The following is a 53,036-nucleotide window of genomic DNA, read 5'->3' on the forward strand; positions in this document are numbered from 1 at the left end:
ACCATGGGTGCTACCCTTTTGAAGATTAGAGTTGGCTTCATACATGCCCTCCAACTGACTTCAAGCCTGCCAAGACTCGGTGAATGTCCATGGATACCTTGGGTGCTGCCTCTTGCATACATTAACAGATGTGCAATATGCATTTCCAAATAACTTTAGGTTTATCAAGACTCGATGAAATGACGATATGCATGCTATTTCTGGTATAAAAAATTTACACGCTGCACACGCTATTCTTACTGACCCTCCTAATATTATTTTCTAAATCCGCCACTGCGTTCATCTATTTTTATATAATTAGATGACGAAACAACTTTAGTTTTAATTAACTTTTTCTAGAGACGATCCTTATAAAATGATTTATAATATACACAGTTTTGATTCGTAACACAAAATTTTATAAGAAAACCGATACTTATTTTTTAAATGACCAAGTATTATTCTCTCATATGAAACATGTTACAAAAGAGTAGGTAACTCTGTTCAAAAAAAAAAAAAAAAAAAGTAGGTAACTGATTGATTGAAACATGGCGTGTGGCCGCATTTCTTGCTACAGTGTGCTCATTGCAACACGTGGATCACTTTTTGTACCATCTGTTATGTGATCACGATTAAGTTACGTCAATATTTCATATTACTATTTCTTTTTATCTTATTATTTTTATAAAAAATATATATAAAATGTTGACGTGATTTAATCGTGACCACACAAAACAAGAAAGCATGAAAAGACACGAAAAGTGAAAGGGCAGATAATCTACCGCCCATTGAGAAGATAAATGAGGATGGACTAGTAACCGACATACGTTTGAACTTTTAATTAAAAAATAAAAACACTTTTTTTTTCTTTCTGGTAATGACTTGTTTAACTTTCTAATCAAGCGGCCTGAATTTGATTATGCAAAGATTAAGTTAACCTAAACATATGGTGTCAATTTGCCATCACATCATTAATACTTGATTGATGGATGGAGTAATTATAAGTCAAGTTGACAAATTGGCCTCTAATTTCAACTTAATCCAAGGTTTTCTTATGTTTTTCAGGCTTAATTGCTATGAGTCATTAAAAATTAGTGTTATTATATAAGTAAACGATAAATTTTTATTTTGGATATAATTAGAAGGAGAATGCTTGGATTCTTTCTCTGGAAGTAGCCACATTTATGCTTAATTCTTGCCAATCACATTGGCATGTGTATATAAATGTTTAATTTTGTGTTATTGATAAGTAATTCATTCATGTTTTAAATTGTGATTTGCAAATAGGAGAAATCTCATTTGTTAGGGAATGAGCTAAGCAATATGATAACAAAAATTTCATCTTTGATTTAAGGTTTCTCCTTAAAGATTATAAACTGTGGCGTGGTTTCATCTCTATTGACCAGTTCTAATTCAAGGGAGAAATAGTGACTGAGGAGCAGTGGATTTGTTGTGGAAAGAGTACGTTATGACTCGTGGTTGCCTGCCCAGCAAGGGCGGATCCTCCGTCATGAATAAACGAATATCTCGCATGATTCACTACATACAAAATAATAACAACACGCGACTGTATTTGGTCTCGAAAAACAATGAAGCAGGCATGATATGAGGTTACAGAAAGGAGCAGGGATGTATAATGGAGGGAATCCCACTGCCACTGTCAAAGCAAAACGATGCGCACTGTGTCCTTCAAATTATGTACTCTTTGTACTACGAATCCTATGCGTGAAAACTCATACGCATGACACGTATACGTTTCGTATTGGCCTGCAGGTTTCCAAAATTTTAAATCCCTGACTTCAACGAATATATAAGAACAAAAGGAAGTTTTGCACAATGGTGTATGAATTTTTTCATTTTTATGAAATTGTCACCTATACTAAAGAAATTTCCAGTTGACCACTCAAATTAAAAACTATATTTAGCACATATGTCTACTTATATTCATCCACATTTTTTTTTTCAAATAATGGCTCGTGATAAGAAGACATGCCTTGATCCAAGTTTGATGAATTAAATTGAGAGAGAGTGTTGAGTTTCCTTAAGAACGAGTCCACCCCTAAGGACTTTGTGCCAGCACCCAGTGCATTTATCCACTCAAGTGAACAATAATAGACTCCGGTGAACAGTAATAGGTCAAAGCATCTCCACCCTTAACAAAAAATAGCCTAGTCCATTATATTAAAATATTAATTTTTTTATTATAAAATAATAATTTTATTTTTAATTTCTGAATTTATAAAAAATAAAATAATAATAATAATAATAATTTCTAAATTTATTAAAAAGTTTATTTATTTTTTAAAAGTGAAATTCTTAATTTTTTGGAGGAAAAAACTTGGACCGTTGATCTGTGATCGGACGGTCCAGTTTAAAAGTGAAATTAAATTTTTTTTTACTGTTGAAAATCCAACAGTCTAGAATAACTAGCCGTTGGAAATCCAACGGTTGCAAGTGGGCCACGTCGCTGAGCTCGGGTTGTGGTCTGAGTGCGCCTGCGTGCGGACCCCGCCACCTGATTTCTTGTCTCCTACTCGCGCCCACGCGAGCGTGAAGGCCACGCGCCAGTGCAAAAATGCAAACAGGCCAGTCCCTTGGTCAGTCAAAAATGGGCTGGGCTAGAGACTGGCATGGGCTGGGCGCCAGTCAATTGGGTCGGCTGGAGGGGATCCACTGGGTCCTGGCCTATTTTTTCAACTGGGTGCTGGGCAAAAAGTCCTCCGGTGGACTTGCTCTAAGAGAAAAAAGCTGCAAAAACACATATTTTGACAACAATAAGGCGTCTATTAATAAATGAACGGTTTCAAATGTTTTAGTAGTTGTTTGATATTCAATTTAAAATAAACATATAATTTTTAAAATAATGAATATAATTAAATTACTTAATACTCATTTCTTATATAAACAGGTAATTATACAAAAAAAAATACCAAGCATGCCTTTAGTTGACTTAACGAACAAAAATGCTCTTGTTAAAGGTGCTCGATCGTGAAGTTTGGGTGCCAAATTGTAACACAACATAAAAGTTTGGGTGATAATTATCAAAGAAAATAAGTTCACATGGGCAATTGCACACAACTGAAAAGGTCAAAATACCATTTATGCAATTTTGCCTAACTAAAAAAAGATCAAATAGAAAGAATTATATGAGAGCCTAATTTATTGCTCTGAACAAACACATGAATCCACAGACTGACATACGTTACCTCAGATTAAACCCCATCTCTTAAGAAATTTTAGTGTGATAGATTATGTGTCGTAATACAAGTGATTGACTTTTTTTTTTAAATATCTAGTTATTTATATTATAACATTTTATATTTAAATTTTATTTTCGATACATTGAAAAATCTCTTCAAGAAATGACACAGAATTTTTCATTCTTAAGTTTTTCCCCTAGGTTAATTTGGTGGTTGAGAAATTTGTCTGTGTTTTTATGGAGCTGAGACAGGTTTAGGTATGCCACTAATTATCGAATTAAATCTACATCAAATATCTTTCCCCACAAACACCCATCTATATATTTCTCTCCACTTTTCATTACATCCTTCATCTCCTCAATCATCCTCCAAAACCCTATTGAAGTTTTCACCTTTGAGATTTCACTCCCTAATATCAAAACCCTAATTAATTCCCAATCCGCCCGTCAATTTCTTATGCTTCTTCTCGCCTAAGGATATGGACTTTACCACCGTGACCGCCACCATCCAAACCCCAGATACGGACACCGAACCGCCGTCGCCGACGGACCCCAAATTCAACTTCTTCAGTGGCAGGTCCTTATCCTTCACCAGCGGCGCATTCCAGCCTCAGCCGAAGCGAACAAGGGTGGTTGCCTACAAAGAATGTCTCAAGAACCATGCTGCCAGCTTAGGTGGCCACGCTCTCGACGGTTGCGGCGAGTTCATGCCTTCCCCTTCCTCCAACCCAGCTGACCCCACCTCGCTAAAATGCGCCGCTTGTGGCTGTCACCGCAACTTCCACTGCCGTGATCAGTACAGACCCAAAAATAATGTTATTCGCAACCGCCTGCTACCAGCGCCGAAAACAGCTCACAACAACCACAGCTCAAGCTCCAGCCCGAGCTCCAGCCCCAACCCTACTTTGAGCCCGCAGTCTCCGCCGCCAGTCTCCCACTTGCCCCCCTCCTATTTCGCTGCCCCGCCGCAAATGCTACTTGCTCTCAGCTCCGGCTTTTCTGGTCCGCCCGATGAGCACCCCCACCAGCACCAGCTCAATCCGACGGCTGTGATGAAAACGGAGAAGTACCCAGGTGAGAAAAAGAGATCCAGAACAAAGTTCAGCCAGGAGCAAAAGGAAAAGATGTCGTCTTTTGCCGAGAAAGTCGGGTGGAGAGTGCAAAAGAGCGACGAAAGATCGGTGGAGGATTTTTGCAGCGAGGTGGGGATTGGGAGGGGAGTTTTTAAGGTTTGGATGCACAATAACAAGCACGGTCTCAGGAGGAGATTGGAGAGATCGGCCGGCGTAGGCGGCGGCGGGAATATGATTATTAACAGCAATGTCAGTGAGATCAACGGTGAGGGTGAAAGACATGGTTTTGACTCCATGAATGCTCACATCGCCGACAACAATGTCAATGCCAACCCCCTTCACCTTTCCAACAATGGGTCGTCTTCTTCGTCGTGAAACAGAGAGAAAGATGGAAGCTTTGGGAGATATTAAAGTTAATTAATCACGCTTATTAGTATAAACATTTCTTGCTAATTCGCTAGCTCGTTCGTTAAGTAACTGTTTAGGTGGTGAGGTTGAGAGGGAAGGGATTAGAGAGGATAACGATTAAAGAGAATGTTAAGCATATGTTTAGCTGAAATATTTCTCTTAATGCAAAGTTAATTAATCGATGTTTTAGCTTTCCATTAGTAGTATAAAGTTGCTTTCTTTTGCAGACATGTTACTTCGTTTTCTAGGAGAGATTTTTCAATATGACCCAGGGAGTGATATACCACGTGTTTTTATAGAATCAATTGTCAAAACAGTAGGGGATGGGGTGATAATCCAAGATGACCAATGTAAAATCTCGTTCTTGGATTTGACTGTTATAATCTACGTATTTGTATTATTGAGATTTTATATTATTTTTCGGGAATTTATATAATTTATTTGCATTTAGACTTTAATTAAACTAGTTATGAAGTTTGAAGTTTGGAAATTAGTTATTTAAAATCCGTAGGCCTTTCTAGGTCACAATTTATATTTTCGAATAGAGCTCGATCTCATGAACACGTAGGCACAAACCATTTGTGAAACGGAGCTATAACGAATGAGTTATTAACGTTTAAAATTAAGGACATTTTGGTAATTTTCCTTCAATCTAGAAGGCTCCAAATTTGTTGGATCAGGATGAGAGGAGATGGTGCCACGTGTGTAGTCAGGACGAAGAGTAGATAAGAGAAATGAGGGATTGGGGACTGCCCAATGAGAATGGGGAGAAAGGGGAGAAGTTCGGCCAATGAAAGCAGGGGAGAGTAAAAAGGTGACGAATGAGAGGGGAGATGAGGGAGGGAAAAGAAAGAGGTGAGTGGCACGCAATAAAAAAAACTTCTTCCCATTGACCTGTTTCTTTCACCCCTACTCGGTTCGACCGGCGTCCATTTCTGATGCCCTCGTGGCGTTTTCCGAGCAAATGAAAGCTCCTCACCACTACCAAATCATTTCCCTACCACTTTCCCATCAATCTTCATCCAAACCCGACATGTTTAGCCTTGATTTTACGAAGAAAACCACCAGCGGGTCCGAATGTTTCTTGACTTTGAACCACCATTTGTGAAACAATTTCCTTAGATCTCCACCACCATTAAACTCTCATTGACCCAGGAATAAAGCCCAAACAGGTTTGGGGGCGGCGGAGCACTAGAGGTGATGGATTGAAGCACACTTTTTTTTTTGGCTTCTGGAAGGTTTGAGGTATTTCCAAGCACTTCCCCGTCGAATTGGATTTCGGCTCAGGTATGAAAATTGATCCCCTCTTTTAAATCTACAATTCTATGAATTTTGGTAAATTTTGGAAATAGTTGAATTTTTCTGCGAGTCGGGGCAGCGGGTGGGCCGAGACCCCACTCGTCATTCCTAGACTAATTTGGATACCCTGATTCCATATGTGACGTCCGATTGACTATAGTTTTGATAGAGACCGCCACTTGGTCATTATATGAATTGACGATCTGACCATTGGATCATTATCAAACTTTAATACGTAATAGTATGTAATATTTGATGACATTAGGAACTGACGGGTCAGGAATCCGACATACAAATCTTCCCGAATTGGATTTCTAAGTTTATAAAATCAAACGTTGGCTGCCACTTGAATTTGCAATTGGCAGAGATCCAACCGTTGGATCGTAATGAAGTTTTAATATGTTGTTCTAGAAGCATAATGTGGACTTTGGAAAATTACGGATAAAAAAATTGATAGGCGGATCTTCCGGTTTAGATTTCTAGGGTTGTGGACCTACTCTCGATCTTGATCGACGGTTGACTTTTTAGTTAACTAGCCTGATTTCTTCTAGCGTGTTGCTGATCTTAGAGTGTTGTTGAGATTCCATGGAGTTTATTGGGCTTAGAATGATGACGTGTCATTCTCATTTGACGAGTGTCTCGATTTACGTACTAGTGGTGCCATATTGTGTATACTTAGTTATTAAATGTGATTTCTATTGAATTGTTATTTTTATTTTTAGTCATCAATTTATGTGATTTGATTGTGAATTGGAAATATTTATGAAATGTGATTTGACATGCATATTTGAAATGTGGTTTGATTTGTATGTTTGGCATAATGTGATGAAATGTGAGGGTTAGTAGTGGACCATGAATCCATTGTCATGGGGTTTGTTGCTTCAAGACTTGTTTACATATCGTATCATTATTCCATTTCTTGTTTCGTTGAGCTTTTGTATTTTGAGTACTTGTTTCATGTCTTCTTCTTTAACCGTTGCTATATTTCTTGGACTTCCGCTCGGTTCGGTTGAGTGATCCGGAACTGGGTTTCTGCTGGGGTTCCGTTGAGTGTTCCAGTTCCCTGCTCCATCTAGATTCCGTTGAGTGGTCCGAAATCCCTCGTGCTCTGCGATTTCGTTGAATGTTTAGGAATCGTATCATACCTTGGATTTCATTGAGTGGTCTGATATCCATTATACTCTATGATTCCGTTGAGTGATCCAGAATCGTATCAGCTCAGATTCCGTTGAGAGGTTCGGAATCCCTTCTACTCTGTGATTCCGTTGAGTAGTCCATAATCATATCATGGTTTGGATTCTGTTGAGTGGTCCGGCCCTTTTGGTGTTTTGATTCCGTTAAATGGTTCATAATCCCTTTTGTTGTCTTGATTCCGTTGAGTGGTCTGGAACCTGATGTTGATAGATTTCATTAAGTGGTCTGAAATCACATCATTTGACTTGTTGGTTTCTTGGATTTGATTTCAGCTTCATAAATGTAGGCTTCATCCAAATTGTGTCGCTCTAGCCTTGCATTTCGGTGTATGGTATGTGTTATTGATTGATGTGATTGTGGAATGATGTTGATTGTGATTGTTGTCATTATGATTAAACTCATTGACCAATGTGGCTAGAGATTATGTTGCGCTTCATCGAATGTTCCTTGTGATGTTGCACGCCTGTTGTATGGTATTATATTGGGACATAGTGATTTATGTGATGATTGTTCAAAGGTAGTGAAAGTGAACTACGAATGGCTTGATCCCTATCGAGGGTACGTAGGCAGTCTAACAAGGAGGTTAGATGCAACCATAAAGCATATGAAAAATTACTATGCAATTCGATTCTTGAGTTTCGATTCTTGAGTTGTCCTTTGCCCATATCCCAAAGGTAGGGTATGTTAGATACGGATTTTTGGTGACGTCACGTGTTGATCCTAGACGTATGTCGGGATCGGGGAGTGACAACCATGGTGCTTTTGTGGCGCCTTTTGCAAGGAAGATTGAAACATTCTCTTCTCTATATTGAGGCATTGGCTGTTAGGGATGGTCTTATTTTGGCAACGCAAGGGGGTTTTCGTAATTTGATTTTTGAAAGTGATTGCCTCCAAATTGTTGCTGCACTTAATGATTCTTTTATTAATTTGTCAGTCATTTGGGCATATTATCGAAGATTCGAAGACGTTAATGGCATCAGTCACTTGAGTTTCTTCCACCCATGTTCATCGTCAAGTTAATGGCATCGCTTATCACCTAGCACATTTTGCTCTTCTTTCAGGATTCAATTGTACTTGGGATGATGATCCTCCGGATCTAATCTCGGATTTATAGTTTGAAGAAGCTATACTGTAATGTTCTTGTGTTTTGTACGTATTTGATCTATAATGAATCTATCTATTGTTCTTTTATCAAAAAATTAATAATCCAATCATCAATATCCACGTCATATAGTTTACAAAATATAGTTTAAATTGAGGATCTGGAGTATTTGCTACTCCGAGTGTCTAACTATTAAATTTTATTTTTTTGTATTTTAAAATAAAGATCTAATAGTTAAAATATCTGAAATACCGAATACTTCAAAGTACCCAAAAAAGTTCTGGTGAAAGACTTTTATACACATTAGAATACTGTTGATAAATGATAAGAGTTTACGAGTAAACGACATTGTATTATACTATTATTAATATGAGGTATTGAGTTACTATTGAAATATTTTAGATAAGAAATACAAGATTTACGTAAGATCACGATGTATTATTGGTTCAAAATACCATTGAGGTGTAGATAGGTACGTTGGAGAGATAATAGGCGTTTGGATCAGCTAGTACTAGATCTAAGGCAAACCTCCAAATCATCCAAGGCAAATTTAAGTAGTTTTTCACTGCAGGAGATAATAAAAAGATTACTGGTAATTAAATTTTCTTGAGATGGAGCATAAGATTACAAGAGGTCTAGATTTAGAACCGAGTCCCCGTGACTCTTTAAAATGGATTGGAGATTAGATTTGGGACCATCATACAAAAATGAATAATCTTGTTCATCAAACTTGTTCTTTTGCCTGTATAATATTAATGCTTCCGTTCTGACATCACCAAATCCATCATTTTCCATATTATCCTCTACTTATGTGAAAGCTGTGTATAATGTTCTTATCCTTTTTCAGTCTTCCCTTCATATTTCAATCGATCACTGAGAAAGGAAAGACCGTCTTTATGACATTTTTGTTGAGAGTGTTAATCCATATTTGAAAAATGAGGGACTTTGTATGTGTTTATAAATATTTGGGTTATTCTTTACATTATCATTTAATTATATGATAGAACCTCAATTTTTTTCATAGTGTCAAAGCATGTTGTCATGCGTGTGAAGCCCAACAGCCACACGTGCTCCATGTCGCATGATTTTTGTTGTCCACATGCTAGTCTTGAAAATTTGCCGCATGTGAGAGCGTGTTATGAGTATCAATCCCCTGAGGAGAAATGAGAGACTTTGCATATACTTGTAAGTATTTGAGTTACTGTCTATTTGCTAGTTGGTTTTATAGTAAAACATTAACTTTCTTTAATTTTTAGTTAATAATACAATGTTATGTCGAAAATGACATACATGAAATCACATATTTAGTTCAAGACACGACCGTGACAATATATATGTACTAGTTGGGTAAATACTTCTTAAAACAAAGGATTGAGATAACATCAAGTTATGATATATTTTAACAAAGCGATATTTTGTTAAACTAATATTAAAATACATGAGTATAAATAAGCAGTACACTGCTCTAATCAAGTTACGTAATTCATATTTGCTATGATGTTTAAACTTCAAAGAGAACGAGCAAAATGATTTAACAGTGGACGCCTGGATTAGGTATGAAGTTCGAAACCAGAAAGGACGCGTGTAAAAGATATGTTGTCATATACACGTAGTGCATGCAGTTGTCTAATTTGGAATGTTTGATGTATTTGCTTGGGCTTTTAAGGCAAGCTCAGCAGGCGAGGGGGTTGGCTTAAATCCAAAATAATATTATTACAATATAATTAAAATTAGGGTTTTTAGGTGATGGAAGCGGTGCCCACTGCCCAGGAACCTGAACAAACGCCAGCTTTCCTTATTTGGTTGGTTGCTCAAAGCGGCAGGCATTGCCTTCTTTCTATGCTTTGCCGCTGATGAATATATATATGAGAAGGGTGGTATTATCCACACTTCTGATATCATTCGTATATATCTTTTATTAATTTTTGTCATTTCATATTCTTTAATTCATTCAATTTAATTGTCAGAAACTAAAACGAATGTGCAGAAGGTAAGAAGAGTGCACCACCATATAAAAAAGGAAGTTTTAACGAAAAGTCCACGGTACTGTTCACTTTAACAAAAAACCATATTTTTACACTAAAAAGTCAAACATGGTACTATTCACTTTACCCTTTATTTTGTCCTTATCATTAAAACTCAAAATTTTCAAATCATTTTTATTAGTTTTCCTTATAAAAAAATGCTACGAAGACATAAAGAGTGTGTGCGAGTAGCACAATTCATATGAAAAATACTAAGAGACTTTCAAAGTGAGGCTCACTATGAGATCTTTATCACCTCACTATTTGAGTTTAATTCTCATACTAATATTATGTAAAAAAATATGAGATCATAGATAGTCCATGAATCGTTTCACTTTAAGAGATGCTAAGGAAAGTCTCTAAAAAATAAGGCTCTTTATGAACGCTTTACCATCTTACTATTTAACATTAATATATGTGTCCAGTTTGTAAAACCTTATAGCAGGGAATCCACGGACACTTTTAAGAGGTTCTCCACATTTCTCATTTATATTAATATAAAATATTGACGAAAGATGTGATAACACACATCCTATCTATGAGATTCTGAAAAGATAATTGGGAACCACCACTAATCCTCTCCTACTTTAATCCATTTTTGTTGTATTCAATTTGATCCACCGCCCTCTTTGTCCAAACGCGTCAAGAATCAAAGATCAAAGTCCTTGTTCTTTATTCTTCTTTACTTTATTTGGATCTGACATTTCTCATATTTTTTAGGATCTGAATGGTCTACCCTCTCCATCTCATACAATTCTTATTCCCTCTTATTTATGTGATCACGATTAAGTCATGTCAATATTTTATATTCTTATTGTTTTTTATCTTATTATTTTTATAAAAAAATCAATATAAAATGTTGAAGTGGCATAACCGTGACCACAAAAATAGGAGGAGATGAGAAGGGGATGGGATGAGAGAGGGCAAACAATCCGGGTCCTATTTTTTATTTGGATTTTGGACTGATTTTGTTGGAACATGAGTTATTTGTTGAGATTTAATAAAAAAACTCTCAGTACTGTTCATTTTAACGAAAAACCACATTTTTACATAAAAAAATCAATTATGATACTATTCACTTTACCTTTTATTTTGTCTTTATTGTTAAAACTCAAAGTTTTCAAACTCTTTTTATTAGTTTTCCTTTATTTGTTAAGCAACATGACCAAGTGTTGGCAATGCATCCACATCCTTTGGTGGGTTTGACAAAATATTTGCGGGATTTATTGGGACAATGCAATGAGTTCATTCATTTGGGGCCCAAATTTGGAATTGGATACTCTCTTGAGCAAAGACTTGGGATCCTCCTGACTCATTAACACGAATTGTTATATTTTGATCCAACAGCTACAATTATTATAATTTTTAGAAGAATTTCCTGTTTGTAACTGTTGGATCAAAATCCAACAGTCCGTGTTATTAGGTCAGGAGGATCCCGAGCCTTTGCTCAGGAGAGGATCCAATTCCCCCAAATTTTTACAAATACAAGGCTGAAATTGCATGTGAAATGTCCCTTAGAATGTATTGTGTGGTTTGAAATACTGTTATGTGATGAAATCAATTTTAAGTTGTAAATCAAAATAAAGACGAGATAATTATTGTCGCTATTAGCCTTTTTTGCTACTTACGATGCCCTATAGTTTTCACAAACGCTTTATCTTGAGTATAGTTGTCGGGCAAAAACTCTAACCTCGGGAAAAAAGGAGCAAAATGGTGGCAATCTGATTCTGGTTGATGAGTTAGGTGTGTGCTTCGTCGACTTATTTTTCTAACAGGAAACTCCTGGATTCGATAGTACTTTCAACCGTGTTCTAAAACGTGTTCCTAACCTATCGTCTACTCGTAAAATTATTAGGAACAAAAACATAGTGTAGCTATTTTGTAATGAATTTTATTTAGTAATTATTTCCACCAACATGTGAATGTAACTATACAATTTACTTCACCTGTTTTCTACCTATTTTTTACAAGTATGTCAAAAACCAGCATCCGTACGTGCAGAAAATGGCATGGCACACATCCTGCCATGTTAACATACAAAAAGTGTCAACATGGGAAAAGCAAAAACGAGGGCTCCACATGAACCTTCCTATGAACAAAATTGATATTCTCCAGCTTTTGGTGGCACCAAACCAACTGCTCCGTTTTGATTTTTGACAAGTTTAGCACTCTTGAAATCAACCTCAATTCAACTTGAGCAGTGAATAAATCGTGCTCAAGTCGTCTCTCTTGGTGCTTTTGGAACTTCTTCACTACACAATTTCCACTTCTATGTATTTCTTTAAGCTTTTTCTCCTTCTGCAATGCAACAAGTAAATAATAAGTATCGCTTTTTGGAAGGACAAAAAGAGAGCAATAGTGAGTTCTTGTTCATTTAGTATGATCAAATACCAAGTGTATGGATGAGAAATGTGTTGTTCAATATTCAGAATTGCTCACAATTGCTGGCGCTTTTGTCCCTCGTTCGAGCAAGACCGTAAAAAATGTAGTAAAACTGGGTATAACACAAAATGGAAAATACTCAATCAAAATTAATTTTACGAAAAGTATGTAAAACCTTTTGGAGATCTTTCCGTATGTCAAGGAGAAGCTCTAAATCCTTATGGTCGACCTGAGTCTCTTGAAGTCCCTTTAGGTTGGCATTCCTCTCATCCGTACGAACAAAGTTCCAAAATATATGCATTGATTCTTCGATGATCTTCACTAGCATTCCACTCAAAATAATCGATTCCTCCTCCTCTCTTGTTAGATGCTTCTTATCATCTGCGACGCAATACGAAACTGTTATATAATTTGAAAAGCTATCTACACATAAAGAAATGTAAATTTGACATATTGTGTTATCAAACTTGTGAATTGCATGCATGGTCTGATTGTTCAAGATATCAAACACTCGAACTTGCAAACGTTACCTTTGATGGTGGGAACTTGGAGAAGGTTACGAAGAACGCATCGATTCCTCACGTAATGCTGGACCCTGGGGCCTTGAAACGGATCATCCTCTATGAATCTTTGAAGGAGCACTTGAAACAGTTGGAACTCAGTAGCTACTAGGTTATATCGATGATGAGATGTTTGATTGTCATATTGCTGCAGTTCTAGGGCTTTTCCATGCTGCCAGTTAAGTATTTCCCAAGAAAGGCAAACCTGCCCTACATACACCAATTCAAAGTCTTTGTGCAAGTCCCCGACCACTTTTGGCATTGGAGCAAGAGCTGTGGGGTGCCTTTGTGTTTTGCATCCCCATAAGTTTTGTGAAATAAGAGACTTCCCAAGTGGAAACGTTGAAGATTTTTGGATTGACATTGATCTCACTTGGTCCTTCAGCTGGAGAAAACCTGCGTATAAGCATCAATTAAGCAATGATCAACGTTAGACAGATACGATATTTTAAATTGTTCTAATATATAAGAGGATTCAAATTTAAATGTAAAAAAAAAAAAACACTGTCTTAACCAACTAGTATAACTCATATACAAAGTCAACCAAAGATTCTGAAGGCCTGTGAGAAACCTGAAGTGTGATCCTCACTAAGGAAAAAAGTACTTCGATGTGGCGCAAAAAATAACAAAAATGTGTAATAGTTCAAATTATTTTCTATACTTCACTTTCTTAAACTTACGGCGCTTTATATACACACTACATCCTTACATTAAAAACATTCATGCGATAATGTCATATTATTACGTAGAAAGGCGAACCTTAATGTCGAAGTAAACATTACTATTATACAAAAGTAAACATTATTAGGTATACATCCTTTTAATTATAAATTGACTCCGAATAAAAATAAATGTATGATCTTGATAGAAACCTTAATGTATAGAAATCGATTTGTGAATCAATGCCGAACCCAAGCTTAGGCCCACTGGCCTCCACCACCCCACAAAAAATAAAAAAATTAAAAATTAAAAATTAAATTAAATTAAAAAAATTGATGCCCGATAATTAGTGGAAAATGATAGGAATAAAGATGATGTTGCCGGCCCAGAAAATAACATATTCTCCAAGGATGCTAAGGTTGTTATTTAGTATTACAGTATAGTCTAGTAGTATTCATTTTTATTTGTAAGTAGGATTTTAAGTTTGATTCTCGCTAAATACAAATTTAAACCACATTATTGTTAAATCATTGTGAGGCGGAGTTAAAAACAGAATTTAAGAAAATATATAAAGTACTTGGAGCTAACAGAAGACTTGACACAAAATTGAGTCGTGTTGCTCAAGGATTTCATACGCTCATCTAACTTAATGAGATGAGAGATAATATTCAGCCATGCATACTAAAAAGTAAACGACCAAATCTTCTTGAATGCATGTAAATTGAAAAAATCCAATGAACAAATAAAATACGAAATTACTTCATGACTTTTCTCGCACTAAAACAAAATTGAGATATTGCTAACTCATAAAATTTAGAATTTTAGCAAATAAATACAAAATTACTTCATGACTTTTCTTGCACTAAAGCAAAACTGAGATATTTCTAACTCATAAAATTTAGAATTCGAACTTAGAGCCAAGAGGCCAGACATACTAATTTGACTCTATTGACTTAATTTACTTCTGCAAATCGATAAATTATCAAGTAAAACAAATGTAAAACAAATTGAAACAGAGTGGTTTTATGTCAAACTTACCAATTGCATGCATGGTCTGGTTGTTCAAGATATCCAGCTTCTTCATCTTCTCTGCGTAGCTTTTGTACACCTTCTGAATCTCAGCCATTCGATCTTTGAATTCGAGCTTTTCCTCCATAACCAGCGGCTTCAGCTTCAGATTATCCACCGTCTTTGTACCCTCAGTTTCTTCCTCTAAAATTGTCGGAAGCCTCCCGCCTCCCCCATTTCTTATTTCATTTTTCAGCTGCTCGATTAGATCATCATGCTCCCATGGCTCTTCATCCTCGTCTTCGCCATCCCGATTCGACCCGAAATTTGCCTCCTGCAATCCAATTTCTTCTGCTGATTGCTCTACAATTTGAGGACCAACTTCCTCCTTAAAGTCAGAAACTTGAATTTGGGGGTCTGATAATTCGATATATTCATCATCAGAACCATTTTCTGAATCTGAAAAAAGAACTTCTTTACTATTTGGGATACTAAATTCATGCAATTGAAAATCATCCGTGTTCATCTTAACCGTCTGTTCATCTCCCTTCATGATCACTAGGCTTTGAGGTTCCAATCGCTCTCTCACATTTCTTCCCACCACAAACTCGTAAGTAATTGAATCCACCTCATCAGTTCCTCCTCTTGATGTAACCGACTCTTGTTTAGAATCAGAAACCGCGGCACGATTTTCGACAAGCGATTGAACATCATCTGATGAATCATGCTCACCAAAACTTGCAGTTTCCGGATGCTTAACCGTCTCCGAAGGCGCAATTTCAGCAACCGGATACTTCATAAAACTAAAACTCTGAAAAGGGTGCTCTTCTGTACAAACACTTTCAGCCAAGTCATGCGCTTTTTCTCGAACATCATCAAAATCCTCTGTTTTTTCTTGATCATCGACATCCTCTGTTTCTGCCGCTGTTTTCTCCTGATTACCATAAGTATTTGAATTGCTCCAGTCTGCGTACAATTCTTGGACAACAAAGCTCATAGCTTTCGGTTCTTCCATGTAGCAACTAGCATCTTTCCCATACCTGAACTCGTAAGGATCAGTGCTCGCGGCCGACACCGTCTCCGAAAAACCCAAATCCCCTGTTTCTTCTTCTCTGTGTTCCTCATCAATTTTGCTATTAGACGAATCAAAGAATGCGTCTTCTTCTTCTTCTTCTTCTTCTTTGAACACATTCATGTCTGAAATCCAAGAACTCTGACTTTGATCTCTCGGATTATCTTCCTGGAATCTGAAAAAGGAAAGAAACCCATTAATCAGTTCAAACCTATCAAACTTTTCAACTGGGAAAATCACAGACTCGAACTTGACCATACCTGAGCATGTATCTGCTTACGAATCCAAAAACAAAGAAAAAGTAGCTGCAAACCAGAACCCACATAGAACCAACGACTCCAACCATGTTTCCGTACAGGGTCTTGCTCAGCAAACCCTTAGCAACGGAATCGAATTGGGTTCTGAGCACGTGGAATTTCCTGGTAACCATCATTTCAATCAACCCCTTTGTTTTTTCTCAATCCTAAGCAAAGTTCAACGAGGAGAGAAAATCTGGAAGTTTTGTTCGGTCAGAATCCATTGGGGAAAGTGGACGACTAAACCCACTTGCAGACAGCGGAATCTGAGGGGTGAAAAATCTGGAGACAAAAATGTGCGAGATTGTTGGAGGAGATTGCGATGGAATAATAATGGATACATGGAACTGGAGTTTAACGTGTTGGTGGGTCGCTTTGATTTCTCAAAACAACAGATAAAGTGGTTTCCATTTGGGTGTTATGAACTTGAAAGTTTGGAACTTGGACTCAAAAGAAAGAACAGTCAATGAACGTTGAGAAACTTGAGGTCTACTAAAACCGTCCTATCTTTTGGTTTGGGTGAAGGCTAAAAAGCTACAAGCTACTAGCTTTATAGGAGGTTTAAAATATAAAATTAACTTTATTATCATATGGTTAAATGAAGATTACAACTTTTTCTCTTTTGAAGGTACAATAACTATGTTTTTTTTAAAATAATGTAAATTATCGATCAAATAATACGATCTTATAACCACTTAGTACCATAATTCTAAAAATCGGCCTATACGCTAGATGGTGAAAGACCGATCTATTTTAGGCCAAAATGTGGAAAAAAAAATTGGGTGGGGGCTAGGCAGTTTGGCAGTGGCTAACCGGTTCCATTGTTAGAAAAAAGGGTAAAGGATACCGTTTGTTAGAAAAAAGGTTTTTTTGGGTAACCTACTCCAAAAGAATCCAAGTCGTGAATTAGTGAATTGTTGAATTTGGTTTTTTGGTTTGAGTTTTTCTTATTTTTGCTGCATTGGTCTGTGATGATGACATTGTTATGATGGCTTAAGTTTTAAGTCTTAACTTTCACAACTAGTATCTGACGTATTTTAGAACCTTACTTAGTACTACGGTCTAGTAATTTTCTTTTCATTTGTAATGAATAATATTACATACGAATCTCATAAATAATAAGTATGATATCACTTCATTTCTTCAATCTTAATGTAAATATACCGCTTACGTATCATAATAGAAATTTTGAAAAAAGGAATGTAACTGACATTCATCTTAATTATATTTAAATTGTTAAATATAAAGAGATCTTTGACCAAAAAAATATAAAGAGATTAATGTCCTTCGGAAAAGGAATTGTTGTTATTTGTTAATCTCGAAATTGAATCAGTTTTCGTTAATGCGTAACTTTGTAATTCAGCACCAAATTTATGAATTTCCCGGACCAAATAAAATACCTCGCTTGAGGTTGCACAGCAAAGTCGGTTTCCGTTTCATGTTTGTCAAATGTGTATACTTTTCCATATTATTTTTTTGGTCGTGTACTTTTTCATAAATTTAGAATTTTGGTCACTACATTTTAAACCCACTTTTACTAAATAAATAGTCGGTTAAACCAAAATTGATCGAACGATTTTATAGAATATTGTATCGGAACATGTTAATTATATCTTCAATTTTAGGAAATTTAATTAGTGGGTTTGCTGGACAAAATTAGCAAACTTATTGAAACATATTGCATTGCATGCTGAATATAGCAATTATCAACCGTCCATTTTAATATGGTGACGTTTTTAAATATAATTAAAGATTAACTTTAATTTAATATTTAATAGAGACAACAATATATATTATTAATGGTTAACTTTAATTTAATATTTAATAGAGACAACAATATATATAATTAAAAATTAACTTTAATTTAATATTTAATAGAGACAACAATATTTCTCTATGGGTGTTATGTCTTTAGCCTGCTTTCACAATTCTCAGGAATTACGGAAGACGTGACCTCTTGTTTGCCAAAAAAAAAAATTAAGATTTTGGGTAAAGTACACAAAATTACTTCAACTATGGATCGAATTACAATGTCATACCTCATATTTTTAAAATTACAATGTCATACCTTATCTTACAAATTTATTGTTGCAATGTTAGACCTATGTCAGTTTGTCTATTAATTTCTCTATTAAATGATGACGTGACTTGAGGTGAGGACCACTCTCTCGCCCAACTGGATAATTAATATTTTTATCTAGTTGGACAAGAGAGTGGGCTCGGCCTCAAGCCACGTCATCATTTAACAGAAAAATTGACAAACAAACTGACGAAGGTCTGAAATTGCAACAAATCTGTAAGATAATGTATGACATTGTAATTTTTAAAACATGAGGGGTATGAGATTGTGATTTGACCCATAACTGATGTAGTTTTGTGTAATTTACCCTAAGCCTTTTAGTTAAGAAAAAGACAACTAATGGAAATTGAGATTAAGCAAATATCTTGTAAGATCCCACATCGCCCAGGGTTGTGGATCCTGTAAGCCTTATATGTATATTCTCATCTCTATCTAGCACGAGGCCTTTTGGGAGCTCACTGGCTTCGAATTCCATCAGAACTCCTAAGTTACGAGTTCGCGCGAGAGCAATCCCATGATGGATGACCCATTGAGAAGTTCTCGTGTGAGTTCTCATAAACAAAACCTTGAGGGCGTAGTCGGGGCCCAAAACGGACAATACTGTGCTACGGCGGAGTTGAGTCCGGGATGTGGTGGGGGCCGGGGCTGGGATGTGACAATTTGGTATCAGAGCCAATCCATGGCTGGAAGTGTGCCGACGAGGACGTCGAGCCCTTAAGGGGAGTGGATTGTAAGATCTCACATCGCCCAGGGTTGTGGATCATGTAAGCATTATATGTATATTCTTCTCATCTCTACCTAGCACGAGGCATTTTGGGAGCTCACTGGCTTCAGATTTCATCGGAACTCCGAAGTTAAACGAGTTCGCACGAGAGCAATCCCATGATGGGTGACCTACTGAGAAGTTCTCGTGTGAGTTCCCAAAAACAAAACCGTGAGGGCGTGGTCGGGGCCTAAAGAGGACAATATCGTGTTACGGTAGAGTCGAGCCCGGGATGTGGTGGGGGTCAGGATGTGACAATTTGGTATCAGAGCCAATCCATGGTCGGAAGTGTGCCGACAAGGACGTCGAGCCCCTAAAGGGGTGGATTGTAAGATCCGACATCGCCCAGGGTTGTGGATCCTGTAAGCCTTATATGTATATTATCATCTCTACTTAGTACAAGACCTTTTGGGAGCTCACTGGCTTCGGATTCCATCGGAACTCCGAAGTTAAACGAGTTCGCGAGACAGCAATCCCATGATGGGTGACCCATTGAGAAGTTCTCGTGTGAGTTCCCAAAAACAAAATCGTGATGGCGTGGTCCGGGCCCAAAGCGGACAATATCGTGTTACGGTGGAGTCGAACCCGGGATGTAGTGGGGACCTGGGCCGGGATGTGACATATCTCATCTATGTAAACTAGATTATAGAATATGGACTTGTTTCATAAGTGTTTTTAAATGATTAAAATCATTTTTAGAGAAAATATTTTTTAATTAAAAAACACTTGAAATGTTTTATGGAAGAAGCATCAGTAATTTGTTTCTTCTAAAAATCATTTCAAGTGTTTTTTTTTTCAAGATTCACTTGCGTTTTTACTAAGAATTGATTTAAAAAACATTTCATCAAAAGTGGCTTCAATCATTCTAAAAACACTTCTATATGAGCCATATATTCGTCTTTCGATTAGTTTTAGTTCAATTTCAATATCATAAATAATTGAATAATTCCGTTTCCTCTGCAAAATGGATGGTTTTGCCGGCCGTGAGCGTCATTATCAAGCGAATAGCATGTCATTTAGTCTTTATATGCTTAATCATAATAATCACAGTCTAGACACTTTGTCTAACCTACTCACAATGCACACGCGTGCATGTAAAAATGAGACATAAACATTGAAAACTAGACTCCTACCGCACCAACACACAACTTCGTGTGGTTCAAAAACATAATTTTAACCCAATGAATGCGACATACACGCGTTTTTAACCACCAACGAGTGAAACGTAAATCCCTATTTATAATTTAGTAAAGCTGCCGTCTCCGTAACGTGATGCACAAATGGTGCAAAGTCAATTAGAAAAATCAAACCTGCCCATATCAGTGTGGCATGGTAGGGTTGTGAATGGTGACGTTGACATGGAGGTATTCTTCGTCTCCTAACCTTTCACTCATATGCTTTACGAATTTTAGTTTAAGACGGAAAGAAGAAATGTGCACCACGAGTGATCAATCACCCGATGTTGGCCATTGGAAATTGGAATATTAGAGAAGACAAAGCTAACTTTGTATTTTCCTTGCATGTTCGTATGCTTAAGAGGAAAAATGGAAGGGTCGGTCTAGGTCTTTGTTGCTTTGTAGAAAGCCAACAAGGGTTGCATTTGGTCAAGCACCGGAGAAAACTAGGTCATCTCACTCGTTAGATGACTAATCAAGTATATAGTTGGAAATATCTATGAATCTCTCTTAATGTATAAGACAACATACGCTACTAGTTTTCTTTCTAAAAAGAGAAACAGTTGATGCCTTCGCCACGATAACGCACTATTTCAGGGTCAAAAAGAATTATAGAGACATTTCAGTTTCCGATAATCACTATCGTGTGATCCACAAGCACAATGAACCGAATCTTGGACATGTTGTGTGAAATACAGATCTGAAATTCGTCCCCAACCATTGAATCACCTCTTGGTGGTTAGACATTACAAACTACTTGACTATTAGGAGATCGCATGCAAAATACTACATGTTATATTTTTATTTAATAAAACAATTGTCGTTCATAAAATTGAAGTTCAAGAGCTTCTCTTGAAAAATCAAGACCAATATGCCTTGGACAAAATGGTACCTTGCAGTGCAACTTCTTGTTACAATGATTTCGATAAAAATGATATTTTACGAAGAAAGAGATTCGAACTTAATTCAAAGGGGATAAATACTATTATAATCAACCTAACTAAGATTAGGTTGATGGTTAGGCAACATCTGCACAAGATGGCTACTTGATCCAAAACAATGTCCGGGAGAGTTTAGTGGGCCTAACCAGCCCAATAACTTACGACAGTGGGCCTAACCAGTTTGATTAAACCGACACCGTATCAAATTATTGGTGGCAATGAAGTAAAGATTTAATTACAACCCTCCGATCATAAGCAAATCCATTAAATTATTGTTCATATAAAGGCTTCATCTTCGACAAAACCCTAGACTTAGGGACAACTGAAACTCGATAGCAAAAATGGTGCAGCGTCTCACATATCGCGCCCGGCACAGCTACGCCACCAAATCCAACCAGCACAGGATCGTCAAAACCCCTGGTAAACTAAATATTATTGCTTTCAAACCCTAACTCTTGTTTGCTTCGTTTTTGGGTCAAATTTGTGTTTTTTTGCATATGAAATGTTGGATTAAGGTGGTATTTTGAGATTAAGATGGTATTTTGATTTGTGGGTTTTGTTTAATTTGTGTTAATTGAATTGCTGGTGCTGTTATTGATGGTTGTTTTGGGTGAACAGGAGGGAAGCTAGTGTACCAGACCACTAAGAAGAGGGCAAGTGGCCCCAAGTGCCCTGTTACTGGCAAGAGAATTCAAGGGGTATGTATTTGCCTTATTTCAATTCGAAATGTTGTCTTTGTTTCATATGTTAGTTTCGTATCCGTAGTATTTTCATGGGTTCCCAGTGTTTTGCATTTGCGAATGAGTGAAAGTTTAGTTCTCTTACTTTACGATATACCGCAACCAAAATGCCAGTTCATTGATAGGTTATGCAATAGAGTTGGAGCGGCTGTCTATGAAAGTGTTGTTGATCTGCCCTCGTGTAATTGGATTCATTTAATTTGTGCTTGAATTATCAGGCTCGATTCACCATTCCGTATGGAGATGGAACGGTTCAAGTTCTTGTGAATTTAACCTTTTTTCGAAGTAAAAAGTACACTTGGAACTTATACATTCTCCCCGCAATACAATATTGTGTATAATCATTGTAATGATTGCGTAGTCCAGTTACTTTAAGTTTCGTTTGAGTGGCGATACATTGTTGTGTTTGTTTGTAGATCCCTCACTTGAGGCCTACCGAGTATAAGAGGTCCAGATTATCTAGGAATCGGAGGACTGTTAACCGTGCTTATGGAGGTGTGTTGTCTGGAGGTGCCGTCAAGGAAAGGTTTGTAGATTGCATTGCAACATTTTTTTTCCGTCTTCTTTTCATGTTGTGTTGCACCAATGGGGTTTAGACAACTTGCTTTCTATTGGTTTGCAGGATCATCAGGGCCTTTCTGGTGGAGGAACAAAAGATCGTGAAAAAGGTGTTGAAGATTCAAAAGACAAAGGAAAAGCAAGCTGCAAAGACCAAGTGAAATCAACCGAATTTTAAGTAGTTTCTACAGACTACGTTGATTTTGGCTTATGGTGCGGGAAGTAATTCAAGGTGTTCCAATCTGTACTTTTACATTTTGTTGTGGATGGTTTAAGTTATGATGTTGAGTGCTTCATTTTGTTCGGAAATCCATCCCACCATGGAATTTCCTGTTTTGTATTGGTAACATGTACGTTTTTGAATTATTTGTGTAATGTCAGATTTACTAGCTTCATTTGCGATTTTAGTTATATTTGGATTACTTCATAACCCTTTCCTTTTTTTGATTGCTTGTCACGGCTTTTGCATGTTTCTGCTTGTGAACGGCGTGAACTATACATGTTTCTTTGTAGTTTTTATCTCCGTCTTCCTCAATCACACAAGGTCATGCCGTGAAAAGCTTCAGCCTGGCGATTAATTTGTCGTGAGGCGGGATGGTCTCCTTGATCAGAGGATGGTCTTTGAGGTCATTCTCCTTAGTCAATTCACTCGTCTTCAATGGCCTTCTCTGTCTTTTCCTTTGGACCTCATAACAGCATATGTTCTATGTTTCTTGAAGGACTCATGTTTTCTTAACACGTTCTATCTTTCTTAAGGTAGGACGTCCTGCACAGGCCCGACTAATTGAAGTGATTAGGTAGGAGTACGAGAGATCGTGATCATGCAGAAAAAAAAAAGAGAGCAACAACAGAGAGAGCAGCAGGTTGGAAGTTTGCATTTTGCTCCAGGTCCCATCACTGTACTCAAGAGGATGACGAGTGACTCGGTGATCGGGTTGCTTTGACGAATAAGAGCATGAACCTTACTGTGGACATGATTGTAGGATAGCAGCAGCTGAGTCTTGTTCCCTCTCTCTCTTGCAAGTTTGCAACTTGGAGGAGTTTGAGAAAATTTTGGCTTTTTTATGTTTTATATGATACAATTGGATGAAATAAGTGGGTTTCACTTTCATGTTACGAGTATTGAATGATCTGCATTCACAGGACCACAATAAAAGTATTAATCAAACCAATTTAGGTCATCCAGTGATCGTAACATTTAATAACATTTAATGCTAAGTAGCAGGAAGAATTTTCCGACAAAAGCTTGGTAAAATTATCTTGGATTGTCATAAAAAAAAAAGAAGAAAAAAGAAGTTGGGCTTAGAAATCTTGGGCTGAAAGTTTTGAGCTTAGACTGATATCTTAATGGGCCTATCTCAGCTTCACATATTGCTCTCTCCATAGTCTAACAATTCCTATGGATTATTTTGGTTCCGGATCCAATCGGAAGAACCTACTCTATTGTTCCTTGTCTCCCCCATGTACCAAAACGGTAATGACGAAAGAGAAGTAAAAACAGTGGGAGAAGAATAAATTAATATCAAACTTGCTGGCCACGTGATTCAAATTAAAGATTTCTTATTTACAAGTAAAAAAAAAAAAAACACTACAACGTAGTACTTGCTGGCCACGTGATTCAAATTAAAGATTTCTTATTTACAAGTAAAAAAAAAAAAAACACTACAACGTAGTACTAAGTGACAAAACCGAAGCTTTGCATTAATATATTTACTCTAAGCAGGTGATGTTCTCACGGTCTCACCTGCTTGTGATCATTGCAAATCCTACATATCATGCTTGAAGCATGAAGGAAACGATCCAATGCTTAGTATAATATAAAGCATTTATCCAACATGCATCCACCTTTTTGTTTTGAACACAAAAATAAAAATGTTGATTAATGTATTTTAGGTCTCTCGAATCCGAGGACTTGACTTGGTTAATTTGATATTTCTTGTCACAAAGTTTGTGAATGCGTGCGTGCCCTTGTCATACATGTGTTTGTGAGTGAGCATTAATATTGAGTTATTGACGATCTGCAATTTGATAGAGGACCTCAAACATTTCAAACCTAATCAGCATCCGATTTCCTTGATCATACACTTTGGAGTTTAATTAGCAAAAAGAATTCTACAAACACGAACTTAATTAACTGATGAGCTATAGCCTATAGCTAGCAAAACTAAAAAGTTAAGAAACATTAGTGATTAAGCAGTGTTTCTAATTATGTGACAAGTTTAAGTGTAGCATCTGGTGGTGGACATTTCACTCGGACATGGAGAAGACTCCCACGTCAAACTCGACTTCCATGCATCCCCTCCTCCTACATTCATAGGCAAAGGCAAACTACTCATCAATGGAAACCCAATATTTGATCTCCCACTAGTCTCCCACTGTTGATCGTCTCCTTCTTCTATCACGTTCGAGTTCACATTTTGAATGTTCTTAATCAACCCAGTTATACTGTCATGGCCATTGCCAAGGTTATTGTTATTTCCTTGCATGACCTCATGATGATGTGGCAATGCCATCGATGAAAAGCCTCCATTAGTAATACTAAAGTCAAAATTAGTACTTTCTCCAGAGGCGCCCTTGACGTTGTTGCTGCCATTGTAATCTCCGAGCATTGAGGATGACATGTTTAACAACAAGGAGGACACATCCACCGTGCATTTTGCCGCTGGTCCGGATGAAGTTTCTGAAGGTGATGAAAATGCGAAGCTAGGGTTAGAAAAGTAGTCTGATGATCTGTTAGAAAAGTTGGAGGAAATGGGAAAGTACTGATGGGGTAGTTTGACATTGCAACCCATCATCAAGGGGTTTATGGGTTTGTAGGAGTTGGAATAAATATCTAGAGGGGATATATTGCTTGTTGTGGATGACATTTTTATGTCATTGTTGTTGGAGAAGTTGATTTTCGATGTCAGTATTGACATGCTCTCTGAACTAAACTCATGATGATGATGAGTAGCATTGTGTGCACCTTTGGAGCCTAGCATATGATCACCAAATGTGTTTGTTTCAGGCAAGGCAGACACCCAAGAGTGATGAGAAAGGGCTCTTTGGTGAGCATTACTTGAATTTGTTTTCTTGAATATCCTGCATATTGCCCATGAATCCTGCAACAATAGTACATTTTAATTAGTCCGGCTGTAATACGTGTGTGTGTGTATATAAGCATCGTTTTTGTCAACTAACCTAACATGTGACAAATTGACAATCTAACAACATAACAATTAGATATTTACTAAAAATCATGCATTATATGCACAAATAGAAAAATAGTTTTTCTTAACATACATTTGCAGGAATGGTTTTGTCCATGAACGATGATGATCTCTTTGGTGGGAGTGAATCTGTGAGAGAAGGTAAGCGAAACTCATGCATCATCCAGTCAGTTTTCACCCCTTTGGCAGCTCTACCTTTGTAGAAAACAAGTGACTTCTTCAACCCAATGCACTTGGAGGAACTACACGCACCTTCGGATGAGTAGATGGGCCGGTCGGTTCCCGTAGCTTTCCAGAAACCGGCTCCGGTAACCCGGTTTGGCCTTGTGCTGTTCCTATATTTTCTATCCCTTGGACAGTAGAAATACCATTCCTTCTCCCCAGACGCTGCCAACTCTGCACATATCATCCAAAAAATTAATTAAAAACTTTATAGCTAAGCTGTTCAAAATATATGCAACTAAAGCCCTTGTATATTCTGAACAATTTATGAAGTGAAACCCAAACCTTCGAACACAGAATACACACACACACATATATTATTGAGATCTTAGGCTCAAAACTTCAACGTAATAGTAGTAATTAAAAACATTCTTAGTCGGCATATATCAAAGAACACCCAAGAGAGAAAAAGCTACTATATATATTTTGACTAAAAGAAACTCAGAGATCGATATATTACTCAGAAATGGAAGTTTTTTTAGTCACGCATGAATATGTAAGATTAAGTTTTGAAAATTACTTGGAAGATCCCAGGGGTCAAATTTATAGATGTCAAGTTGCTTGATAAGCTCAATAGAGAGAGGCCTCTGCTGAACCTTCCTCTTGAGGTAAAACCCTACCAGCTCCTCATCAGTTGGATGAAAACGAAACCCTGGAAGGATCACTTCATCCATTTTTTCTCCTCCGATATTATCACTTCTCTCATCCATTTTTTCTACAAAACCCTAAAGTACTGGTAGATGTATATCCTGCTTCTCAGTAGCTCTTTAAGGGAACAAGATAAGTGAAAACTTTAATCACTACCCAACAGTGAGAAACTGAAGAAATTAATGTTAATATTAATCACAGTGCTCTCTTTTAACACCTGAAACTGCAGTAAGAAGCAAACCCTAGCTAGCTGGAGCTAGAAAACATAAGCACACAGAACGAGAACGAAGAAGAAGTGAAGAGGTGGAGTGAAAGCAACAAGTTTAAGATGGCGGTAAGGGTGTGGACTTAATTTGTAGGGAAAATATATGCTTCCTGAGAAGGGGTCTGCCTCCGAAGGATCAGCCGCCTTTTCTGGCGACTTTATATATATGAGAGTGTGTGTGTTTTGCGAGGATCACGTTGGCTACTTCACACAGTCACACAGTAGTACAAATTGAAATTAATTTAGAAGGTAGCTCTTAAATATTGAAATAAAAATCAAATTAGATTACAGCTACCAAGAAAAATTAAAGCTGAAGTCAAGAAAATAGATTTCCACAAGAAGAGCCTTATTTCTCAATTGGACCTTAATGAACCCAATTTAGGGTTTTGTATTACTCCAAGTAGTGGAATCTCAAGGAAACCCACCATCTATCATCACCACCAGCTTATAGGGATTATGAATCCACTTTTTTAATTATTTCTCAACTATATAAAATTTTTAATGCAAAAAATTTCTTCATTAATTCTTCTAAACTATGTGAATGAGAATTCTAACTTGAATGTAAACGTAGAGCATATTGTTTTAAAGAACTTGATTAACCCTGATCATCATCTAAACTATTAGAAGAATGATTCGAACTTGCGAGAGCAAACTTCCAAGCAACAAGTGCTAGTATTTCTTCACTAATTCATCTACAAATATTGTTTATTGTCATCAACTAAGTTTTGGTCTATCCACTACAAATCAAGACAAAGCAAACTTCCAAGCAAGTACCAGTATTTAAATTTGAGATGTTTGAATTGGTGTTTGGAAACGTGGACCGGGGCCAACTTCCAAGACAAAGCTCAAACAATATCAATATTTTTTACCATTTGGATTCCTATGAGAGGACTTATTAGGATCCGATTATTATAAGAGATATTAGTTTCTCAAAATCCGAAAATCCCGTTTCTATTCCATTCCCAGAGCTTCTATTCCACTGACTTTGTCAGGTTTAAGAGGTTTAAGAATTTGTCATTATCTCACTCATCTGCAGGTTAATCAGCTGGCTATATAGTTACCCTCCAAATATAGCTAATATGGACCACCTGTCCACCCTGAATAGAATTCAAGTTACGTTTTACATGTAGATATGCTGAAATTATGTGTTTGACCTTTCAGGGAATCCACCTATCTCTTAGAAACTCAGAGTCAGAGGCTTAATTAAGTTAGTTAATTAGTATTCACTCATCTTATCTGGAAATTTCATTGTTGATGGTTAATATATACAACCGTGCACCCGAGTTACTCTCTATTTTTTATTTTCCAAATTTCTGTGCAGTAATGCTTTTGGAGGTTTTTGTCACTATACAGCATGATTATACATGATGAAAAATACTTGGTTTTAGGGTTAAACGTTTGTTATTTTCGATGATTTACGAAGCCAATTGAATCCAAAACCTTTTGGACTTTAAATGTAACACAAAGCTAACAAGTTACTGGTCAACTGGCAAAACATTTTTGTTATTTTTATTACTATATATGATGAAAGACTGAAAAAAAAAATATGTCACATTCAAGTCATGTTATTAGTGTAACCCGCCAACTTGTTTATTATATTTGTGTGTTTTATCATTTTCACAATGTCTTTTATATATATATATATATATATATATATATTTAATTCAGCAATTGATGCCTATGCAAACCCAAGAACTTCATCAACAAAGTCAAAACAAAGTGTCACTAGACCAGAATACAAATCTCAAAATTTAAACTCATATAATCTCATAATTTAAACTCATCTAACGGTGATAAATATGACGGTAAACATCACCATTACTTGAGAGTATTGAGCAAAAATATTATTAACTTGCTAAATATTTCATGTAAATCATACCTTATGATTGCTTGTTGTGTCATAAATAAGTATATGGGTGGGGAAAGAGAGCTATGGGGTTTTTAGGTACATCCAAGTCTTTCAAGATGAGCTAAAGTTTCTCTGATTTTGTAGACTTTGGAAAAACCCCAGTATGGGATTCCTCAATTCCTTGCCTTTTGTAAAACCAAAAAGGTTTCAACTTTCAACAACAATGAAAAGTTAAATTACAGTTTGAAATCCTCTCTCCATTTTGTTGATTAAACTGATTGATTGGTTTCAAAGTCCAATTTGTCATACAGCACTTGAGTTTGCTTACAAACAAGGTCTGCTGTGCTGGTTGGATAGCAACTAGGAGAACTTTTCAGTGTGCCGAGAGTACGGCCTAATATATACTAAGTGTATTGTGTTTACACTAGTATAATGAGCCGTGTTCCCGACATACTGAAAAAATCTCTCAACAACTAGCAACTAGCTAGCAAGTGAAGTACTGTAGTAATTAAGTATTTAATGGTGAAAATTTCGGGTTTTCACTGAGTCAAATGCCAAACTTGGGGACTCCAAAGTCAGTGAAACTCCCCAGATTTCTTACCCTCGGTTGGAACCCTTTTTGTCTGTTGATTGACATAGAATTTACTTCCCCAAGCGTGCAACCAAAGTTTTTAAAAAAGGTCAAACTCTTCAAGCTCAAGCATCTACACATAATTGAATAATTCACCTCTTTCTACGTGAAACATTATTAACCCTTCGATTTCACTCATTCATTAACTCAACCATGTAAATTTGCAAAGGGCCACCGACCACCCGCACTCACTGGCGACAATTTGCTGCCTAATATTCCTAATAAACGACTCACTATGAAACTTACAGCTCAAATGGCTAAGGAGTTTAATCCTCGCTCTCGATATTATGTGTTTGAATCCTTCTTGTTTAATATCGTTTGTACAAAAATCTATGTATCTCATAATTACAATACTTAAATTCTAATCTTTGCCTAAATTTCGTTAATCCGTGTCACTTTGTAAACTGGTGAAGATGACTCGACCCCCTTACTTCGTTAAGGGGAGATAAGTAGTTAAACCGGAATTCATGACTAAGCATCTTACATTCTGTTTAGAATTGATACGATACTCTGCTTAAACTAATATAAACAGAGAGGAAGGAGATTCAAATTCGAATGTATAGGATGAACATATATGCTCTAACCAATGTGCCCACAACTGTTGCACAACCTTCTTCAATCGAGTAATGTTATGCCACCTAACTAGTAAGAAACACGGGGCAATAACATCTTGGAATACAACAATACTGCTTATATCATAATATTTTCTTTCTTTATTTTCTCTCTTGTTTATACTTCTTCCTTGGAACTTAGTCAACAACCAAACCAAAAAAGAGAACTTAGTCAAACAAAGAGAGAGGATCCTCGCCGGATCCTCTTTGTGAGGATCTCGAAGATCCTCCAACCACATTCGTTCATATATCGTGCGATCAGTTTTCGTCAGGAAGTGTTTATATTCAATTTTAAATAAAAAAATTCACAATGAAGTAACTATATGGTACAGGAAAGCGATGCCACAATACATTGTTTGCACGTTCTGTGTCTCCACTGTTAGAGTCGAAAGTAGGTTTAATGCCTCTAATACATATTAACTTATGCCTATTGATATGAAACAACCACCAAAAGATTAGAGATCCTGATTTTTGGCGACTTTTAAGTACGCCTTGCAGGCCGTCTTGTAACTTTAAGCACCCGTTGCAGCAATGCTCTGCGTCGATTACCATCAACGTAAAAGATACTCAACTACCATCCTATCAGGTTGTCTGCAACAGTTCCTTGATATCGTACCCTTGTAGCTGTCGCATAAACAAGAAGAAAGATTGATTTTAGCATTGAGAGAGTACTCGATGCTTGCTCTTCAGCTTTGGGATTCGGAGTACTCAATCATAATCATAACTTAGATACTCAGAAATCATGTTTACCTGAAGGAAGGTCAGAAGCAAGATCACTCCTGAGTTCCAGAGAGCATGTATTGTGATGGGGGTTACAAGGTTGCGAGTTTGAGCATACGACAATCCCAGAGCAGTGCCTATACAGACCATAAGCAGATGAGATAAAATGTGTTCAATGAATCCTAAACCACATTAATGTGCGTTGGAGGTGATGCACAATTTTGATTTGATTTCTTTGGTAGACGTGTTACCTAGCACAAACAGCTGGGGGAACTCTCCAGGAGTGAGATGTGCAAGTGCAAATACAGCTGCACTTATTACAATAGCCACTGGTGTAGGTACCCTGCAAAACAGATTTTTAACGGCAATAAGATACTCAGGAACGAACAGATGACACCTACAAATGCAACTATACTAAAACAAGTGAAACCAAAAAATATTAAACCAATGCTCAGCCAACTCCCTGAAACCTTATGTAAAAGTTTTGCATGACTCTGCCATTCTCCTACGTAAGTGCCTCAAAAGCAGTTTCTTCTACCATATATTTCTTAGCCTCTACACCTAATCCGGCTTCGCTCTTGTTAGTAGAAATATCCGATTCTGGTTGATTAATTCAGAAAAGCAGTTTTAGGAGTGAACCAATCACATTATCTGGATCGCAGCCCTAGTTAAACAATTGTAGGCAAGCTTAGGGGAAGAACTGTGCCCGTTTAGAGAAATTTCAATAAAAGGTCGTACCCAGTGCACAAAGCTCCCGCTTTACGCAGGGTCTAGGAGAGGTGAATGTCGGCTAGCCTTACCCCCATTTATGGAGAGGCTGCTCCCAAGTCTCGAACCCGAGACCTACCGCTCATAGGCGAAGGCACTTTCAATAGAAATAATAAATCATTTTAGGCAGATTATGCAACTCTATTAAACAGAGAAAAATAGGGAAACATACCACTTAGTCATGGAGACCATAAAAAACCCGCGAAACACAGTTTCTTCAAGAATTGGAGCCAAAACTCCAGTGATGCCTAGCAAGCAAGCAGTGCTGCAACCAACATCAACAACAGCTTAATCAACTTGCTTAATCCTCAAGTTGTAGAGATGGAAAAGAAAAGACCTTTTAAAGTACCTGATACCGGACGATCCAATCAGTGGAAGCAAACTAACTAGAGCGTCCTTCTGAAATCATGTTAAAATGAACAAAACATATAATAAAAAAATACAATCCCTTACACGGTGAGATTGACAGACAATCTCCTTATTAACTTAATCCCTGTGTCCATTGCACCCTATAATGAGATAAAGAGATAATAAGATAAATTTGAATAATTCACACCTCTCGTTCTGGGCTCTCCCCCCTCAACAAGGACAATGCAGCCCCTGTCACCGTGATAGCAGCTATGGCACCAACAATACCAATCCCTGCCCACAATAGCCATCCCTTCTGTAGATTGAAAGGTTCCTTCAAATCTGAAACGGTAATAGCTCATTATCTCATTATCTGAAACAGTAATAGCTAATTAACTCAATAGGCCACAGTCTAGATATAGGCATTCACAACTATAGAAATGGAAGAAATACAGATTACCATTCACTGCAATTCAACAAATCACACATTCGAGATATGAGCTACAACAAGAGTCATCTCATTGGGACAATTACCAACAAAAAGAAACTTTACGATCATCCAATGAAAAGAAACTTTACGAGTGTGTTTTCGTTCAAGGGTAAAGAAATAAGTTGGAAAAATCAGTACCGTAGCGATAAACATCTTCAGGCAGTGGTTGGTAAGTGCTGGCAACAGCATATAGAACAGCAAGCACAGCTGCAGTTGTAATACTAGCGAAACAAAAACCAAACCAATTAGACCATGTCGAAATTTGCTAAGCACAGTTATAAACACTGCAAAACAGCTCCTACAAGTAGAATTACAAAGTGATTACGCATTACCCTTGATCAAGAAACAGTATCTCTGCCTTCTCATCCAAACTCAATTCCGGAATTCGAATTCCTAAATACGGTATAGCTGCTGCCTCTACCAGTCCTGTTAAAACAAAACTGGGGACAAAAATTAATCTTTCTTCTTCTGAATTGTGATATATAATCCAGGATTGAATTAAGCATAATTATCTTAACATTAATCAGCTAATTAAACACTAAACCCACCTCAGTCCACAAGCAAGCGATGTTAACGACGCCGTTTGCCATTCCCAGGGCACATCCCACCGCTTCAAAATCCGCCACTCCGACTCATTTTCCTGATAATTTCACCAAAATATGATTACTTTAAAAGTTAAACACTCTGTTTTTTTAATCCGGGTTCTCTCGGTTAAAGCTGAAAGCGAGTACCTTTTCTTGGAAATCGCCTTTGGGCTTTCCTCCGCCGCTGAAAAAGCAAATGCAGGGCGTATTTCTGACGTTTTTGAGCCTTGAAAGCTGGGTTGGTCGGCGCGGCGAGAAGCCGGCGGTGAAGCTTCTGCCGCCGTCGAGCAAAAGGGAGGGGATTTGGGTTCTGGAAGAAGTTAGCTTGGGCGAGTCTGAGAAGTTGGAGAAAGAAGATTGAGCTACAGATGTGAACAGCGTGTACACCATTGCTGGTTTTGATATTGTATTGGAACTTTTGAGCACGCAGAATTGCAGAATTGCAGAGCAGCGAGACTTACGACCGTTGCGCAGAGGGATAAGGCTGGCCTGAGGTTTCCGTAATATCACTTGTTACCCTGTGATATTTCTAAATTTACAATGAGCTCCCTATATGAACTATGAAGTGTGAACAAATTGCTTGGGCCGTTTGGCTACACTATTGACGGACTCCTCCATCGTGGGCTTTAGGATAAAGCCGACATGCAAACATCACGTCGGTGATCTTATTTAGAGGCCATATTTTCTCTCGCTTGCTTTGCCATTATTTTCTTCAGAGTAAATTGTAGTAATGGTTCTTTAATTTTAATCAAATTGGAGCAATAATTTTTCAACTAAAAATCTATTCTATTGGTCCATCAACTCATCAAAGCGTGTAGCCATAGTCCTTTTGGTTAACTCGGTCAGAATTATGTCAAAATGAGTTATGTTGGAATGACCATTACTACAGTTGGATTAGGATTGATGGACTAATGCTCCAATTAGATTAAAGTTGAGGGACAATTTCTCCAGTTTGATTAAAGTTGAGGGGACCATTTATACAAATTTTCTTATTTGATTTTCCATATTTGCCCCTTGATTTAGCCTCACGTGCATGAAGTGTGACTCATTTTGACGGAAATTCTAACGGAGTTGACGAAAATGATCATAATTGCATGTTTTGATGAGTTAAAAAACCAATGATAATATATTTTTCGTTCAAGGACCAGTCGTAATGAATTTTTCATTAAATAATCTTTACTCCAATTAAGTTAAAGTTAAGGTATCATACAATTTACTCTTTTCTTTTTCCAGATGCCACTTATTGTAACATCTTTTATTGATCCTAAACCAAACTTTCATAATATTGTTTCCAACTTCATTATTCTAATCCTCTCATGACGTAATTGTATACGATACACTTAATGGTGTTTCTTAATAATAAATGGCAGTTTTTTTTTAATACCTAATAAAGTGATGTTGATCTCAATGTTGAGATGGTCCATCCTTTATTTTGGTCTATTCCCTTTAGTTGGTTGGACAATATAAAAGCAAGAACTCATGTAGAAATGCTTTTCGATTAATTAAAAGTGTTTTAAGAGAAAATGTTTTGAGTTTTAAACACACTTAAAGTGCTTCCTGCAAAAAGCGTCAGTTATGTACTTCTTGCATGAAGTATTTCAAGTACTTTTTCAAGATTCAGTTGCCTTTTTACTAAGAATTGGTTTTAAAATATTTTCACAAAAAACATTTTTAATCATTTCAAAAACATTTCTAAATAAATTTAAATGTCTAAACATGGTACATAAATTATGGAGAATTTTATTATGAAAGTTATAATTATTAAAAGAACATAACTTGACTGCTGTAAATTCAGCAGCTGGTCCTGCTTACAACCAATTTGGAATTGACACGTGTCCAAATTTTGATTTTTTAATCAAAAATTTGGATACGTGTCCATCCCAAATTGGTTGTAACTAGCACCGACTGCTAAATTCTTAGCAGCCAAGTTCTTTCCTTATTGAAATGGACTTTGATTATATAGGATTACAGCTCATCAGTGGCATTTAACGGAACTTTGAAGGATGTAACAACACTGTATGAGCGTGGTCTATGTTAGGTGACATGTCATGCCAATAAGTCACAGTCTTTGTTATCTTTGTCATAATCATTTTGATTTTTAACTTTATACTCAAAAAGTTAGGATTTCACTTCAATTCGGTGCTACGTAATATTAAATGTTATGAATGTTAGACGATTTGAATTTATAGAATAACAATAAAATAAATTATTCAAATAAATTCAAATCATTTAATATTCGTAGCATTTAATACTATGTGACATAAAAAATAAAAAAATTCGAAAGTTTAATGATTTTTTTTGTGTGATATCCACACATCTCATTTTACTTCTCACGCACCGTTCTAATTTTCAACCGTCGGATCGGATGAATTGAAAAAGATCAACGAATATAAATTAACAAAAGGTGTGTAAAAAGTAATTTAGATTGTGTGGATAGCACCTTTTTTTTTTTTATATATATATAGAAAAGTTGACGATTAAAATTTGTTTTTATATAAAAATTTCGCATTCAACGTACCATAGTTTCCACTCCATCCAAACGACCAAAAACCGTGGAGACCCACCCAATCCAATATCTTGCCAACTGTCTCTTCACCGTCGGTATTGGAATCGCTCCTTAATTGGCGCATGGGTCCCCGACTCCCCCCGGACATGATGTGAGCAAGCACCGTCAAGCTCCAAACATTTCTTAATCAAAGAAGGTTTAATAAAAGTTTACCCAAATTATAGAAATTCTGCTATAAGTGTAAGTTAAGTTGAGTATTGTGATTCTTCTCTATCCAATGTGTATCGGGTTTAAACTCTATGTTTTGATAGTTGTAATATTATTTGAGTGCTGCTATTTACATATTTTCTTTTATTTTTCACAAAGTCTTTTTAATTTTTTATTGTCGGATTGAATGAATTAAAAAATATCAACAGATATAAATTAATAGGAGGTGTGTGAGATGTTTAAAAAAAAAAAAATTGTGTGACAGCACCACCCTATAATTTATATACAGGTAGGAGCAATATGCTTCACATCCACAATTATTTTTTTAACACTAAAGATATTAGAAGAAGGAAAATCAAAACTCGAGACCTTAAGTACAAGATAAGGCCATCTCCAACCGAAGGGTCCAGATGGCCAGATGACTGAAAATAGCCAGAAAACGGTCTCCAACCGAGAGGTAGGCCAGAGGGCTCTGGAATCTGGGAGGGCCCCATGAAATCAAAGAGGACTGGAAGGCTGGCTGCATGCAGTCAGCCCGGGGCTAGCCATTTTTTTTAATGCTATATTTCTGTCGATTATAGCCGACATAAATAATATATACTATATTATTAGTGTTGGTTATAACCGACACTAATATCAATGTTAATATAATAGCAGTTTGAACAGTGTCGGTTAAAACCGACACTAATTTGAATTATAATTTGAATTCCAATGGCTAGCCAGTCACTAGTCGTTGTATTCAATTTTTTTTTTTTTTTTACGAATTTATACCTTTTTTTTCTATAACTTCCTATAACTCTTTTTCTATAACTTATATTTTACAAATTTTGGTTCATATTTTTTTCGTATAACTTCTATTTTACAAAATTTGTTTCATTTTTTTTTTAAATTCCATTTTTTTCCTATAACTTCTATTTCATAAAATTTGTTTCATTTTTTTTTTAAATTCCATTTTTTTCATATAACTTCTATTTCACAAAAAAAAAATTTATATATTTTTTTAAATTCTATTTTTTTTCCTATAACTTCCTAAGCCATTATACAACATTAAATTAAATTAAGTAACATGAAACAACATTAAACAATATGAAACAACATTAAATAATATTAACCAACATAAAAATTATACAACAAGAAACTTAAACAACATTTTTAAAAACATTTAAGTTGTAGTTTTTAAATAATAAATTATGTTTGGCCCTTTGGCCCTCAGTTGGAGACGGTTTTTTGTGATAGGACTAAAACGAGCCCTCTGGCCCTCGGTTGGAGACGGAGGCAAATATGGCCATGTACTGTTCATTAAAATATTTATATCTTGGAGGATCTTGGAGGGCTAAAACGAGCAATATGGCCAGCCATCGGTTGGAGAAGGCCTAAAATATTCATTAAGTCATCTCCAACCGAAGGGTCCAGAGGGCCAGAGGGCCGAAAATAGCCCGAAAACCGTTTCTAACCGAGTGCTAGGGCAGAGGGCTGTGGAATCTGAGAAAGCCCCACGGAATCGAATAGGGCTAGCCAGAAAACTGCTTAATCCTATCGGTTACAACCGACAAGAATACATGTATATTATTTAATATAAATGTATTCATGTCGGTTATAACGACAGAAATTCTTAAAAAGAATTTTGAATCCAACGGCTAGCTGGCCTGTTACCGTTGGATTCTTTTTTTTTTTTTGGGCCTTTTTTTTTAAATTCTCAAAAATTCTATTTTTTTTCCTATCAATACCTAAACCATTCATTCACCATTCCTCACAAAGTTTTTAAATTTAAGTTAATGTTGTTTTCAAATTTAATTTGTAATTTTTAAATTTAATTTGTCATTTTTAAATTTTAGTTGTAGTTTTTAAATATAAGTTATAGTTTTTAAATTTAAGTTGTTGTTTTTAAATTTAAGTTGTTGTAGTTTTTAAATAATAAATTATGTTTGGCCCTCGGTTGGAGACGGTTTTTTGTGACAGGGCTAAAACGAGCCATCTGGCCCTCGGTTGGAGAAGAAGGCAAATATGACAATGTACTGTTTATTAAAATATTAGGGTAAAAGACTGTTTACTACCCTCATATTTCGTGCTTTTCAACATTTAGTACATCAAGTTTTTTTCGTCTCAGAATCATACCTAAAGTGTAAATTTTGAGACAGTCTCATACATTCGTTAGTCAAACTGTTAAATGTGCCATTAATTGTGACATGACGCCCATATGGACAATGACTGGGCGCAACGTGTCAGCCACGTTTTTTTTTCTTTTTTCTTCTTCTTCTTCCGACTGCAACTTTTTTTTTTCTTCCTCCTTCTCCTTCTTCCTTCCTCCTTCTTCCTTCTTCTTCCTTCTCCTTCTTCTTCCTCCGAATTTGGGGAAGTTTTTATTTTTTTTTCCTCCTTCCTCCTCCTTCCTCCTTCTTCCTTCTTCCTTCTCCTTCCTCCTTCTTCCTTCCTCTTCTTCTTCTTCTACCTCCGAATCTGCCTAGATTCGGTTTTTTTTTTCTTCCTTCTTCTTCTCCTTCTTCCTTCTTCCTTCTTCCTTCCCCTTCTTCTCCTTCTTCTCCTTCTTCCTTCTTCTTCCTCCGAATATGGGGAAGATGAAGATTTTTTTTTTTTTTTTTTGAGGAAGATGAAAAAGAAGGAAGAAGGAGAAGAAAGGGAAGGAGGAAGGAAGAAGGAGAAGAAGAAGGAGGAAGAAGGAGAAGAAGAAGGAGGAAGAAGAAGAAAGAAGAAGAAAAAAAAAGTTGCAGTCGGAGGAAGAAGAAGAAGAAGAAGAAAAAAGAAAAAAAAAAAAAAAAGCCGAATCTGGGTAGATTCGGAGGAAGAAGAAGAAGAAGAAGAAGAAGAAGAAGAGGAAGGAAGAAGGAGGAAGGAGAAAGAAGAAGGAGGAAGAAGGAGAAAAAAAAAAACTTCTCCAGATTTGGAAGAAGAAGAAGAAGAAGAAGAAGAAGAAGAAGAAGAAGAAGAAGAAGAAGAAGGAGAAGAAAGAAGAAGAAAAAAAAAAAAAAACCAAATCTAGGCAGATTCGGAGGAAGAAGAAGGAAGAAGGAAGAAGGAGGAAGGATAAAAAAGAAGGAAGAAGGAGGAAGAAGAAAAAAAAAAAACTTCCTCAGATTCGGAGGAAGAAGAAGGAGAAAGGAGAAGGAAGAAGAAGGAAGAAGGAGAAGAATGGGAAGGAAGAAGGAGAAGAAGGAAGAAGGAGAAGGAGGAAGAAAAAAAAAAGTTGCAGTCGGAGGAAGAAGAAGAAGAAGAAGAAAAAAACGTGGCTGACATGTGGCGCCCAGTCATTGTTCACATGGGCGCCACGTCACAATTAACGGTAGATTTAACAGTTTGACTAACGGATGTATGAGACTGTCCCAAAATTTACACTTTAGGTATGACTCTGAGACGAAAAAAACTTGATGTACTAAATGTTGAAAACCATGAAACATGAGGGTAGTAAACAGTCTTTTACCCAAAATATTAATATCTTGGAGGATTTTAGAGGGCCAGAAGGTTAAAACGAGCCCTGTGCCCAGCCATCGGTTGGAGATGACCTTAAAACGACTTGTAATGTTTATGGTTAAAATGCATTCCCTCACACTATGAAACAGGTCAATTTTCTTCTTGACAAAGAGCTATCTAAATCAATATAGTTTTTAGAAAGGAAGATCCGGTTGCCAAAAATAAAAATAAAAGAGAAAGAAAGACTAGGTAACGTTAAGGAAATCACATTTTGTAAACCACTTCTAAACTATCTTTCTAATAGAGATATGGTTCACAATATAAATATAGAGTGATTTATATGTAGTCCACACAATATAATCTCTTTATTATTATTTTTGAAAAACATATATATTGTTCAAATTAGTTAACCTAACTCACATGGTGCATAGTTAGAAATTAAATTTTATCTATTTTATGAAATATGACCAAAATTGCTTTATATTAAATCGTTTGTTCATGTTGTCCTTTGATGTTTGTTATTTTAGAGAATTTTTTCAGAATGTTCGAAACGTGAACCAATATATTATTACATAAATGAATTTTTTTTTTATGTATTTCTCAAATTATATAATAGTAATACTTTTTCTTTTTACTTTTCTCCCGGCATTAAAAAAAATGTAAAATCCAGTTCCCCCATATGAATGCCACCACAATTCAGAAAAGGATCTCATCGCCCTCCTCCGTCACCAGATTTCAAAGCTTTTTGAGATTTTTCAGAGGCTTTGCGACACGTCTCCACCGCCATTACCATCTCAGCACTGAATCCTCCATCACCACTCTCTCTCTATCTCTCTCTCTCTCTCTCTACATCATATATCATATTCTCTCCCTCATCATTCACACAGAAAAAGGAGAGAAAAATTTTCCCTTTTTCTCTGATACGTCGGATAGATCTGGACCCTCTGCTTGCTTTTTCCTTTAATGTAATTGGTAAGCGATCTGAGCATTCGCACCCCGTTTTTCTTATGCAATTTTCGGTAATCTGTGTTTAATCAGGTGCTTAATTAGTGTTTTCTGGGTTAATTAGAGTTTGATCCTTGGTGTTTGATAAATTGAATTTGAACTCAGCACAGTAAAAGCTCTAATCTTTGTGGGTCTCGTTTGGGAAACAAGAAACTGTAACTTTTAAAGCTCCAAGCTTCTCTCACTAGCTCTTTTGAAACAAATAGAGCATTACCCAGTATGCAAGTTTTGTGCTTTTATAGTGATTAAAGAGTATTTTCTTGATTTAAAGGGATGCTTAATTAGTTAGTAATGGATGCATTTGGATCAATTAATTATACTTAATGCTGTATTAGCTTGGTTAATTGGGTAGTCTTTATATTCTTGATTAATCACAGAATTTGAACCCATCTGGATCTATGGACTGCTTTTGCTTGTAATTGTATAGATGATGTTAAGCAAATCTAATGTGGGTTTTGCGGTTTTCAACGTAACGATGCACGTAAATCGTAATTAGACAGGTTTGTGGTGGGTTGTGTGTGTGGTGTTGCTGTAGTGGATTTGCATTTTTCAGATTTCGTTGTCTGTGGTAATGAATTAGTGTGGGAATTATTTCAGGCGCACAATGGCTCCGAAAGCGAATGCAGACGGTCGGACTAGGAGCTCGGTGCAAATTTTTATTGCAGCTGGTCTGTGCTGTTTTTTCTATATTTTGGGTGCTTGGCAGAGAAGTGGTTTTGGAAAGGGAGATAGTATCGCTTTAGCGATCACTAAGAATGAGGCTGACTGCAATATTATTCCAAGTCTAAGTTTTGATTCCCAACATGCCGGTGAAGTTGGAAATATCGATGAATCTGAATCGAAGCCCAAAGTTTTCGAACCGTGTCATCATCGTTACACTGATTACACCCCGTGCCAAGATCAGAAGCGTGCAATGACATTCCCAAGGGAAGATATGAATTATCGAGAGAGGCATTGCCCTCCTGAGGAAGAAAAGTTACATTGCCTTATTCCAGCACCAAAGGGGTATGTAACTCCATTCCCCTGGCCAAAGAGCCGTGACTATGTACCATATGCCAATGCACCATATAAGAGCTTGACTGTTGAGAAGGCTGTTCAGAACTGGATCCAATATGAGGGTAACGTATTTCGATTCCCTGGTGGGGGAACACAGTTTCCTCAAGGGGCAGATAAATATATTGATCAGCTTGCTGCTGTGATACCAATAAAGAATGGGACAGTAAGAACTGCACTGGACACCGGTTGTGGGGTATGTTGTGTTCCCCTAGTTCACTGTATTTTTAGCCTTGATTCCATTCTTTTATGTTTGCCCTTTCTCTTATCTGGAAGAAAATTTGAATTTTCTTCTATTTGTGTGATCCATATGATGTAACAATGGTATATTTTTCGTAGGTTGCCAGTTGGGGTGCATACTTGTTGAGTAGAAATGTTCTTGCCATGTCGTTTGCGCCAAGAGATTCCCATGAGGCACAAGTCCAATTTGCTCTTGAGAGGGGTGTACCTGCAGTTATTGGTGTTCTGGGTACAATAAAGCTGCCCTATCCATCCAGAGCCTTTGACATGGCTCATTGTTCTCGTTGCTTAATTCCATGGGGAATAAATGGTATGCATTAGATACACCAAACTCAGAATACTCCTACATGGTATGAATTGTTGATATCTAATAATCAGTAGTCACTTCTAGCATTCAATTTTCTATTTGTTATGTACAGATGGAAAATATCTCAAGGAAGTTGACCGAGTTCTTAGGCCTGGGGGTTATTGGGTGCTTTCGGGTCCTCCGATCAATTGGAAGAATAATTACCAAGCATGGCAGCGTCCCAAGGAGGATCTTCAGGAGGAACAGAGACAGATTGAAGAAGCTGCTAAACTTCTTTGCTGGGAGAAGAAGTCTGAGAAGGGTGAAACTGCCATTTGGCAGAAGAGGGTAGACTCTGATTCATGTGGAGACAGACAAGATGATTCCCGTGCTAACTTTTGTAAAGCTGATGAAGCAGATAGCGTCTGGTATTTCCCTGTGGTTAAATTTTGTTTACCATTCTAATTTTTTTAATACTTGGAGGCCTTTGTTCAGTTATCAATTGATAAGAAGACCTTGATTCCTTTTTGGTCTCCTCTAATAACTTTGCATGCATCCAATTTGTGTGTTTCGACTTTTAAAAAAATGCCAGCATGTGTATGATGATGGAAAAATATGGGGCAACTACTTTTAAATGAACGCGAATGGTATGCAAATATTGTTACCTTAAAGTTTTTAGCAAACAGGGTTTGTGGTTATCTGTAGTGAAAAGCCTTGCAGAAATATTTTTAGTTTCAAATTTTGCATCAAAGGGGTCCTGAGTTCTGGTCAGGTTACAAATAAGAAAACTCCACGTTTGTGCATTGCTTATCAGCTTATGCTGTTAACATAGATATACTTTTTCTTATTTAATTTTTATTCATTTGGTTGTTATCAGGTATAAGAAAATGGAGGGATGCATAACTCCATACCCTAAAGTTTCCAGTGGGGAGTTGAAGCCGTTTCCAAAAAGGCTTTATGCTGTTCCCCCCAGGATTTCTAGTGGGTCTGTTCCTGGAGTTTCTGTTGAGGACTACGAGGAGGATAACAACAAATGGAAGAAGCACGTGAATGCTTATAAAAGAATCAATAAACTAATAGACACAGGAAGGTATCGCAACATTATGGATATGAATGCTGGTTTGGGTGGTTTTGCTGCTGCAATTGAATCTCCAAAATTGTGGGTCATGAATGTGATGCCCACAATAGCCGAGAAAAATACGCTGGGTGTTGTATATGAGCGAGGATTGATTGGAATCTACCATGATTGGTACCCTACTCTGAACTTTTCTCCCTTGTCTAATTGTTCCTCTAGAGCATCCTTTTGAGCAAATTCTGTTGACATTCCTATATTTACCACGCTTGCTAGACTATGTGCTTTCAAGATAACCATTGTAATTTCCTTTCCTGCTAAAAATGTCATCTGGCAGCTGAACATTTGTGTCCAAAGTTAGAACATATCAATAGAATTGTGTTGCGTATTTTACAGCGTATGTAAGGCTATGTCCAAAACGGTTTTAGAAGTGAATTATATATACCAATCATTTCTTCCTTAAAACAAAAAGTTCCTAGGATGTGTTAAATAATTGTGAGGTCCTGGTGAAGATTTCACCGTTCATTAATTTTGTTCATTTGTCAACCATTTTATTCTTTTTTCTGGTGATTCTATATCAGGTGTGAAGGTTTCTCTACTTACCCAAGGACATATGACCTCATTCATGCCCATGGTGTTTTCAGTATGTACAATGGAAAGTAAGTTGTATATCTTTATTAGTTATTATTTTTTGGCTCTTGTTAGTTCTTTTTTTCACTCCAACGGAGAAAGCCTTAGCTCAATCCTCAAATTATTTGGTGTAATACCTAATGAGATATTTCTTGGGCTCAGTACATAGAAAACAGTGTTAAGCTTGATTCTATTGCTGGTTTCAGTATGGATGGATTGACCTTGATGATGTTAAGCTCATTTAGGTCAACCTGACATTCTGAACTTGTTTAGCTTCATTCAATCTTGGTTCTCTACCCTTTGTGCTTCTTCTCGGTTGAATATTGTTCTTGAAGCTTATTGGATTGGCCTGCCTTATTATTCATGTCGAATGATTAAGAATGGTTAATACAGTAAACATTTTAGGACGTTCTTTTACGGTCCAACAGTGATTTCCCTGAGCACTTTGCTTATAAACGATGCTACATGAAGCCTTTTAGTTTGAGGGTGGAACTACTGTTTTGGTTACAATAGTATATGTACATCTAATACCAACTATTTGTTAACTTGTCATAATAAGAATCCGGCTGTCGTGTTGCGGAACCATCTGGATGAGGGATAGTATATGTAGATCCAATGAGGGGTAGTTGTTAAAGTAATGACAGGGATCCCATACTTGGAATAGTAGACGTAGAACTAACTTCTTCAATTCCAGATTGTTTCTTATGCCAAGACCAATTCAATAATGTTTTGCTTATTCTTTCCTTCTGCTTTTCTCTGACTGCTAAGCTGTATTGAATGTATTGCAGATGCAACTGGGAAGACATTCTTCTAGAGATGGATCGGATCTTGCGGCCAGAAGGTGCCGTCATATTCCGTGATGAAGTCGATGTATTAATTAAGGTGAAGAAGATAGTAGGAGGAATGAGATGGGATACTAAACTGGTGGACCATGAGGATGGTCCCCTTGTACCAGAGAAGGTATTGGTTGCTGTGAAGCAGTACTGGGTTGGAAACTCCACCTCCGCACAATGAATGCCTTAAAAGGACTGCCTCGAGGCCTCGGCGTGGATCTAAGCTGGCAATGTTCTCTGTTACAAGTCCTCACAGGGATGTGTATTTTTCCAGTGCTCACTTTTGCTGCCCGAGTACTTCATACTTCGTAAGGAGGAGGGCTTACACAGTCTATGTTCGTTAACTATCTTCCGCCACGTTCCTTTGTAGTAATTTACAAGTAAACAAAGCTACAGAGCTACAATGCTTGTATGTTTAGAGTGTCATTCATTTTACAAAACCCCTTTTTATTATTGAAATTTTAACGAAAAGTTCTCGGTACTGTTTATTTTAACGAAAAACTATATTTTTACACTAAAAAATCAATTTTGGTGCTATTCACTTTACCCTTTATTTTGTCCTGATCGTTAAAACTTAAAGTTTTTAAATCTTTTTAATTAGTTTTCTTTTTTATTAATCGTGTATGCCATGGAGGTTACTTAGTGGGGAAAGGCTTTGTTGTTGTTTGTGTATGCCGCGGAGGCCAAAATTCAAACAAACACTAGCTTCCTTAGCTGACTGGCGAAGTTCTTAGGTATGACCGTGCAGGTTAATGAGAACTCGAAACATCGATGTTCTCTGGTTTTTAAGGTTTCCTTTCCACTTATACCATTTTACCATTTTCGTAGACGATTCGACGGCTCGTAACGTCAACATGAAAACTGCCTTAGTCTGGCCAATTGTCTACGACTTCTTCGACGGTAAAATTTCGTGTGGACTAGATTTCTTGAAACCGAAGGCACAAACCAACAATGATGGAATTTATTGTGATGGGATGGAATTAAATTTGTTGGTTTAGCAATGAAGACAATGTCTGCGTGTAATATTCATATCCTCATGTCCTTTAATTTCATAAATATACTAAAATTTTCAAAATTAAGATGCGTCTCTTATCCGGTTAAATTTTATCTCACATTAAATATGAAAGTCTTACGATAAAAATTTGAAAGATCATGGGTCCTTCACTCACTGTTAATTCGTATTGAATCGGATGCTTACATTCTAACAAACTTGTCAGAGTCCGTGACTAACCACGCCGGCCCCGGCAACACATTACAAGGAGTCTGTTTGCAATCTTTTCCTTGTGTTTCTCAATTATTGATACATAATTTTTCTGACTGATGAGAAGAAAGAAAAAAAGACAGATAAATGGTGTTCAGACTTCAGAAGACACAGCAATCTGTGGATATTGAGACGACAAATTCTTTGTGTCTTCATTAACAAAGGAAGATGGGTGCTATTTGTTTTATCAAATGGCTTGTATGTCAGATCGACTACAAATATTTATTTTTCACATAGAAGCCATACTCATCATTATTCTCTAGAAATTGAAGGGAAAGATTAATTAAGAGGTTTGTAGCTCAAGTAGTTGAGAGTATTTATTCATGTATCCGAAGTTTCGTGCTAAATGTAGCTCAAGTAAAAAAGGGCCATTTTGCGAGGGTCGGGGCAACCTTTACTCTTGTTTTGCAAAAAGGTTGTTTTCACATGACCTTTCAGTCACAAGGGACAACCTTTCCGTTGCGCCAAGTCATGTACATGTATTTATGTATAGGTAAAAAATTTCATTAGCCAATCTAATCACGTGATTGTACAGTGTCTAGAATGCTACTTCTAAAAGTGTCAAATCAAATCACATGATCGGGTTGCCTTACTAAAATTTCCTATATATGCAACAGAGGGTAGCTCTACTGCTTTCGGTCTGTTATCTCCTTCAAGAGAGAATCATAAGTTGAAAATTTTCTTGTATTTTTGGAACCCAACAAGTTGATGTGAGCTTCTCATGTTTGTAGGCGTCCAAATGTTCGAATGCAATCGAATGCAAATTAAAGCACTCTGTTATATGACATCCACAGATATGGAAATCAAAACAAATATTTTACGTACCGTACATTTGGCAGATTTCTTGGAAAATTACATGTCAAGTCAGATATTATATACAGGGGCTGTGATATTTACACATATTTTTTTACTTCTCACACACCCTTCTAATTGGATGAATTGAAGAAAATCAAATGACAGAAGTTAACAAATGATGCATGAAAAATAAAAAATGATGTTTGAATAGCATATCCCTGTATAATATATGACTTGACATGTAATTTTCTCTCTCTCTAATGGTAACACGAAAACCAATGATTTTTTCTCTTGAAGAAAATGACAAACTGTCTAAATAGGCAACCAAGCAAACATGTCCCTACCCCTCTTAATGTACAACTTTGCATGTTCCATGATAATCCTCTACCTCTACATATACAAGAAGACTTCTCAACTAGCTCTCTCACCAATCTTATCTTCTCCGAGCCTCTGAACTATTCACCAAAACCCTCATTCTCCTCAATTCAGTTCCTCCTTCGAGATCCCTCTTCTCTTCTGTTTCAAATTTTATATTTTTCGGTTTTTTTTTTCTTTTTGTAGTTTTATGTGCTTTAAACCAATTTGTTTTCTCTACTTTTTGTTGTATAGAGTTTGTTCAAGAATTCAACCCTGAGGTCTAGAATTTGGTTCAACTTTAGCTTTTCGGTAATATCATTTGTATCAAAAAAGTTTCTTTGAGAATTTTGAGTTCTCTTCTCTATGGCTATGGTTACCTTAAAATCGACTAGCACGGCGAACATATCGCAAACTTTTCCATTCGAGAACAACGCCGCCAACCGTGATGCTTCCTTTTCGTCATACTTGAGCGGCAATGAGGAAGCCTTTGTGCGTAAACTTGCCGATCAGGCGAGCAAGGAGCAGCAGCAGCATAACATTAACAATCACTTGGGTACAAAGAAAGCAGCTGACGACGAAGAAATTGGAGTTTTTGGAGCTGAAAAGTACTTCAATGGAGTGGTGGATGAGGAGACGAGCGTGACAAGCTCGAAAAGCGGCAGCAGCAGCAGCACGAAGAAATACGATCACAAGAAGGATAAACCAGTGGGTATGGATCACATGAAGATAAGGGTTCAGTCGGGGACTCCGAGTGTTCGTTCTGAATCGAGCTTGAACAGCCAAAGCGCCTTGCTTACAAGTGCGTCGAGAAATCCTTACCGGACAAACACAAGTAAGGGACACATACAGAGGAAGAACTTCTTTGCCAGCCTTGGCTGCAAATGTGTGTGTTCGGATAAGAATTCGGTTGATGTGGATGAACACGTCGGAGAAATCAGCTTCAAGAAGAACAACCATGGTGCAAACACAGGCTGCACGATAACACCAATCAATCATAAACCTCCTGACGTGGTGGACATTGTTGATGAAGTTATAGTTGATATGAAAAAAAGCGAAAAGCTTGAAAAGTTGGGAGATGGGTTGGGAAGAGAGAACTGTTTTACTTTCCCAACTTCAAAATCCGGGGCGGGGAGTTTGCCGGCGAAGATGCTGCCTTTTCAGCAAGCAGAAGAGGAGGCGGAGAAAGTGAGGAAGTCTTTGGAAGTGTTTGGCTCCCCTGTGTTTGAGAAGCGAAATAAGTCTTTCGCCCTCGAAAAAAAGCTCAAAATGCTGCCGTGGGATGAGTTTCCGGCGAATTCTGGCCGTGTAATCTACAATAACGAGTCGGATAGTGATGCAAGTTCGGATCTTTTCGAGATTGAGAGCCTCACCGGGAAAGCAAACCCTTTTCTTGCGCGGCAAGCATCAGATGCCGGCTGCGTGACGCCAACGAATTGTTATGCGCCGAGTGAGGCGAGCATAGAGTGGAGTGTGGTCACTGCCAGCGTTGCTGACATCTCCATGATGTCCGATTTCGAAGATCACCAGAGACCAGCGAAAATGGCTCCAAATTCTACGAATGCCAAAGCAAGAATGACCAAGGAAATTCCGAGGCACCGCTCCGGGGCGCTGTTGGGTTGTAAGAGCCAGAAATCTGTGAAAGTTGCCGGAGATGCACACAGAAGTACGTATCAACATGAGAAGAGCTATTTCGAACAGCAGGTCACACTCCGCAGGGCGGAATCATACGTGCCAGGGACAAGGTTTCAAGCGGAGACAATTAATAAGCTGACAGGATTTGATGCAAGAGTCCAAGGGCAGCGTGCTCTTGCAGCACGGCCGCTCCCTCGTTCACATTCACCGCACGCTTCACATCTTTTGTTCATGTAGTAAAGTAAATCTTTTTATTAATGCAGTATATATAATGTATGGATCATAATTTTCTCTGGAATTTCTACCATGCATGATTAAATATTTTTCTGTAGTAGTAGTGATTAATTCCAAAAGCTGCTTCTTTAAAAGTTTTAGAGTACACTATAACAATTACTGAATTTAACGGTTGGATGTGCTCTAAAGAATTTAAGAAATTTAACAAGTATATCTAAACCACTTAAAAGTTAAAAGGCAATGCTTACTATACATTGAGGTAGAGTACCCTCATTATAAAAATTTCTTCAATACATTAATGTATGACATACAATATTGAATTTAACGGCTAAATATACGTTGATTATCCAATTTCAATACGCAATAGCTCTCTTTTAACTTTGTATCTTAGTTCCTTCCAACCTTTTCTGCAAGAAAAATGCAAGATTTGACGTACGTTGCTGGCCTATTACAAACAAATTGGTCTGCAGAGTGCAGACGGCAGTGCAAAAGCACTTTTCTCCAGGGACGCGCAGGAAAACTGCTTTTCAAATGCTTCCTCTTCCTTGACATGTTTAGGAGGCTACAAATTTATCTTTTTTTTTTCTTCTTATATTCTCGTGGATTCAAAACCTGAGGCTCCAAACACTCCACTTTCAATGCTTCACAAAAAGGCAGCTTAAACTGGAAGCTAACATGGTCGAGTTGTCAAATCTTTTGTCTATATTCCCCTCTAAGGACCACACCTGAAGAGAGAGAGAGAGGGATATATATATAGGATCAAGGGACAAAGATTTTGACAAACATTTTTACACTCCTTTACAACCTTTAGATCTTGTAACATTCAATGGTCTTGATTAAGAGTTATGTAGAGGATTTTAAACATTAAATGAGGTATAAATTTATAATTAAGAAATTAATAAAAGTTAAAACTAAGAAAAGAATAAAAATTGAGGGAATAATCTTGCAAACGTAAGGAAGAAGCAAAAATGGCCGTCTTGGATGAAAATGCAGAAGCACGACCATCGAATTGCTTCAACCAACCCCAACACCTCAAATTCCTATCACTCACGCTGTCAAACTTAGTATCGTTCCTTCAATTGATCGATACAAAATTCCGATATAAAAGCAGATCAAGTATCAATCTGCTTCAAGTATTCGTTCCTCGCTTTTTCAATAAATTGACAAAACTAAACCCTAAATCAACAACTCTAACTGCCTCCCTCAATTTTTTTTTTATACAATTAAATCTGAGTGTGGATTTGAAATAGAATCGAAGAGGTTTATGGGGTTTTTACCCAAAGATGAGAACGAAGACTCAAAAGACTTGAAGGTATTTTGCACAAATCAATGGAGGCCTTTGTGCGCAAGGTTGTCTTCCTCTTTTCAAATTTTAATTAATTTTCTAGTTTTTATTATTTATCAGTTTTTATTCTTTTTCAATGTTAATTATAATCCACGTAAGCATCCAAGTCATTGAATGATTCATTGAAGACCCTTAGATGTTATGTAATCTAACGGCTTAAAAGGAATGTAAAAATGTTTGTCAAAATCTTTGTCCCTTGATCCTTTAGATTACAAAACATCCAAAGGTTCATATTTATTCATTAAATGACATGGATGCTTAAGTGGATTTTAACTAATATTAATGATAAAAATTAAAACAGTTACGAATCTTTCACACTTCTTTCATCCTTCACAATTGCTTTGAATTTCAGTAGAAACAGAAATAGCAGAAAACATTGCGTCCGGTTTTATGAACAGAAAGCTCCCCTCATCAGAAACACAAAATTCAATCAATCCCTGCCCACATCCAAAATTCAATCAAACCCCACACTGGGATGGATTTTCTTCCCACTTGTAACAAGTAATATCTGGGTATGAAGCATGCATCTGATCTTTGAAATGATTGTCCATATGAAACAGACGTCCTGCATAGAGAATTTATATTGGTTTTAGAAGCAACATTAGATAATCTGGACAATACCTGGCTTAGGCCAGGCCATGGCTTGAGTCGTACCTTCATTAAAGACAACGTGACATTATTTTACTGGACTATTCCTCGTTCAATGACAATGTAACATCATTTCACCGTAAAAAAAGTGATAATCACAACCTTGGTTCTCTTTATTGTCATCTAAAGCTCATGTCTAGAAAAATTAATTTAATTTGAGAATAGTTTAACCATTCATATATGTGGACGAATCAAGAATCAATAAAACAAGTAACATCCTCATAATTCACTGTCAATTTAAATCCCTCAATAATCACACATAACGTTCTTTACATTAGGTCCCTCATGGGGGCTAGAAAATTTCGTAAGTTCCAAAAAAAAAATGTTCAACCATGAAGAGGAGGGCCAAAGGCCAGAAGGGTTGCCATGTGTTCCTGAATCCAACCTCCAAAGCCAATAATTCAATCAATTTCGTCTCCTCTTACTATTATCCACTCTATCAATCTATATACTATTTAATGTCGATCTTTCAATTTTAAAGGAAGGAATGTCTTCCAAAAATGGCATAATCTCACCATGAAACATTCATACCCCCATTAAAAACCAGAGAGCATAATTGGATGAGTATCAAAATCTGCCATAACTTGCTTATAAATACACTGGCCCATTTTTAGCCCTTCTATTTCAAATGCCTGGACCAAATATTTAATTTTGGATTATAGAAGGATAACAAGTCAACTGCAGAAAAGGAAATTCAACAATCATTTTTGGCAAAATTGAGCGTAGTGGCATTTTAGGATTCATATAGTCGACCCCACTTAATGAGATAAGGGTTTGTTGTTGTCGTTGTATTTAAATCCTAGAACTAAAATCAGAATGAACAATAATATGAGGGACTACTACAGAAAGTTGAGTTTCTACTTTGTACCGGTAAAGCTCAATGGTTATTATGTTGTTTGTTGGGAAAGCTTTTAGAAGCATTCCAATTGTCTTTGATGAGAACACGGAGAAGAGTAAAGCGAGAGAAATTTGCACGTGAAGGCGTGTACACATTATACTATAACCTTGTGAGGTGTGAGGCAGGCACAATAAACTCCGTAACCTTGTAAGAAAAGTGAAGTTAAACGAGAGAAATCTGCCTGTCACAGTATATACACGAGAAGAGAGACGAGACATAAAAATGTATAAACTCCTGACATGCGAATTGTTTCCTAGAGACAACATGCACGTGAAGATGTAAATTCAAGGAGGAAGAAGTGGTCGATGGCGGCCATAAAAATGAGAGAGAGAGAGAGAGAGAGAGAGAGAGAGAGAGAGGACAACATTGAGGACCATGGTTGTGAACTAACTAGAAAAGCGTGGCAAAGTAAGCACCCCACAAGAGTACCATGAATCTTACAAAAATCGAAAGAACCATCAATCTTAAAAAAAAATAATAATAAAAAAAAAACTATATCCGTTTATCCTTTACCATTCCTCAGGTGTCGGTTACTAGTATAGAAAAGCGTTGTGTGCGTTCGAAGTTCCATCCTAATAGAGTAATTTATAATATCGTATTCAGTGACGGACGCATTGAGGGGCAGGGGGTCAGCTGATTTCCCGAATTTTGGTGAACGTCCATAGATACCTTGTATGCTGACCTTCTGAACTTCGATGAATGTCCATGGATACTTTGGGTGCTGCCCTTTTGAAGATTAGAGTTAGCTTCATACATGTCCTCCAACTGTTTGATAAAATGTCTGAAAGAAGAGCGAATGAAATGATGATCTCAGTGAATAATAAAGCATCATCCTTCTTGGACAAACATATTAATGAGATGCAATTATTGAACATTATTAGTGTATTCAAGATAAGTGTGTTTCTTTGTTAAACATTCATATGGGAACAATCTTGAAACATGTTAGTTACTCTTGCAAATGAGGCATTAATGTGTGCAGTATGCCTTTTCAAATGACTTCAGGCCTACCAAGACTCGATGAAATGGCGATATACATGCTATTTCTGGTAAAAAAAAATATTCTTACTAAACCCCCTAATATTATTATTTGGATCCGCCACTGATCATATTGTCTCATAACCAAAACATAGTGAATGGATTTGAGGTCGGTCCTCGCTCCTCAGTCGACATTCTAAACTAACCCTTTCCAAATTATCAGCAAGAAAGGTATGGTAGAGTTTGATAATGTAGAGAGCGATCAGTTCGGCACAACAGAGAGTTCTGGTTAACTTGTAACCGGTAAAATTATTTCCTATACACATGGGCCTCATTTGGCAGCTCGGAGACTATTTTAGTCGGATAAGATAAATAATCACCTAATAGTAATGACTAAATTAATCGGATGTTTGGTGCAAATCGGACTAATAATAGTATTATTTATACTGCCACTGTACATAATAGGAACACTTCAAACAAATATTATTTTCTTCAAACTATTATTATTTTTGGAACTTTGATTACGAATGAAAAAGAAAAAAGAAAGGAGAAAAATTGCTTCAAACCAAAATAATTTTAGTAACTTTGCACATAATAACCTATGTTAAATGGAAAAAGGAAAAACTAAAGAAAAACAGAAGGAAAAAAAAAAAAAAACGAATTAATCATACACCAACCAAATTTTGGGATAGGCATATCAGATAAGCATCTTTGATCCAGCATGATGAACCTTGCAATCCAACAAAACTCCACCTCTCAATTTCTCATACTACTC

General features: G+C 36.8%; 7 protein-coding genes across 9 annotated transcripts; 4 read left to right on the plus strand and 3 right to left on the minus strand.

Annotated features, from left to right (window-relative positions):
* Window positions 1-3,425: 3,425 nt before the first annotated feature.
* On the plus strand, window positions 3,426-4,841 carry LOC126607138 (zinc-finger homeodomain protein 11-like). The gene has a single exon (XM_050274602.1). It carries the CDS (start codon window positions 3,658-3,660, stop codon window positions 4,624-4,626), a length of 969 nt encoding a protein of 322 aa, XP_050130559.1. The 5' UTR covers window positions 3,426-3,657; the 3' UTR covers window positions 4,627-4,841.
* A 7,312-nt stretch (window positions 4,842-12,153) lies between these two features.
* On the minus strand, window positions 12,154-16,781 carry LOC126607126 (uncharacterized). The gene is made up of 5 exons (XM_050274576.1): window positions 16,221-16,781; window positions 14,919-16,135; window positions 13,191-13,616; window positions 12,836-13,041; window positions 12,154-12,576 (listed from the first exon to the last, which is right to left on the minus strand). Exons 1-5 carry the CDS (start codon window positions 16,391-16,393, stop codon window positions 12,325-12,327), a joined length of 2,274 nt encoding a protein of 757 aa, XP_050130533.1. The 5' UTR covers window positions 16,394-16,781; the 3' UTR covers window positions 12,154-12,324.
* A 4,688-nt stretch (window positions 16,782-21,469) lies between these two features.
* LOC126607146 (60S ribosomal protein L34) lies at window positions 21,470-22,908 on the plus strand. The gene is made up of 4 exons (XM_050274611.1): window positions 21,470-21,635; window positions 21,834-21,913; window positions 22,372-22,481; window positions 22,578-22,908. Exons 1-4 carry the CDS (start codon window positions 21,557-21,559, stop codon window positions 22,672-22,674), a joined length of 366 nt encoding a protein of 121 aa, XP_050130568.1. The 5' UTR covers window positions 21,470-21,556; the 3' UTR covers window positions 22,675-22,908.
* Window positions 22,909-24,586: 1,678 nt separating this feature from the next.
* LOC126607131 (putative NAC domain-containing protein 94) lies at window positions 24,587-26,913 on the minus strand. Of its 2 annotated transcripts, XM_050274585.1 has the most exons (4): window positions 26,465-26,913; window positions 25,796-26,118; window positions 25,479-25,614; window positions 24,587-25,193 (listed from the first exon to the last, which is right to left on the minus strand). In XM_050274585.1, exons 1-4 carry the CDS (start codon window positions 26,652-26,654, stop codon window positions 24,733-24,735), a joined length of 1,110 nt encoding a protein of 369 aa, XP_050130542.1. In that variant the 5' UTR covers window positions 26,655-26,913; the 3' UTR covers window positions 24,587-24,732. The 2 variants fall into 2 exon arrangements, with proteins under 2 accessions (XP_050130542.1, XP_050130541.1); XM_050274584.1 differs by having other exon boundaries at window positions 24,587-25,614.
* A 3,297-nt stretch (window positions 26,914-30,210) lies between these two features.
* Window positions 30,211-33,386, minus strand: LOC126607136 (uncharacterized). Its single transcript, XM_050274600.1, has 10 exons — window positions 33,006-33,386; window positions 32,823-32,914; window positions 32,607-32,714; window positions 32,413-32,495; window positions 31,993-32,126; window positions 31,786-31,835; window positions 31,609-31,701; window positions 30,920-31,011; window positions 30,699-30,805; window positions 30,211-30,572 (listed from the first exon to the last, which is right to left on the minus strand). Exons 1-10 carry the CDS (start codon window positions 33,246-33,248, stop codon window positions 30,531-30,533), a joined length of 1,044 nt encoding a protein of 347 aa, XP_050130557.1. The 5' UTR covers window positions 33,249-33,386; the 3' UTR covers window positions 30,211-30,530.
* A 6,216-nt stretch (window positions 33,387-39,602) lies between these two features.
* On the plus strand, window positions 39,603-44,587 carry LOC126607128 (probable methyltransferase PMT2). Of its 2 annotated transcripts, XM_050274580.1 has the most exons (8): window positions 39,603-39,969; window positions 40,108-40,219; window positions 40,600-41,251; window positions 41,395-41,605; window positions 41,715-42,009; window positions 42,459-42,830; window positions 43,235-43,312; window positions 44,072-44,587. In XM_050274580.1, exons 3-8 carry the CDS (start codon window positions 40,607-40,609, stop codon window positions 44,295-44,297), a joined length of 1,827 nt encoding a protein of 608 aa, XP_050130537.1. In that variant the 5' UTR covers window positions 39,603-39,969; window positions 40,108-40,219; window positions 40,600-40,606; the 3' UTR covers window positions 44,298-44,587. The 2 variants fall into 2 exon arrangements, with proteins under 2 accessions (XP_050130537.1, XP_050130536.1); XM_050274579.1 differs by lacking the exon at window positions 40,108-40,219 and having other exon boundaries at window positions 39,604-39,969.
* A 1,991-nt stretch (window positions 44,588-46,578) lies between these two features.
* LOC126607130 (protein PHYTOCHROME KINASE SUBSTRATE 1) lies at window positions 46,579-48,529 on the plus strand. Its single transcript, XM_050274583.1, has one exon. It carries the CDS (start codon window positions 46,893-46,895, stop codon window positions 48,396-48,398), a length of 1,506 nt encoding a protein of 501 aa, XP_050130540.1. The 5' UTR covers window positions 46,579-46,892; the 3' UTR covers window positions 48,399-48,529.
* The last annotated feature ends 4,507 nt before the right edge of the window (window positions 48,530-53,036 follow it).

The sequence above is a fragment of the Malus sylvestris genome, chromosome 16 (genome assembly GCF_916048215.2).
Source record: "Malus sylvestris chromosome 16, drMalSylv7.2, whole genome shotgun sequence".
In the NCBI taxonomy this organism is placed as follows: domain Eukaryota; kingdom Viridiplantae; phylum Streptophyta; class Magnoliopsida; order Rosales; family Rosaceae; genus Malus; species Malus sylvestris.

What these genes read in the sequence shown, in the direction of transcription:
- LOC126607136 (XM_050274600.1), bottom strand. Translation starts at nt 33,248, where the DNA reads ATGGTGTACACGCTGTTCACATCTGTAGCTCAATCTTCTTTCTCCAAC. An exon ending in ATACTGTTTCTTGATCAAGG is followed by an intron (nt 32,496 to 32,606) that starts GTAATGCGTAAT and finishes TTGTTTCGCTAG; the next exon opens with TATTACAACTGCAGCTGTGC. An exon ending in ATGGTCTCCATGACTAAGTG is followed by an intron (nt 31,012 to 31,608) that starts GTATGTTTCCCT and finishes TCTGTTTTGCAG; the next exon opens with GGTACCTACACCAGTGGCTA.
- LOC126607128 (XM_050274580.1), top strand. Translation starts at nt 40,607, where the DNA reads ATGGCTCCGAAAGCGAATGCAGACGGTCGGACTAGGAGCTCGGTGCAA. An exon ending in CACTGGACACCGGTTGTGGG is followed by an intron (nt 41,252 to 41,394) that starts GTATGTTGTGTT and finishes TATTTTTCGTAG; the next exon opens with GTTGCCAGTTGGGGTGCATA. An exon ending in TTCAGTATGTACAATGGAAA is followed by an intron (nt 43,313 to 44,071) that starts GTAAGTTGTATA and finishes AATGTATTGCAG; the next exon opens with ATGCAACTGGGAAGACATTC.
- LOC126607126 (XM_050274576.1), bottom strand. Translation starts at nt 16,393, where the DNA reads ATGATGGTTACCAGGAAATTCCACGTGCTCAGAACCCAATTCGATTCC. An exon ending in GTAAGCAGATACATGCTCAG is followed by an intron (nt 16,136 to 16,220) that starts GTATGGTCAAGT and finishes TTCCTTTTTCAG; the next exon opens with ATTCCAGGAAGATAATCCGA. An exon ending in TACGGAAAGATCTCCAAAAG is followed by an intron (nt 12,577 to 12,835) that starts GTTTTACATACT and finishes GTTGCATTGCAG; the next exon opens with AAGGAGAAAAAGCTTAAAGA.
- LOC126607146 (XM_050274611.1), top strand. Translation starts at nt 21,557, where the DNA reads ATGGTGCAGCGTCTCACATATCGCGCCCGGCACAGCTACGCCACCAAA. An exon ending in CTGGCAAGAGAATTCAAGGG is followed by an intron (nt 21,914 to 22,371) that starts GTATGTATTTGC and finishes GTTTGTTTGTAG; the next exon opens with ATCCCTCACTTGAGGCCTAC. An exon ending in GGAGGTGCCGTCAAGGAAAG is followed by an intron (nt 22,482 to 22,577) that starts GTTTGTAGATTG and finishes ATTGGTTTGCAG; the next exon opens with GATCATCAGGGCCTTTCTGG.
- LOC126607131 (XM_050274584.1), bottom strand. Translation starts at nt 26,654, where the DNA reads ATGGATGAGAGAAGTGATAATATCGGAGGAGAAAAAATGGATGAAGTG. An exon ending in TGACCCCTGGGATCTTCCAA is followed by an intron (nt 26,119 to 26,464) that starts GTAATTTTCAAA and finishes TGATATGTGCAG; the next exon opens with AGTTGGCAGCGTCTGGGGAG. An exon ending in ACAAAACCATTCCTGCAAAT is followed by an intron (nt 25,615 to 25,795) that starts GTATGTTAAGAA and finishes CTATTGTTGCAG; the next exon opens with GATTCATGGGCAATATGCAG.
- LOC126607130 (XM_050274583.1), top strand. Translation starts at nt 46,893, where the DNA reads ATGGCTATGGTTACCTTAAAATCGACTAGCACGGCGAACATATCGCAA.
- LOC126607138 (XM_050274602.1), top strand. Translation starts at nt 3,658, where the DNA reads ATGGACTTTACCACCGTGACCGCCACCATCCAAACCCCAGATACGGAC.